At 37.4% G+C, this 72,089-nt stretch overlaps 1 protein-coding gene and 2 long non-coding RNA genes across 4 annotated transcripts in view; 2 read left to right on the top strand and 1 right to left on the bottom strand.

Annotated features, from left to right (window-relative positions):
* Positions 1 to 60,600: 60,600 nt before the first annotated feature.
* On the top strand, positions 60,601 to 61,605 carry LOC129748416 (uncharacterized). Its single transcript, XR_008737724.1, has 3 exons — positions 60,601 to 60,770; positions 60,843 to 60,983; positions 61,045 to 61,605. It is a non-coding gene; the product is annotated as an uncharacterized LOC129748416 (long non-coding RNA).
* A 5,647-nt stretch (positions 61,606 to 67,252) lies between these two features.
* Positions 67,253 to 69,060, top strand: LOC129738529 (uncharacterized). 2 transcript variants are annotated; one of them, XR_008735536.1, is made up of 7 exons: positions 67,253 to 67,530; positions 67,595 to 67,764; positions 67,830 to 67,968; positions 68,034 to 68,247; positions 68,316 to 68,451; positions 68,558 to 68,610; positions 68,882 to 69,060. It is a non-coding gene; the product is annotated as an uncharacterized LOC129738529 (long non-coding RNA). The 2 variants fall into 2 exon arrangements; XR_008735537.1 differs by lacking the exon at positions 68,558 to 68,610 and having other exon boundaries at positions 67,254 to 67,530.
* A 1,325-nt stretch (positions 69,061 to 70,385) lies between these two features.
* LOC129740101 (uncharacterized) overlaps positions 70,386 to 72,089 on the bottom strand; it is a 9,574-nt gene continuing 7,870 nt past the window's right edge. Inside the window, exon 3 of the mRNA XM_055731710.1 lies at positions 70,386 to 70,582. Within this exon, the coding sequence (XP_055587685.1) occupies positions 70,397 to 70,582 (186 nt within the window). The 3' untranslated portion in view covers positions 70,386 to 70,396. The remainder of the gene's footprint in view (positions 70,583 to 72,089) is intronic.

The following is a 72,089-nucleotide window of genomic DNA, read 5'->3' as shown; positions in this document are numbered from 1 at the left end:
GAAAACGTATTTTAAAGTTGTGATACCAAATTAAGCTCCGAATCCCCGAAAAACAGCTTCTTAAGGCCAGAAAACGCATTTTAAAGTTGTGATCCCAAATTAAGCTCAAAATCCCGAAAAAACGCTTCTAAAGGCCAGAAAACACATTTTAAAGTTGTGATCCCAAATTAAGCTGCGAATCCCCGAAAAACCGCTTCTTAAGGCCAGAAAACGCATTTTAAAGTTGTGATCCCAAATTAAGCTCAAAATCCCGAAAAAACGCTTCTAAAGGCCAGAAAACGCATTTTAAAGTTGTGATCCCAAATTAAGCTCCGAATCCCCGAAAAAACGCTTCTAAAGGCCAGAAAACGCATTTTAAAGTTGTGATCCCAAGTTAAGCTCAGAATCCCGAAAAAACGCTTCTAAAGGCCAGAAAACGCATTTTAAAGTTGTGATCCCAAATTAAGCTCAGAATCCCGAAAAAACGCTTCTAAAGGCCAGAAAACTCATTTTAAAGTTGTGATCCCAAATTAAGCTCAGAATCCCAAAAAAACGCTTCTAAAGGCCAGAAAACGCATTTTGAAGTTGTGATCCCAAATTAAGCTCAGAATCCCGAAAAACCGCTTCTAAAGGCCAGAAAACGCATTTTAAAGTTGTGATGTCAAATTAAGCTCAGAATCCCGAAAAAACGCTTCTAAAGGCCAGAAAACGCATTTTAAAGTTGTGATCCCAAATTAAGCTCAGAATCCCGAAAAAACGCTTCTAAAGGCCAGAAAACGCATTTTAAAGTTGTGATCCCAAATTAAGCTCAGAATCCCGAAAAACCGCTTCTAAAGGCCAGAAAACGCATTTTAAAGTTGTGATCTCGAATTAAGCTCAGAATCCCGAAAAAACGCTTCTAAAGGCCAGAAAACGCATTTTAAAGTTGTGATGTCAAATTAAGTTCAGAATCCCGAAAAAACGCTTCTAAAGGCCAGAAAACGCATTTTAAAGTTGTGATCCCAAATTAAGCTCAGAATCCCGAAAAAACGCTTATAAAGGACAGAAAACGCATTTTAAAGTTGTGATCCCAAGTTAAGCTCAGAATCCCGAAAAACCGCTTCTAAAGGCCAGAAAACGCATTTCAAAGTTGTGATCCCAAATTAAGCTCAGAATCCCGAAAAAACGCTTCTAAAGGCCAGAAAACGCATTTTAAAGTTGTGATCCCAAATTAAGCTCAGAATCCCGAAAAACCGCTTCTAAAGGCCAGAAAACGCATTTTAAAGTTGTGATCTCGAATTAAGCTCAGAATCCCGAAAAAACGCTTCTAAAGGCCAGAAAACGCATTTTAAAGTTGTGATGTCAAATGAAGTTCAGAATCCCGAAAAAACGCTTCTAAAGGCCAGAAAACGCATTTTAAAGTTGTGATACCAAATTAAGCTCAGAATCCCGAAAAAACGCTTCTAAAGGCCAGAAAACGCATTTTGAAGTTGTGATACCAAATTAAGCTCAGAATCCCGAAAAACCGCTTCTAAAGGCCAGAAAACGCAATTTAAAGTTGTGATCCCAAATTAAGCTCAGAATCCCGAAAAAACGCTTCTAAAGGCCAGAAAACGCATTTTAAAGTTGTGATCCCAAATTAAGCTCAGAATCCCGAAAAAACGCTTCTAAAGGCCAGAAAACGCATATTAAAGTTGTGATCCCAAATTAAGCTCAGAATCCCGAAAAAACGCTTCTAAAGGCCAGAAAACGCATTTTAAAGTTGTGATACCAAATTAACCTCAGAATCCTGAAAAACCGCTTCTAAAGGCCAGAAAACGCATTTTGAAGTTGTGATCCCAAATTAAGCTCAGAATCCCGAAAAACCGCTTCTAAAGGCCAGAAAACGCATTTTTAAGTTGTGATCCCAAATTAAGCTCAGAATCCCGAAAAACCGCTTCTAAAGGCCAGAAAACGCATTTTAAAGTTGTGATCCCAAATTAAGCTCAGAATCCCGAAAAAACGCTTATAAAGGACAGAAAACGCATTTTAAAGTTGTGATCCCAAATTAAGCTCGGAATCCCGAAAAAAACGCTTCTAAAGGCCAGAAAACGCATTTTAAAGTTGTGATCCCAAGTTAAGCTCAGAATCCCGAAAAACCGCTTCTAAAGGCCAGAAAACGCATTTCAAAGTTGTGATCCCAAATTAAGCTCAGAATCCCGAAAAAACGCTTCTAAAGGCCAGAAAACGCATTTTAAAGTTGTGATCCCAAATTAAGCTCAGAATCCCGAAAAACCGCTTCTAAAGGCCAGAAAACGCATTTTAAAGTTGTGATCTCGAATTAAGCTCAGAATCCCGAAAAAACGCTTCTAAAGGCCAGAAAACGCATTTTAAAGTTGTGATGTCAAATGAAGTTCAGAATCCCGAAAAAACGCTTCTAAAGGCCAGAAAACGCATTTTAAAGTTGTGATACCAAATTAAGCTCAGAATCCCGAAAAAACGCTTCTAAAGGCCAGAAAACGCATTTTGAAGTTGTGATCACAAATTAAGCTCAGAATCCCGAAAAACCGCTTCTAAAGGCCAGAAAACGCAATTTAAAGTTGTGATCCCAAATTAAGCTCAGAATCCCGAAAAAACGCTTCTAAAGGCCAGAAAACGCATTTTAAAGTTGTGATCCCAAATTAAGCTCAGAATCCCGAAAAAACGCTTCTAAAGGCCAGAAAACGCATATTAAAGTTGTGATCCCAAATTAAGCTCAGAATCCCGAAAAAACGCTTCTAAAGGCCAGAAAACGCATTTTAAAGTTGTGATACCAAATTAACCTCAGAATCCTGAAAAACCGCTTCTAAAGGCCAGAAAACGCATTTTGAAGTTGTGATCCCAAATTAAGCTCAGAATCCCGAAAAACCGCTTCTAAAGGCTAGAAAACGCATTTTTAAGTTGTGATCCCAAATTAAGCTCAGAATCCCGAAAAACCGCTTCTAAAGGCCAGAAAACGCATTTTAAAGTTGTGATCCCAAATTAAGCTCAGAATCCCGAAAAAACGCTTCTAAAGGCCAGAAAACGCATTTTAAAGTTGTGATCCCAAATTAAGTTCAGAATCCCGAAAAAACGCTTCTAAAGGCCAGAAAACGCATTTTAAAGTTGTGATCCCAAATTAAGTTCAGAATCTCGAAAAAACGCTTTTAAAGGCCAGAAAATGCATTTTAAAGTTGTGATCCCAAATTAAGCTCAGAATCCCGAAAAACCGCTTCTAAAGGCCAGAAAACGCATTTTAAAGTTGTGATCCCAAATTAAGCTCAGAATCCCGAAAAAACGCTTCTAAAGGCCAGAAAACGCATTTTAAAGTTGTGATCCCAAATTAAGCTCAGAATCCCGAAAAACCGCTTCTAAAGGCCAGAAAACGCATTTTAAAGTTGTGATCCCAAATTAAGCTCAGAATCCCGAAAAAACGCTTCTAAAGGCCAGAAAACGTATTTTAAAGTTGTGATCCCAAATTAAGCTCAGAATCCTGAAAAACCGCTTCTAAAGGCCAGAAAACGCATTTTAAAGTTGTGATCCCAAATTAAGCTCAGAATCCCGAAAAAACGCTTCTAAAGGCCAGAAAACGCATTTTAAAGTTGTGATCCCAAATTAAGCTCAGAATCCCGAAAAAACGCTTCTAAAGGCCAGAAAACGCATTTTAAAGTTGTGATCTCGAATTAAGCTCAGAATCCCGAAAAAACGCTTCTAAAGGCCAGAAAACGCATTTTAAAGTTGTGATCTCGAATTAAGCTCAGAATCCCGAAAAAACGCTTCTAAAGGCCAGAAAACGCATTTTAAAGTTGTGATACCAAATTAAGCTCAGAATCCCGAAAAACCGCTTCTAAAGGCCAGAAAACGCATTTTAAAGTTGTGATCTCGAATTAAGCTCAGAATCCCGAAAAAACGCTTCTAAAGGCCAGAAAACGCATTTTAAAGTTGTGATCTCAAATTAAGCTCAGAATCCCGAAAAACGCTTCTAAAGGCCAGAAAACGCATTTTAAAGTTGTGATGTCAAATTAAGCTCAGAATCCCGAAAAAACGCTTCTAAAGGCCAGAAAACGCATTTTGAAGTTGTGATCCCAAATTAAGCTCAGAATCCCGAAAAATCGCTTCTAAGGCCAGAAAACGCATTTTAAAGTTGTGATCCCAAATTAAGCTCAGAATCCCGAAAAACGCTTCTAAAGGCCAGAAAACGCATTTTAAAGTTGTGATGTCAAATGAAGTTCAGAATCCCGAAAAAACGCTTCTAAAGGCCAGAAAACGCATTTTAAAGTTGTGATACCAAATTAAGCTCAGAATCCCGAAAAAACGCTTCTAAAGGCCAGAAAACGCATTTTAAAGTTGTGATCCCAAATTAAGCTCAGAATCCCGAAAAAACGCTTCTAAAGGCCAGAAAACGCATTTTAAAGTTGTGATACCAAATTAAGCTCAGAATCCCGAAAAACCGCTTCTAAAGGCCAGAAAACGCATTTTAAAGTTGTGATCCCAAATTGAGCTCAGAATCCCGGATAAACGCTTCTAAAGGCCAGAAAACGCATTTTAAAGTTGTGATCCCAAATTAAGCTCAGAATCCCGAAAAAACGCCTCTAAAGGCCAGAAAACGCATTTTAAAGTTGTGATCCCAAATTAAGCTCCGAATCCCCGAAAAACCGTTTCTCAAGGCCAGAAAACGCATTTTAAAATTGTGATCCCAAATTAAGCTCAAAATCCCGAAAAAACGTTTCTAAAGGCCAGAAAACACAATTTAAAGTTGTGATCCCAAATTAAGCTCGGAATCCCGAAAAAACGCTTCCATAGGCCAGAAAACGCATTTTAAAGTTGTGATCCCAAATTAAGCTCAGAATCCCGAAAAAACGCTTCTAAAGGCCAGAAAACACAATTTAAAGTTGTGATCCCAAATTAAGCTCAGAATCCCCGAAGAAACGCTTCTAAAGGCCAGAAAACGCATTTTAAAGTTGTGATCCCAAATTAAGCTCAGAATCCCGAAAAAACGCTTCTAAAGGCCAGAAAACGCATTTTAAAGTTGTGATCCCAAATTAAGCTCAGAATCCCAAAAAAAAACGCTTCTAAAGGCCAGAAAACGCATTTTAAAGTTGTGATCCCAAATTAAGCTCAGAATCCCGAAAAAACGGTTCTAAAGGCCAGAAAACGCATTTTAAAGTTGTGATCCCAAATTAAGCTCAGAATCCCAAAAAAACGCCTCTAAAGGCCAGAAAACGCATTTTAAAGTTGTGATCCCAAATTAAGCTCAGAATCCCGAAAAAACGCTTCTAAAGGCCAGAAAACACATTTTAAAGTTGTGATCCCAAATTAAGCTCAGAATCCCGAAAAACGCTTCTAAAGGCCAGAAAACGCATTTTAAAGTTGTGATCCCAAATTAAGCTCAGAATCCCGAAAAAACGCTTCTAAAGGCCAGAAAACGCATTTTAAAGTTGTGATCCCAAATTAAGCTCAGAATCCCGAAAAAACGCTTCTAAAGGCCAGAAAACGCATTTTAAAGTTGTGATCCCAAATTAAGCTCAGAATCCCGAAAAAACCCTTCTAAAGGCCAGAAAACGCATTTTAAAGTTGTGATCCCAAATTAAGCTCAGAATCCCGAAAAAACGCTTCTAAAGGCCAGAAAACGCATTTTAAAGTTGTGATCCCAAATTAAGCTCCGAATCCCCGAAAAACCGCTTCTAAAGGCCAGAAAACGCATTTTAAAATTGTGATCCCAAATTAAGCTCAAAATCCCGAAAAAACGCTTCTAAAGGCCAGAAAACACAATTTAAAGTTGTGATCCCAAATTAAGCTCAGAATCCCGAAAAAACGCTTCTAAAGGCCAGAAAACGCATTTTAAAGTTGTGATCCCTAATTAAGCTCAGAATCCCGAAAAAACGCTTCTAAAGGCCAGAAAACGCATTTTAAAGTTGTGATCCCAAATTAAGCTCCGAATCCCGAAAAAACGCTTCTAAAGGCCAGAAAACACAATTGCTGTGATCCCAAATTAAGCTCAGAATCCCGAAAAAACGCTTCTAAAGGCCAGAAAACGCATTTTAAAGTTGTGATACCAAATTAAGCTCCGAATCCCCGAAAAACAGCTTCTTAAGGCCAGAAAACGCATTTTAAAGTTGTGATCCCAAATTAAGCTCAGAATCCCGAAAAAACGCCTCTAAAGGCCAGAAAACGCATTTTAAAGTTGTGATCCCAAATTAAGCTCCGAATCCCCGAAAAACCGTTTCTCAAGGCCAGAAAACGCATTTTAAAATTGTGATCCCAAATTAAGCTCAAAATCCCGAAAAAACGTTTCTAAAGGCCAGAAAACACAATTTAAAGTTGTGATCCCAAATTAAGCTCGGAATCCCGAAAAAACGCTTCCATAGGCCAGAAAACGCATTTTAAAGTTGTGATCCCAAATTAAGCTCAGAATCCCGAAAAAACGCTTCTAAAGGCCAGAAAACACAATTTAAAGTTGTGATCCCAAATTAAGCTCAGAATCCCCGAAGAAACGCTTCTAAAGGCCAGAAAACGCATTTTAAAGTTGTGATCCCAAATTAAGCTCAGAATCCCGAAAAAACGCTTCTAAAGGCCAGAAAACGCATTTTAAAGTTGTGATCCCAAATTAAGCTCAGAATCCCAAAAAAAAAACGCTTCTAAAGGCCAGAAAACGCATTTTAAAGTTGTGATCCCAAATTAAGCTCAGAATCCCGAAAAAACGGTTCTAAAGGCCAGAAAACGCATTTTAAAGTTGTGATCCCAAATTAAGCTCAGAATCCCAAAAAAACGCCTCTAAAGGCCAGAAAACGCATTTTAAAGTTGTGATCCCAAATTAAGCTCAGAATCCCGAAAAAACGCTTCTAAAGGCCAGAAAACACATTTTAAAGTTGTGATCCCAAATTAAGCTCAGAATCCCGAAAAACGCTTCTAAAGGCCAGAAAACGCATTTTAAAGTTGTGATCCCAAATTAAGCTCAGAATCCCGAAAAAACGCTTCTAAAGGCCAGAAAACGCATTTTAAAGTTGTGATCCCAAATTAAGCTCAGAATCCCGAAAAAACGCTTCTAAAGGCCAGAAAACGCATTTTAAAGTTGTGATCCCAAATTAAGCTCAGAATCCCGAAAAAACGCTTCTAAAGGCCAGAAAACGCATTTTAAAGTTGTGATCCCAAATTAAGCTCAGAATCCCGAAAAAACGCTTCTAAAGGCCAGAAAACGCATTTTAAAGTTGTGATCCCAAATTAAGCTCCGAATCCCCGAAAAACCGCATCTAAAGGCCAGAAAACGCATTTTAAAATTGTGATCCCAAATTAAGCTCAAAATCCCGAAAAAACGCTTCTAAAGGCCAGAAAACACAATTTAAAGTTGTGATCCCAAATTAAGCTCAGAATCCCGAAAAAACGCTTCTAAAGGCCAGAAAACGCATTTTAAAGTTGTGATCCCAAATTAAGCTCCGAATCCCGAAAAAACGCTTCTAAAGGCCAGAAAACACAATTGCTGTGATCCCAAATTAAGCTCAGAATCCCGAAAAAACGCTTCTAAAGGCCAGAAAACGCATTTTAAAGTTGTGATACCAAATTAAGCTCCGAATCCCCGAAAAACAGCTTCTTAAGGCCAGAAAACGCATTTTAAAGTTGTGATCCCAAATTAAGCTCAGAATCCCGAAAAAACGCTTCTAAAGGCCAGAAAACGCATTTTAAAGTTGTGATCCCAAATTAAGCTCAGAATCCCGAAAAAACGCTTCTAAAGGCCAGAAAACGCATTTTAAAGTTGTGATCCCAAATTAAGCTCAGAATCCCGAAAAAACGCTTCTAAAGGCCAGAAAACGCATTTTAAAGTTGTGATCCCAAATTAAGCTCAGAATCCCCGAAAAAACGCTTCTAAAGGCCAGAAAACGCATTTTAAAGTTGTGATCCCAAATTAAGCTCAGAATCCCGAAAAAACGCTTCTAAAGGCCAGAAAACGCATTTTAAAGTTGTGATCCCAAATTAAGCTCAGAATCCCGAAAAAACGCTTCTAAAGGCCAGAAAACGCATTTTAAAGTTGTGATCCCAAATTAAGCTCCGAATCCCCGAAAAACCGCTTCTAAAGGCCAGAAAACGCATTTTAAAATTGTGATCCCAAATTAAGCTCAAAATCCCGAAAAAACGCTTCTAAAGGCCAGAAAACGCATTTTAAAGTTGTGATCCCAAATTAAGCTCAGAATCCCGAAAAAACGTTTCTAAAGGCCAGAAAACGCATTTTAAAATTGTGATCCCAAATTAAGCTCCGAATCCCGAAAAAACGCTTCTAAAGGCCAGAAAACACAATTGCTGTGATCCCAAATTAAGCTCAGAATCCCGAAAAAACGCTTCTAAAGGCCAGAAAACGTATTTTAAAGTTGTGATACCAAATTAAGCTCCGAATCCCCGAAAAACAGCTTCTTAAGGCCAGAAAACGCATTTTAAAGTTGTGATCCCAAATTAAGCTCAAAATCCCGAAAAAACGCTTCTAAAGGCCAGAAAACACATTTTAAAGTTGTGATCCCAAATTAAGCTGCGAATCCCCGAAAAACCGCTTCTTAAGGCCAGAAAACGCATTTTAAAGTTGTGATCCCAAATTAAGCTCAAAATCCCGAAAAAACGCTTCTAAAGGCCAGAAAACGCATTTTAAAGTTGTGATCCCAAATTAAGCTCCGAATCCCCGAAAAAACGCTTCTAAAGGCCAGAAAACGCATTTTAAAGTTGTGATCCCAAGTTAAGCTCAGAATCCCGAAAAAACGCTTCTAAAGGCCAGAAAACGCATTTTAAAGTTGTGATCCCAAATTAAGCTCAGAATCCCGAAAAAACGCTTCTAAAGGCCAGAAAACTCATTTTAAAGTTGTGATCCCAAATTAAGCTCAGAATCCCAAAAAAACGCTTCTAAAGGCCAGAAAACGCATTTTGAAGTTGTGATCCCAAATTAAGCTCAGAATCCCGAAAAACCGCTTCTAAAGGCCAGAAAACGCATTTTAAAGTTGTGATGTCAAATTAAGCTCAGAATCCCGAAAAAACGCTTCTAAAGGCCAGAAAACGCATTTTAAAGTTGTGATCCCAAATGAAGCTCAGAATCCCGAAAAAACGCTTCTAAAGGCCAGAAAACGCATTTTAAAGTTGTGATCCCAAATTAAGCTCAGAATCCCGAAAAACCGCTTCTAAAGGCCAGAAAACGCATTTTAAAGTTGTGATCTCGAATTAAGCTCAGAATCCCGAAAAAACGCTTCTAAAGGCCAGAAAACGCATTTTAAAGTTGTGATGTCAAATTAAGTTCAGAATCCCGAAAAAACGCTTCTAAAGGCCAGAAAACGCATTTTAAAGTTGTGATCTCGAATTAAGCTCAGAATCCCGAAAAAACGCTTCTAAAGGCCAGAAAACGCATTTTAAAGTTGTGATCCCAAATTAAGCTCAGAATCCCGAAAAACCGCTTCTAAAGGCCAGAAAACGCATTTTAAAGTTGTGATCTCGAATTAAGCTCAGAATCCCGAAAAAACGCTTCTAAAGGCCAGAAAACGCATTTTAAAGTTGTGATGTCAAATTAAGTTCAGAATCCCGAAAAAACGCTTCTAAAGGCCAGAAAACGCATTTTAAAGTTGTGATCCCAAATTAAGCTCAGAATCCCGAAAAAACGCTTCTAAAGGCCAGAAAACGCATTTTAAAGTTGTGATCCCAAATTAAGCTCAGAATCCCGAAAAAACGCTTCTAAAGGCCAGAAAACGCATTTTAAAGTTGTGATCCCAAATTAAGCTCAGAATCCCGAAAAAACGCCTCTAAAGGCCAGAAAACGCATTTTAAAGTTGTGATCCCAAATTAAGCTCCGAATCCCCGAAAAACCGTTTCTCAAGGCCAGAAAACGCATTTTAAAATTGTGATCCCAAATTAAGCTCAAAATCCCGAAAAAACGTTTCTAAAGGCCAGAAAACACAATTTAAAGTTGTGATCCCAAATTAAGCTCGGAATCCCGAAAAAACGCTTCCATAGGCCAGAAAACGCATTTTAAAGTTGTGATCCCAAATTAAGCTCAGAATCCCGAAAAAACGCTTCTAAAGGCCAGAAAACACAATTTAAAGTTGTGATCCCAAATTAAGCTCAGAATCCCCGAAGAAACGCTTCTAAAGGCCAGAAAACGCATTTTAAAGTTGTGATCCCAAATTAAGCTCAGAATCCCGAAAAAACGCTTCTAAAGGCCAGAAAACGCATTTTAAAGTTGTGATCCCAAATTAAGCTCAGAATCCCAAAAAAAAAACGCTTCTAAAGGCCAGAAAACGCATTTTAAAGTTGTGATCCCAAATTAAGCTCAGAATCCCGAAAAAACGCTTCTAAAGGCCAGAAAACGCATTTTAAAGTTGTGATCCCAAATTAAGCTCAGAATCCCGAAAAAACGCCTCTAAAGGCCAGAAAACGCATTTTAAAGTTGTGATCCCAAATTAAGCTCCGAATCCCCGAAAAACCGTTTCTCAAGGCCAGAAAACGCATTTTAAAATTGTGATCCCAAATTAAGCTCAAAATCCCGAAAAAACGTTTCTAAAGGCCAGAAAACACAATTTAAAGTTGTGATCCCAAATTAAGCTCGGAATCCCGAAAAAACGCTTCCATAGGCCAGAAAACGCATTTTAAAGTTGTGATCCCAAATTAAGCTCAGAATCCCGAAAAAACGCTTCTAAAGGCCAGAAAACACAATTTAAAGTTGTGATCCCAAATTAAGCTCAGAATCCCCGAAGAAACGCTTCTAAAGGCCAGAAAACGCATTTTAAAGTTGTGATCCCAAATTAAGCTCAGAATCCCGAAAAAACGCTTCTAAAGGCCAGAAAACGCATTTTAAAGTTGTGATGTCAAATTAAGTTCAGAATCCCGAAAAAACGCTTCTAAAGGCCAGAAAACGCATTTTAAAGTTGTGATCCCAAATTAAGCTCAGAATCCCGAAAAACCGCTTCTAAAGGCCAGAAAACGCATTTTAAAGTTGTGATCTCGAATTAAGCTCAGAATCCCGAAAAAACGCTTCTAAAGGCCAGAAAACGCATTTTAAAGTTGTGATCCCAAATTAAGCTCAGAATCCCGAAAAACCGCTTCTAAAGGCCAGAAAACGCATTTTAAAGTTGTGATCTCGAATTAAGCTCAGAATCCCGAAAAAACGCTTCTAAAGGCCAGAAAACGCATTTTAAAGTTGTGATGTCAAATTAAGTTCAGAATCCCGAAAAAACGCTTCTAAAGGCCAGAAAACGCATTTTAAAGTTGTGATCCCAAATTAAGCTCAGAATCCCGAAAAAACGCTTCTAAAGGCCAGAAAACGCATTTTAAAGTTGTGATCCCAAATTAAGCTCAGAATCCCGAAAAAACGCTTCTAAAGGCCAGAAAACGCATTTTAAAGTTGTGATCCCAAATTAAGCTCAGAATCCCGAAAAAACGCTTCTAAAGGCCAGAAAACGCATTTTAAAGTTGTGATCCCAAATTAAGCTCAGAATCCCGAAAAAACGCTTCTAAAGGCCAGAAAACGCATTTTAAAGTTGTGATCCCAAATTAAGCTCAGAATCCCGAAAAAACGCTTCTAAAGGCCAGAAAACGCATTTTAAAGTTGTGATCCCAAATTAAGCTCAGAATCCCCGAAAAAACGCTTCTAAAGGCCAGAAAACGCATTTTAAAGTTGTGATCCCAAATTAAGCTCAGAATCCCGAAAAAACGCTTCTAAAGGCCAGAAAACGCATTTTAAAGTTGTGATCCCAAATTAAGCTCAGAATCCCGAAAAAACGCTTCTAAAGGCCAGAAAACGCATTTTAAAGTTGTGATCCCAAATTAAGCTCCGAATCCCCGAAAAACCGCTTCTAAAGGCCAGAAAACGCATTTTAAAATTGTGATCCCAAATTAAGCTCAAAATCCCGAAAAAACGCTTCTAAAGGCCAGAAAACGCATTTTAAAGTTGTGATCCCAAATTAAGCTCAGAATCCCGAAAAAACGTTTCTAAAGGCCAGAAAACGCATTTTAAAATTGTGATCCCAAATTAAGCTCCGAATCCCGAAAAAACGCTTCTAAAGGCCAGAAAACACAATTGCTGTGATCCCAAATTAAGCTCAGAATCCCGAAAAAACGCTTCTAAAGGCCAGAAAACGTATTTTAAAGTTGTGATACCAAATTAAGCTCCGAATCCCCGAAAAACAGCTTCTTAAGGCCAGAAAACGCATTTTAAAGTTGTGATCCCAAATTAAGCTCAAAATCCCGAAAAAACGCTTCTAAAGGCCAGAAAACACATTTTAAAGTTGTGATCCCAAATTAAGCTGCGAATCCCCGAAAAACCGCTTCTTAAGGCCAGAAAACGCATTTTAAAGTTGTGATCCCAAATTAAGCTCAAAATCCCGAAAAAACGCTTCTAAAGGCCAGAAAACGCATTTTAAAGTTGTGATCCCAAATTAAGCTCCGAATCCCCGAAAAAACGCTTCTAAAGGCCAGAAAACGCATTTTAAAGTTGTGATCCCAAGTTAAGCTCAGAATCCCGAAAAAACGCTTCTAAAGGCCAGAAAACGCATTTTAAAGTTGTGATCCCAAATTAAGCTCAGAATCCCGAAAAAACGCTTCTAAAGGCCAGAAAACGCATTTTAAAGTTGTGATCCCAAATTAAGCTCAGAATCCCAAAAAAACGCTTCTAAAGGCCAGAAAACGCATTTTGAAGTTGTGATCCCAAATTAAGCTCAGAATCCCGAAAAACCGCTTCTAAAGGCCAGAAAACGCATTTTAAAGTTGTGATGTCAAATTAAGCTCAGAATCCCGAAAAAACGCTTCTAAAGGCCAGAAAACGCATTTTAAAGTTGTGATCCCAAATGAAGCTCAGAATCCCGAAAAAACGCTTCTAAAGGCCAGAAAACGCATTTTAAAGTTGTGATCCCAAATTAAGCTCAGAATCCCGAAAAACCGCTTCTAAAGGCCAGAAAACGCATTTTAAAGTTGTGATCTCGAATTAAGCTCAGAATCCCGAAAAAACGCTTCTAAAGGCCAGAAAACGCATTTTAAAGTTGTGATGTCAAATTAAGTTCAGAATCCCGAAAAAACGCTTCTAAAGGCCAGAAAACGCATTTTAAAGTTGTGATCCCAAATTAAGCTCAGAATCCCGAAAAAACGCTTATAAAGGACAGAAAACGCATTTTAAAGTTGTGATCCCAAATTAAGCTCGGAATCCCGAAAAAACGCTTCTAAAGGCCAGAAAACGCATTTTAAAGTTGTGATCCTAAATTAAGCTCAGAATCCCGAAAAAACGCTTATAAAGGACAGAAAACGCATTTTAAAGTTGTGATCCCAAATTAAGCTCGGAATCCCGAAAAAACGCTTCTAAAGGCCAGAAAACGCATTTTAAAGTTGTGATCCCAAGTTAAGCTCAGAATCCCGAAAAACCGCTTCTAAAGGCCAGAAAACGCATTTCAAAGTTGTGATCCCAAATTAAGCTCAGAATCCCGAAAAAACGCTTCTAAAGGCCAGAAAACGCATTTTAAAGTTGTGATCCCAAATTAAGCTCAGAATCCCGAAAAACCGCTTCTAAAGGCCAGAAAACGCATTTTAAAGTTGTGATCTCGAATTAAGCTCAGAATCCCGAAAAAACGCTTCTAAAGGCCAGAAAACGCATTTTAAAGTTGTGATGTCAAATGAAGTTCAGAATCCCGAAAAAACGCTTCTAAAGGCCAGAAAACGCATTTTAAAGTTGTGATACCAAATTAAGCTCAGAATCCCGAAAAAACGCTTCTAAAGGCCAGAAAACGCATTTTGAAGTTGTGATCACAAATTAAGCTCAGAATCCCGAAAAACCGCTTCTAAAGGCCAGAAAACGCAATTTAAAGTTGTGATCCCAAATTAAGCTCAGAATCCCGAAAAAACGCTTCTAAAGGCCAGAAAACGCATTTTAAAGTTGTGATCCCAAATTAAGCTCAGAATCCCGAAAAAACGCTTCTAAAGGCCAGAAAACGCATATTAAAGTTGTGATCCCAAATTAAGCTCAGAATCCCGAAAAAACGCTTCTAAAGGCCAGAAAACGCATTTTAAAGTTGTGATACCAAATTAACCTCAGAATCCTGAAAAACCGCTTCTAAAGGCCAGAAAACGCATTTTGAAGTTGTGATCCCAAATTAAGCTCAGAATCCCGAAAAACCGCTTCTAAAGGCCAGAAAACGCATTTTTAAGTTGTGATCCCAAATTAAGCTCAGAATCCCGAAAAACCGCTTCTAAAGGCCAGAAAACGCATTTTAAAGTTGTGATCCCAAATTAAGCTCAGAATCCCGAAAAAACGCTTATAAAGGACAGAAAACGCATTTTAAAGTTGTGATCCCAAATTAAGCTCGGAATCCCGAAAAAACGCTTCTAAAGGCCAGAAAACGCATTTTAAAGTTGTGATCCCAAGTTAAGCTCAGAATCCCGAAAAACCGCTTCTAAAGGCCAGAAAACGCATTTCAAAGTTGTGATCCCAAATTAAGCTCAGAATCCCGAAAAAACGCTTCTAAAGGCCAGAAAACGCATTTTAAAGTTGTGATCCCAAATTAAGCTCAGAATCCCGAAAAACCGCTTCTAAAGGCCAGAAAACGCATTTTAAAGTTGTGATCTCGAATTAAGCTCAGAATCCCGAAAAAACGCTTCTAAAGGCCAGAAAACGCATTTTAAAGTTGTGATGTCAAATGAAGTTCAGAATCCCGAAAAAACGCTTCTAAAGGCCAGAAAACGCATTTTAAAGTTGTGATACCAAATTAAGCTCAGAATCCCGAAAAAACGCTTCTAAAGGCCAGAAAACGCATTTTGAAGTTGTGATCACAAATTAAGCTCAGAATCCCGAAAAACCGCTTCTAAAGGCCAGAAAACGCAATTTAAAGTTGTGATCCCAAATTAAGCTCAGAATCCCGAAAAAACGCTTCTAAAGGCCAGAAAACGCATTTTAAAGTTGTGATCCCAAATTAAGCTCAGAATCCCGAAAAAACGCTTCTAAAGGCCAGAAAACGCATATTAAAGTTGTGATCCCAAATTAAGCTCAGAATCCCGAAAAAACGTTTCTAAAGGCCAGAAAACGCATTTTAAAGTTGTGATACCAAATTAACCTCAGAATCCTGAAAAAACGCTTCTAAAGGCCAGAAAACGCATTTTGAAGTTGTGATCCCAAATTAAGCTCAGAATCCCGAAAAACCGCTTCTAAAGGCTAGAAAACGCATTTTTAAGTTGTGATCCCAAATTAAGCTCAGAATCCCGAAAAACCGCTTCTAAAGGCCAGAAAACGCATTTTAAAGTTGTGATCCCAAATTAAGCTCAGAATCCCGAAAAAACGCTTCTAAAGGCCAGAAAACGCATTTTAAAGTTGTGATCCCAAATTAAGTTCAGAATCCCGAAAAAACGCTTCTAAAGGCCAGAAAACGCATTTTAAAGTTGTGATCCCAAATTAAGTTCAGAATCTCGAAAAAACGCTTTTAAAGGCCAGAAAATGCATTTTAAAGTTGTGATCCCAAATTAAGCTCAGAATCCCGAAAAACCGCTTCTAAAGGCCAGAAAACGCATTTTAAAGTTGTGATCCCAAATTAAGCTCAGAATCCCGAAAAAACGCTTCTAAAGGCCAGAAAACGCATTTTAAAGTTGTGATCCCAAATTAAGCTCAGAATCCCGAAAAACCGCTTCTAAAGGCCAGAAAACGCATTTTAAAGTTGTGATCCCAAATTAAGCTCAGAATCCCGAAAAAACGCTTCTAAAGGCCAGAAAACGTATTTTAAAGTTGTGATCCCAAATTAAGCTCAGAATCCTGAAAAACCGCTTCTAAAGGCCAGAAAACGCATTTTAAAGTTGTGATCCCAAATTAAGCTCAGAATCCCGAAAAAACGCTTCTAAAGGCCAGAAAACGCATTTTAAAGTTGTGATCCCAAATTAAGCTCAGAATCCCGAAAAAACGCTTCTAAAGGCCAGAAAACGCATTTTAAAGTTGTGATCTCGAATTAAGCTCAGAATCCCGAAAAAACGCTTCTAAAGGCCAGAAAACGCATTTTAAAGTTGTGATCTCGAATTAAGCTCAGAATCCCGAAAAAACGCTTCTAAAGGCCAGAAAACGCATTTTAAAGTTGTGATACCAAATTAAGCTCAGAATCCCGAAAAACCGCTTCTAAAGGCCAGAAAACGCATTTTAAAGTTGTGATCTCGAATTAAGCTCAGAATCCCGAAAAAACGCTTCTAAAGGCCAGAAAACGCATTTTAAAGTTGTGATCTCAAATTAAGCTCAGAATCCCGAAAAACGCTTCTAAAGGCCAGAAAACGCATTTTAAAGTTGTGATGTCAAATTAAGCTCAGAATCCCGAAAAAACGCTTCTAAAGGCCAGAAAACGCATTTTGAAGTTGTGATCCCAAATTAAGCTCAGAATCCCGAAAAATCGCTTCTAAGGCCAGAAAACGCATTTTAAAGTTGTGATCCCAAATTAAGCTCAGAATCCCGAAAAACCGCTTCTAAAGGCCAGAAAACGCATTTTAAAGTTGTGATCTCGAATTAAGCTCAGAATCCCGAAAAAAACGCTTCTAAAGGCCAGAAAACGCATTTTAAAGTTGTGATGTCAAATTAAGTTCAGAATCCCGAAAAAACGCTTCTAAAGGCCAGAAAACGCATTTTAAAGTTGTGATCCCAAATTAAGCTCAGAATCCCGAAAAACCGCTTCTAAAGGCCAGAAAACGCATTTTAAAGTTGTGATCCCAAATTAAGCTCAGAATCCCGAAAAAACGCTTCTAAAGGCCAGAAAACGCATTTTAAAGTTGTGATCCCAAATTAAGCTCAGAATCCCGAAAAAACGCTTCTAAAGGCCAGAAAACGCATATTAAAGTTGTGATCCCAAATTAAGCTCAGAATCCCGAAAAAACGCTTCTAAAGGCCAGAAAACGCATTTTAAAGTTGTGATACCAAATTAACCTCAGAATCCTGAAAAACCGCTTCTAAAGGCCAGAAAACGCATTTTTAAGTTGTGATCCCAAATTAAGTTCAGAATCTCGAAAAAACGCTTTTAAAGGCCAGAAAATGCATTTTAAAGTTGTGATCCCAAATTAAGCTCAGAATCCCGAAAAACCGCTTCTAAAGGCCAGAAAACGCATTTTAAAGTTGTGATCCCAAATTAAGCTCAGAATCCCGAAAAAACGCTTCTAAAGGCCAGAAAACGCATTTTAAAGTTGTGATCCCAAATTAAGCTCAGAATCCCGAAAAACCGCTTCTAAAGGCCAGAAAACGCATTTTAAAGTTGTGATCCCAAATTAAGCTCAGAATCCCGAAAAAAACGCTTCTAAAGGCCAGAAAACGCATTTTAAAGTTGTGATGTCAAATTAAGTTCAGAATCCCGAAAAAACGCTTCTAAAGGCCAGAAAACGCATTTTAAAGTTGTGATCCCAAATTAAGCTCAGAATCCCGAAAAAACGCTTCTAAAGGCCAGAAAACGCATTTTAAAGTTGTGATCCCAAATTAAGCTCAGAATCCCGAAAAAAACGCTTCTAAAGGCCAGAAAACGCATTTTAAAGTTGTGATCCCAAATTAAGCTCAGAATCCCGAAAAAACGCTTCTAAAGGCCAGAAAACGCATTTTAAAGTTGTGATCCCAAATTAAGCTCAGAATCCCGAAAAACCGCTTCTAAAGGCCAGAAAACGCATTTTAAAGTTGTGATCCCAAATTAAGCTCAGAATCCCGAAAAAACGCTTCTAAAGGCCAGAAAACGCATTTTAAAGTTGTGATGTCAAATTAAGTTCAGAATCCCGAAAAAACGCTTCTAAAGGCCAGAAAACGCATTTTAAAGTTGTGATCCCAAATTAAGCTCAGAATCCCGAAAAACCGCTTCTAAAGGCCAGAAAACGCATTTTAAAGTTGTGATCCCAAATTAAGCTCGGAATCCCGAAAAAACGCTTCTAAAGGCCAGAAAACGCATTTTAAAGTTGTGATCCCAAATTAAGCTCAGAATCCCGAAAAACCGCTTCTAAAGGCCAGAAAACGCATTTTAAAGTTGTGATCCCAAATTAAGCTCAGAATCCCGAAAAAACGCTTCTAAGGCCAGAAAACGCATTTTAAAGTTGTGATCTCAAATTAAGCTCAGAATCCCGAAAAACGCTTCTAAAGGCCAGAAAACGCATTTTAAAGTTGTGATGTCAAATTAAGCTCAGAATCCCGAAAAAACGCTTCTAAAGGCCAGAAAACGCATTTTGAAGTTGTGATCCCAAATTAAGCTCAGAATCCCGAAAAAACGCTTCTAAAGGCCAGAAAACGCATTTTAAAGTTGTGATCCCAAATTAAGCTCAGAATCCCGAAAAACCGCTTCTAAAGGCCAGAAAACGCATTTTAAAGTTGTGATCTCGAATTAAGCTCAGAATCCCGAAAAAAACGCTTCTAAAGGCCAGAAAACGCATTTTAAAGTTGTGATGTCAAATTAAGTTCAGAATCCCAAAAAAACGCTTCTAAAGGCCAGAAAACGCATTTTAAAGTTGTGATCCCAAATTAAGCTCAGAATCCCGAAAAACCGCTTCTAAAGGCCAGAAAACGCATTTTAAAGTTGTGATCCCAAATTAAGCTCAGAATCCCGAAAAAACGCTTATAAAGGACAGAAAACGCATTTTAAAGTTGTGATCCCAAATTAAGCTCGGAATCCCGAAAAAACGCTTCTAAAGGCCAGAAAACGCATTTTAAAGTTGTGATCCCAAATTAAGATCAGAATCCCGAAAAACCGCTTCTAAACGCCAGAAAACGCATTTCAAAGTTGTGATCCCAAATTAAGCTCAGAATCCCGAAAAACCGCTTCTAAAGGCCAGAAAACGCATTTTAAAGTTGTGATCCCAAATTAAGCTCAGAATCCCGAAAAACCGCTTCTAAAGGCCAGAAAACGCATTTTAAAGTTGTGATCTCGAATTAAGCTCAGAATCCCGAAAAAACGCTTCTAAAGGCCAGAAAACGCATTTTAAAGTTGTGATGTCAAATGAAGTTCAGAATCCCGAAAAAACGCTTCTAAAGGCCAGAAAACGCATTTTAAAGTTGTGATACCAAATTAAGCTCAGAATCCCGAAAAAACGCTTCTAAAGGCCAGAAAACGCATTTTAAAGTTGTGATCCCAAATTAAGCTCAGAATCCCGAAAAAACGCTTCTAAAGGCCAGAAAACGCATTTTAAAGTTGTGATACCAAATTAAGCTCAGAATCCCGAAAAACCGCTTCTAAAGGCCAGAAAACGCATTTTGAAGTTGTGATCCCAAATTAAGCTCAGAATCCCGAAAAAACGCTTCTAAAGGCCAGAAAACGCATTTTAAAGTTGTGATCTCGAATTAAGCTCAGAATCCCGAAAAAACGCTTCTAAAGGCCAGAAAACGCATTTTAAAGTTGTGATTTCGAATTAAGCTCAGAATCCCGAAAAAACGCTTCTAAAGGCCAGATAACGCATTTTAAAGTTGTGACGTCAAATTAAGCTCAGAATCCCGAAAAAACGCTTCTAAAGGCCAGAAAACGCATTTTAAAGTTGTGATCCCAAATTAAGCTCAGAATCCCGAAAAACCGCTTCTAAAGGCCAGAAAACGCATTTTAAAGTTGTGATGTCAAATTAAGTTCAGAATCCCGAAAAAACGCCAGAACGCCTTCTAAAGGCCAGAAAACGCATTTTAAAGTTGTGATCCCAAATTAAGCTCAGAATCCCGAAAAACCGCTTCTAAAGGCCAGAAAACGCATTTTAAAGTTGTGATCCCAAATTAAGCTCAGAATCCCGAAAAAACGCTTATAAAGGACAGAAAACGCATTTTAAAGTTGTGATCCCAAATTAAGCTCGGAATCCCGAAAAAACGCTTCTAAAGGCCAGAAAACGCATTTTAAAGTTGTGATCCCAAATTAAGATCAGAATCCCGAAAAACCGCTTCTAAACGCCAGAAAACGCATTTCAAAGTTGTGATCCCAAATTAAGCTCAGAATCCCGAAAAACCGCTTCTAAAGGCCAGAAAACGCATTTTAAAGTTGTGATCCCAAATTAAGCTCAGAATCCCGAAAAAACGCTTCTAAAGGCCAGAAAACGCATTTTAAAGTTGTGATCCCAAATTAAGCTCAGAATCCCGAAAAACCGCTTCTAAAGGCCAGAAAACGCATTTTAAAGTTGTGATCTCGAATTAAGCTCAGAATCCCGAAAAAACGCTTCTAAAGGCCAGAAAACGCATTTTAAAGTTGTGATGTCAAATTAAGTTCAGAATCCCGAAAAAACGCTTCTAAAGGCCAGAAAACGCATTTTAAAGTTGTGATCCCAAATTAAGCTCAGAATCCCGAAAAACCGCTTCTAAACGCCAGAAAACGCATTTCAAAGTTGTGATCCCAAATTAAGCTCAGAATCCCGAAAAACCGCTTCTAAAGGCCAGAAAACGCATTTTAAAGTTGTGATCCCAAATTAAGCTCAGAATCCCGAAAAAACGCTTCTAAAGGCCAGAAAACGCATTTTAAAGTTGTGATCCCAAATTAAGCTCAGAATCCCGAAAAACCGCTTCTAAAGGCCAGAAAACGCATTTTAAAGTTGTGATCTCGAATTAAGCTCAGAATCCCGAAAAAACGCTTCTAAAGGCCAGAAAACGCATTTTAAAGTTGTGATGTCAAATTAAGTTCAGAATCCCGAAAAAACGCTTCTAAAGGCCAGAATCCCGAAAAACCTCTTCTTAAGGCCAGAAAACGCATTTTAAAGTTGTGATCCCAAATTAAGCTCAGAATCCCGAAAAAACGCTACTAAAGGCCAGAAAACGCATTTTAAAGTTGTGATCCCAAATTAAGCTCAGAATCCCGAAAAAACGCTTCTAAAGGCCAGAAAACGCATTTCAAAGTTGTGATCCCAAATTAGGCTCAGAATCCCGAAAAAACGCTTCTAAAGGCCAGAAAACGCATTTTAAAGTTGTGATCCCAAATTAAGCTCAGAATCCCGAAAATACGCTTCTAAAGGTCAGAAAAAGCATTTTAAAGTTGTGATCCCAAATTAAGCTCAGAATTCCGAAAAAACGCTTCTAAAGGCCAGAAAAAGCATTTTAAAGTTGTGATCCCAAATTAAGCTCAGAATCCCGAAAAAACGCTTCTAAAGGCCAGAAAACGCATTTTAAAGTTGTGATCCCAAATTAAGCTCAGAATCCCGAAAAATGCTTCTAAAGGCCAGAAAACGCATTTTAAAGTTGTGATCCCAAATTAAGCTCAGAATCCCGAAAAAACGCTTCTAAAGGCCAGAAAACGCATTTTAAAGTTGTGATCCCAAATTAAGCTCAGAATTCCGAAAAAACGCTTCTAAAGGCCAGAAAACGCATTTTAAAGTTGTGATCCCAAATTAAGCTCAGAATCCCGAAAAAACGCTTCTAAAGGCCAGAAAACGCATTTTAAAGTTGTGATCCCAAATTAAGCTCAGAATCCCGAAAAAACGCTTCTAAAGGCCAGAAAACGCATTTCAAAGTTGTGATCCCAAATTAGGCTCAGAATCCCGAAAAAACGCTTCTAAAGGCCAGAAAACGCATTTTAAAGTTGTGATCCCAAATTAAGCTCAGAATCCCGAAAAATGCTTCTAAAGGCCAGAAAACGCATTTTAAAGTTGTGATCCCAAATTAAGCTCAGAATCCCGAAAAAACGCTTCTAAAGGCCAGAAAACGCATTTTAAAGTTGTGATCCCAAATTAAGCTCAGAATTCCGAAAAAACGCTTCTAAAGGCCAGAAAACGCATTTTAAAGTTGTGATCCCAAATTAAGCTCAGAATCCCGAAAAAACGCTTCTAAAGGCCAGAAAACGCATTTTAAAGTTGTGATCCCAAATTAAGCTCAGAATCCCGAAAAAACGCTTCTAAAGGCCAGAAAACGCATTTCAAAGTTGTGATCCCAAATTAGGCTCAGAATCCCGAAAAAACGCTTCTAAAGGCCAGAAAACGCATTTTAAAGTTGTGATCCCAAATTAAGCTCAGAATCCCGAAAAAACGCTACTAAAGGCCAGAAAACGCATTTTAAAGTTGTGATCCCAAATTAAGCTCAGAATCCCGAAAAAACGCTTCTAAAGGCCAAAAAACGCATTTCAAAGTTGTGATCCCAAATTAGGCTCAGAATCCCGAAAAAACGCTTCTAAAGGCCAGAAAACGCATTTTAAAGTTGTGATCCCAAATTAAGCTCAGAATCCCGAAAAAACGCTTCTAAAGGCCAGAAAACGCATTTCAAAGTTGTGATCCCAAATTAGGCTCAGAATCCCGAAAAACCGCTTCTAAAGGCCAGAAAACGCATTTTAAAGTTGTGATCCCAAATTAAGTTCAGAATCCCGAAAAAACGCTTTTAAAGGCCAGAAAACGCATTTAAAAGTTGTGATCCCAAATTAAGCTCAGAATCACGAAAAACCGCTTCTAAAGGCCAGAAAACGCATTTTAAAGTTGTGATCTCAAATTAAGCTCAGAATCACGAAAAAACGGTTCTAAAGGCCAGAAAACGCATTTTAAAGTTGTGATCCCAAATTAAGGTCAGAATCTCGAAAAACCGCTTCTAATGGCCAGAAAACGCATTTTAAAGTTGTGATCCCAAATTAAGCTCAGAATCCCGAAAAACCGCTTCTAAAGGCCAGAAAACGCATTTTAAAGTTGTGATCCCAAATTAAGCTCAGAATCCCGAAAACGCTCCCGGTTTCTGTTCAGTTTGAGCATGAAAAGGTATGAAAAAATAGCATGTTGTGAATTGAAGAAGTTAAAGCTTATCAGCTCTTCTGTATTCCCAAAAAATAAAGACTACACCTAAATCAAATCGCCGCAGGACAACTCCACCACCGACTAGTAAGCTCATGATTTGAATGAAAGTAGATGTATTACCTAAAATTTGAATTTAGATTCGTATTTAATACATGATTTTAGGGAATTTAAGATATGTTAATCGAGATTTGAATTTCGAGACGTGTTTAATTAAACCCTTTGTTAACCTTAACAGATTTTCATCGTCTACCTACTAAATGGTAACCTGGTATACCGCAAGTCTTCCGGTTAAAACTGCTGTAGGATTGCTGCAGGAATGGAGAGTGTAATGAATAAAATATGTAGTACCAGCTCGTGGTAGCGACCTCGTAACGTTATAATAGAAGCTGGTAGCAGGCAGTAGTGCATCATTAACTACAGCGATACGATCCTGTCAGCGGTTCGTTCCGTCCTTTGCCGTATAATGTTTGTTCGGGCAGCACGGGAACAGGAACGAACGTCCGCAAATTATCCACCACGAACGAAAAACGGTTGCGGATTCTACTGCTGCTTGCTGCTGCTGCAATGAAAATTACGATCCGCGTGAATCGGTGCCGGTTTGGCGTATGTTTTTAGAAAAGTAGGAACATCGTACGTACATATCCCGTATCGTTGTCATGGTTCTCGCTGCTGCTACTAAATCGATTTACATCTAACTGACGTAGATGAGATTTAATTGTGACTAGTGAGGATTAATGGGTTGGAAACTCCTCTCGTCGTGATTCGGTGCAAATCGGATGATGGCTCCGTACTTTCTGTCCGGATTGCGGTCCGTTTGAATTGCAATTCCAGTCACACAGTCCCAGAGTTTCAGATTATAATTTGACGAATTCCAGGCTAAGTTTTTCACTTGCCGGATATGTTTCTGACAGATTGGAAGGTTGTTAATATGAGTGATTTAATCTGTTTTCAGGTTTTACGAAAGCTCTCTTGAAAGCTGTTGTTACTTCTATTACTACAAGTGTATTGTTATGTTATGTTACTGAATCAAAGCAATCGAAAGATTCCTTTTAATTCAACCACGGTAACCATTACCGTTGTTCAATTGTCTTGATTTTTTTTGTTCCGTGATAATTTTTTCTTAAAAGAACAAATTTTGTGAAGTTTTCCAACCATACATATCTTAGAAACTGTTAGGTTTTGGATCTTAATAAAAATCCTAATGGTGTTTCAAAAGATTTCGGCTGGGCGGGTAGTTTGAATCAAAAGGTGCGGGACTTATTTGACAATGTGATACCGTGAAATATCTATGAATTCGGATGCTTTCGTGGAGTGAAACTCGTCCGAAAATTTGAATTTTTGCCCCTTATAGTATTACCGTTAGACGTTATTCCAGCTAAAAAATATAAATTGATAAAAATGTCAAAATGTCAAAATTAACCCAATGATAAATACGACAAAAACGGTAAAAATTTCAAAAAAGGTGCCAAAAATCATCAATCGCCAACCAGCAGTAATGACGTAATAATGGAGCTATTGTCACAAGGTTCCTGTAATTGAACTAAAAAAGTGGAAGTATTACGACAAGACAAAACGAAAAGATCATTCAACCTGTTTGCGCAAACTGAGCATTTCGGGAAGAACAATGACGGTGGTGATGTGTCTTCAGAGGTAGAAAAAGGTTACGTCAGCCTCTCGTCTAATGACATTTTGACCTTCCACCGGGACGTGCCCAAGTACAATTATGAATGTAGTAGTTGGGTGCAGGGCATGGGGAGATGTGATGTGATGGGCCCCAAAGCAAACTTTGAACCAAGGATAGCCGCCGAACACAGAATAGGACCAAATTAAATTTTGAAAATGCAAGAACCCAAGACCCTTCGAAAGTGGTTTTCCGGTTGGTGCTCGGAATTGGCTCGATTTTTTTGCCTCGCTTTGCTCTCATCACTTTCAACAGCTTCCAGCCAATCCATAGACGGAAGAATATTGACTGTTGAACCACGAGCGCACACTTGAACGCCTGCCTGCCTGGTCGGGTCATAGAAAATAGGTATAGGAAGTTAGGCGAGGGTGCTTTCGCAGCCGAAGGATGCTTATGCAAAATTTTCCTCATCATCACCGCGGCATGGCTGGAAGCTGCGAGCCGAGTCATCATCATCATCATCATTTGGCTGAGATGAGTGGACAAATCTCTTTGCATCCGAGCATGTAAAGGAGACCGAGCAAAAATGTACGCAACTTGATTCTAGGGGTGTAAATACTCTAGGCTGCCAGGTGCCCTGATTTGTCAGTAAAACACATACTTTTGACCATTCGTCCAGATATTGATCAGACAAAGATTATGCCCCGATTTTTGCAAATACAATCCATTGAAAAGAAAAAAAAAATCTTCTAGCTGAGTTCCGGTCAGTTTAGCTAAGTCGGAAAAGTTTGGATCCACAGACGACATTGCAATCCATCCATCCAATCCATGGTCAGTTGAATACAACATTTTTGGACCAAAAAAAATTTTTTTTTCTTGAAAATTGCTTGCTTATTTTCAATTTTGATACAAATTTGGTTCATTTTTCATTTTTTACGTGTAGTATTTAGCCCAAACAATATTGAAAAAAAATATTTATGATTAAATCAATTATATTATTATAGTTGAATCTATCATATTAATAATTAAATCAATCATATAATTATAGTTGATTCTACTATAATTATTGTTGAATGTAGAACATCAATCGTGCATTATAGTTGAATCTATTATATTTATAGTTGAACACACAAAATTAATCACACGACTATTTTTTTTTCCTGTAGGGGAGAGCCCACTGCGACCAGTAGTTGATCTATTGTGGTGTTTACCCCGCGTTACTATATGCTGTCAGGTTCACCTGCACTGTTGATTGGAATGACAGTTGATTGCTGACTAAGCATTTTATCCCAATCGGGTATGATATCAAAGATGTATGATATAAGCTTCTTAGGGCTGATATGCAACCATATGTCTTGTGCGCTTATTAACTTTGCCCCAAGTACACGCTCTCTCCTATTTAGGAGGGCGCAGCAGTTGCATAGAAGATGCTCTGCAGTTTCTTTTTTGAACCCGCAGAACCGACAGTCGTCGTTTTGAATAATGTTTATCCTTTTGAGATGCTGTTTTGTTGGACAATGTCCGGTCAAGAGACCTGTGTAAGTACTTAGTTCGTTCTTACTTAAGTTCAACATGTTTTTTGAGAGTCGTGCGCTTGGTTCAATGAATCTTTTTGCCTGAGTTGCTCCCTCCGCTGTTTTCCAGTTGGAAACAATAGTGGTGCTTTCCCAGTTCTTGAGCTCCATAGTCAAGGCACTTCTCGATACTCCGCAGAAAGGTTCAGGTCCAATCAACAGTCCCTGAGATCCTTCCCTAGCTAGTTAGTCTGCTTCTTCGTTCCCTAGGATACCGCAGTGGCCTGGTACCCAGAATAAAGATACTCTGTTCCCTATGGCCAGGTTTCTTAGTGCAACTATACACTCCCAAACTAGTTTGGAGTAACATGTGAACGTACTTAGTGCTCGGAGAGCAGCCTGGCTATCAGAGAACATGCAGATACTTGTGTACCTGTATCCCCTTTTCAAACAGGCTAAAGTGCATTCTAGAATTGCTTGAATTTCAGCTTGGAATACTGTTGGCCAGTTTCCCATAGGAATTGAGATCCTGAGTCTAGGTCCGAAAACCCCTGCCCCAGTTCTTTTATCCATTTTTGACCCATCAGTGAAGAATAGGATCGATCTGGGAGGAACCGCAGGTCCACCTTACTCCCACACGTCCCTATCATTGATAGTTACATTGTATGGTATGTCTAGGTTGAAAATGGGCTTCATCCAGTCATCATTTTTCACAATAAGTGAGTTTAATTTAAATTTCTTTAGGATTTTGAGGTGTCCTGTAAGATCTCCTTCATAGAGAGTTTTGTGTTTGGAGAGTCTCAAGGCACTACGTTCCGCCTCTAACTCAATGAATTGATGTAGAGGCAGAATATTTAGTAGTGCATTTAGAGCCTCATTCGGTGTGCTTCGCTTTGCGCCAGTTACAGCTAGCGTTGCTAGTCTTTGGAGCTTCGCTAGTTTTTTCTGGGCCGTACTTTGCATAGTTTTGGTCCACCATACTAAGGAGGCATAAGAGATTTTGGGTCTAATAATAGCTGCAAATATCCAGTAGATAATTTTCGGCTGTAGTCTCTTAATTTTTTCTCTACTCCTTTGAGGCAGACCCATAGAGCTGTTGTAGCCTTAACGATTACATGCTCTATCTGCGGGTTCCATGATAGCTTTGAGTCTAGTACTATGCCTAAATATTTCACTTGTGATTCGAGGTTTAACACTTCCCCATCTAATGTTAGAGGTTTGAGTGTAATTTTTCGCCTCCTAGTGAAGGCTATCACAGTAGTTTTGGAAGGGTTTATGTTTAGTCCCCCTTCCCTGCACCAAAATAGTGCGTAGTTGAGTGCAGTTTGCATTCTATTAGACAGCACATTCTCATGTTTTCCCCGAACTATAATAACTACGTCGTCTGCAAAGCCAATAACTTCGAATCCCATGGATACAAGTTTGTTTAGGAGGTCGTCCACTATCAAGGACCACAACAACGGTGATAGAACCCCGCCTTGGGGACATCCCTTCGTTGGTGTGGCTTTGATTGTAAATCCTCCCAAGCTTGCATAAATGGTTCTGTTTATTTTATTAGCATCGCACTAGTCCAGTTAACAATTGCCGAGTGGCACCCTCGTCTTTTCATAGCTGTTTCGATTGAAGTGTGAGATGCGTTGTCGAATGCCCCTTCAATGTCTAAAAAAGAAGCGAGTGCTATTTCTTTTGCCGCTACAGTCTTTTCTAGTTTTTGTGTAAGGGTATGTAAGGCCGTAACCGTGGACATACCTTTTTTGTAAGCGAACTGGAAGTTGTTTAGCTTACTTAAGCTAAGATACTCACACGACTATAGTTGAATGTATTATATACATTGTTGAATGTACGAAATCAATCAGATAGTCTAATATATGTATTAGAGATGTACCGAATAGTGGTATTCGGCGAACGGCCGAATACCGAATATTGACCTTTCCAACTATTCGGCCAAACGAATATTCGGCCGAATATTCGGCCGAATATTCGGTCGAATATTCTGTTGAGTTTTCAATAGAAATACTTCTATTTCTACTGTTATTTATAATAATCTTCTATTTCTGCCATCTTAATGTCCCTCATGTTTTTAAGTCGATTATTTCTAACCAGATATATCAGATATTTTTGTAAGTAGAGGTCTATTTCATTTTCAAATAGTCACCAATAGCTAAAAAGACATCAGATGACTTGTAGGTTCTAGGACGTTAATTACAAAAGATATTGGATTCCAGTTAAATCTGGGACAAAATATGTCAAAACGGTTGTTCAGCTATTTGAAATTGCTTTTTATTATATCGAAAAAGATGAATGTCTAATGTTTGCTAGGTGTCATCAGAACAGTTGACAAAAATGATCTCTGGCCTCAAGCATACAATACTTTCTACGACACTTATCTACACTTCTGGGTCTGAACGATTTAAAAAAAACTTGTAGAAAACAGGGAAAATTTGAACAGAAGATAGGCATTCTCCTCAAACATATAGGAGGAAAAAGAAATAAAATTACTTGAAATTTAAAGTTTTCATCGAATTACATCATCAGTGTTCAAATCTAATCTAACGAATAAATTTATTCTAAGAAATAGTTTTATAACAGAAAATGCAAAAAATGTCAAAGCGACATTTAATTTTCAAATTTGATTTAGCAAAAAAAAATTTGAATAAACCCGGGTAAAATGCGGAAAATTTAAAAAAATATGTGGCCAACCCGGTCAAATTTAACTTTTTTCGAATTCTTTATTTGGTTTATGGACAAGCCTGGATAAATCAAGTAAATGTGGAATAGACGTAAATCAAAGTATAAAGCTTTCTACAGTAAAGTAAAAAATTCACGGATACATCTAAAATGTTTCACAGAAACCGTAAGTTTTTGATGATTTTGAAGGTTTTTCATCATAGCTTTTGGATATTTTATAAATTATCCAACATCAGTTGACAAATTTGAGAAGTCTGTTTTTGTATGAATTTGAAAAAATAAAAATTCGGCCTATTCGGCCTATTCGGCCTATTCGGCCGAATACCTAGCTCAACTATTCGGTGAGCCGAATATTCGGCTTAACGGTTTTTTGGCGGTATTCGGCGCCGAATATTCGGCCGACCGAATATTCGGTACATCTCTAATATGTATTGTTGAAATTTTAATAATTTATCATACGACTATAGTTGAATGTATTATATACATTGTTGAATGTACGAAATCAATCAGATTGTCTATTGTATGTATTGTTGAAATTTTAATAATTACACTAGTTTACAAAATTTCAAAAAAATCGTGAACTTGATTAACTGACCAACATTTTTAATGTAAAATCGGGCGCTGAATCCAAAAATGAAATTCAAAAAAATCTCAGTAGAACCGTTTTTGAGTTATGCTCCAAATATGAAATTTCGAAAAAAATAAAAAAGTTCTTGTACTAAGAATAAAATATCTCGGACGGCATAACAGTAATTTGAAATCCCTCTTTTGCATATTGAAGGTGAATAAGTTATCTATCGATCATCTGAACACTGTTTTTGCGTTTGACCAACAGTATTGTTGATATTAGTGACTTTATGAGAAAAAAAACTGTAAAAAACGCATTTTTTTAGAGAAAATTTTGTTTCAACAAAAGTTTTAGACTCGATTGTAGCATTTAAAAAATCTGATTTTCTTTTGCGCTTGAATATCAATTTAAAACAAAGATTTCAAGTGGTTATTTATCAAAATCGGTTGAAAATTGAAGAAGTTATGGCTACTTTACCATAACTGAAATTTTTGGAGTTTTTAATAATTTAACGAACCGCAGTACACTTATCATAGTATAGGAAGAATGGAACATGATAAATCTCACTCGCTCTAAGTCAAAATTATTTATTAGCTTACCAGAAGGTAACATGCCAAGTTTCAGAAAGATGTGACCATAGGGAGGGGTTACTAAAATTTTAAACGTAAATAAAATTTTGAGGTATTTTGCCCGGAAGGAACAAAAAATACTGGTTTTTCATCAATAACTTTTTTCATCACTAGCTGATTGTTTTTTATGGTTGATTTTCTTAAAGCCTAAGTTGAGACAAATATTTCACCCGAAGACTGTAACTCGATTGGATTTGAAACAGAAAAGTTATTGCGGTTCAAAGGCCGCAAATTTTGTCCAATACGCAATGAGTACTTTTTACGCATTGCGTTTTATACGACAATTTTCGACCAAAATACAATCTTTGAACCGCAATAACTTTTCTGTTTCAAATCCAATCGAGTTACAGTCTTCGGGTGAAATATTTGTCTCAACTTAGGCTTTAAGAAAATCAACCATAAAAAACAATCAGCTAGTGATGAAAAAAGTTATTGATGAAAAACCAGTATTTTTTGTTCCTTCCGGGCAAAATACCTCAAAATTTTATTTACGTTTAAAATTTTAGTAACCCCTCCCTATGGTCACATCTTTCTGAAACTTGGCATGTTACCTTCTGGTAAGCTAATAAATAATTTTGACTTAGAGCGAGTGAGATTTATCATGTTCCATTCTTCCTATACTATGATAAGTGTACTGCGGTTCGTTAAATTATTAAAAACTCCAAAAATTTCAGTTATGGTAAAGTAGCCATAACTTCTTCAATTTTCAACCGATTTTGATAAATAACCACTTGAAATCTTTGTTTTAAATTGAAATTTAAGCGCAGAAGAAAATCAGATTTTTTAAATGCTACCATCGAGTCTAAAACTTTCGTTAAAACAAAATTATCTCTAAAAAAATGCGTTTTTTATAATTTTTTTTCTCATAAAGTCACTAATATCAACAATACTGTTGGTCAAACGCAAAAACAGTGTTCAGATGATCGATAGATAACTTAATCACCTTCAATATGCAAAAGAGGGATTTCAAATTACTGTTATGCCGTCCGAGATATTTTAATCTAAGTACAAGACCTTTTTCAATTTTTTCGAAATTTTATATTTGGAGCATAACTCAAAAACGGTTCTACTGAGATTTTTTTGAATTTCATTTTCGGATTCAGAGCCCGATTTTACATTGGAAATGACCTTCAGTTTACTGAGTTCAAAAATGCTGTAAACTAGTGTTATAGTTAGCCGAGAAACAATCAGATATATGATTGACTATAAGTGGATTATTGTTGGAAATACTATACTTTTTCCTCCGTGATAGCTCTCTGTGATCCGATAAGCTGTCACATATTTAGCCAAGCCAGAACAGGGGACTGAGATAAACGGAGAATCATCGTCAATGATCAAACAAATATTGCAGCCAATGATTGAATTTGTGGTAATTTGTTGCAATTTGTTAGAGAGAATTAGAAGGTTTGAGTTCAAATGAGAGAAACCGGTGCTCAGAGAGAGTGAAAATGTACTAATTGTTGCAAATGGTTGCAATTTGTTAAGCAGGTGTGGAATTTTGATCATTATCATTCCAAATGCAAAGAATTCTCTCTCCACTGCAATCCCTTGTTCTCATGCATCCGTGGAGCAGAGCAAGCAGGCGGGCTGCCAGAATACCAGATATTCCAGTGATACTTCCGTGATACGAGGACACCTAGCTGTGATATTACTGTTGTGTGTTTTGGTTGTCAGATGTCTGTTATAACGTTCCCGTGAATAGAAATAATGTTAATCTAGAGCTTAGCAGTTTAATATATCGTATCAGTAAATTGTGATTATTGCTACAAAGTTTGGTTTTGCGTATTTGTGTTTTGGTGAGAGTTAGCCGTGTAGCACACATTGAAAGTCAGTGGTGTTCAACCTGTTACAGAGTGTCTTCAAAAGCATATGCTGATTTGGCATCCTGCCATTATGGGAAAAAAGGCCATAAAGTGGTATGCCGCTAACAACTTTCAGGTTGTGCGCTAGGATGAGATCTCTCCTATCACACCTGATCTTCGCCTCATGGAAAAAAAATGGACGATAGTTAAGCAGAACCTTAAAAAAGACCCTCAACACTGTTAGCAGCGAGAAGCAGTTTAAAGTAAACTGGCGTTCTGTGGCGAAGAAGGTGGATAAGGTTACTGTACAAAATCTGATGACAGGCGTCAAACGAAAGGCTTGCCAATTTGGACTGGGTCGACCGGAATTCTAGCTAGTAGCATTTCTTCCGTCTTTCATACATATTAAGCTTCAAAATGAAACATACCTTGATTTTTTTTAATAAACAAATAATTGATTTACACGCAATGAAGTTTGACCACTTTTCGATCCGAACATACTTTACGTGCCCGGAATGATCATATCGTATAGCATATATTTTACATCCATGTTTCACCAATTTGAAACTTCTTTGGACCTCAAATGACTGTAACGCGTAAGAGGAAAGCAACGGCTTTGCTTTCGCGCCAGGCAGCAAGCTGCCGCAAAGTCGCAAGTCTTAAAGGCCCGGTGAGACTCTTAGGGGGTCGTTTAAATCCAGGCACACATTAGAGGACCAACCAATAAGCAACCGAAACGATATTATTGAATATAACTCTGAGCGAATGCAAAAATCTAACCGGACCGATTCAGAAAACTAATTTCGGTAAGTCAAAACTCAAGTTCGGAGTTAAACGCCGGAATTTATTCTGGTGAAAGTTCGATAGGCTTTTTTTTAACGTTACCTCGATCACCTGGTGTGTTACTCGGATGAGCGGTTTGTGTTCTCGACGACCGGCGATGTTTCCCGCGATGACTATGTTCTATGACGATGTAATGTTGACGATATTCACCACGCGGTGGGGGTGATGCACTTATGCTGTCGGCCGAGGGGGTTTCCAAAGACAATCCCAAAGTATCGGCTGGCGAGGATTGCAGGGTTTCCCAACGATGCTTCTTGGATTCTTCCGACCGATGAACTACTTAACGGCCTTGGCGTAACTTCTTCGGGGAATCTGCAATCCGTTTCCGTGCAGGAGGCGGGGCTCGTTGTTGGCGTTGAGCCCGAAACCAAAACCTTCGTTTGAAGGTTTTTCCTTCAAACGATATAATAATATTAGCTTCAAATGCGTTGCTAATTTTAAAACCACCTTTCTACCTGATTCGGTTACTTGTAACACTCGGACAAGCGTGGTCACTATCTTCCTTAGTGCTTCTTTGGGTTTTGGTTTCTCTAACACCCATTCACTTGAGAATGACCACTTCAAATGAGCCCCCTGAATCGGTTCTTATCTGATCAAACCCACGTTTCCCTATCCTTGTTCCGCGTAATTTCGTGTCAGTTCCTGATTGGTCAATTTTCTAAGAATGTGCTTGCATTCAAACTTTATTTTGGCGTTTGGCGCTAGTATCGCCTCAAAGAATCGAGGGATCTTAAGTCTTGCTTAGATTATTTAAATTCAAATCTTTCTACTAATCTTGGTATTTAGCTAACTAATTTGTAACACCGTTACATTTCCCTAAACACATTCGAGAAAAAATATTTTCTTAGATAAAAAATCTAAGAAAATATTTTTTCAAGTCTTAATTGTTCACAAATTTCTCATTTTCATTCATTACTCACTGAATTTTGTAGAATGGCTATGGAATTTACTTGGCATTTGCTTGAGGACTACAAAACTAAATCGTATTCTAACTTAATTGGCGTACGGTATAATTATTACACCTAACTGCGATTGTTTATCTAACAATCAAACTGAAAACGTTGAGCTTTTATCTCAACCAAAAAACTGCTCGAAAGCTATACATCCCTAAACTTATGTTTCAACATCAGAATTCTTTTTCCGATAAAATTTCCGCACCCCTCGTCGGGTGAACTGACAGCATAAAAAAATTTCTCAAGCAAAGCCTCTACTGTAATGTCTTTGACGTTAAATTTGACGGCTGTTTTGTGGTGAATTTCTTCAATTTGTTGTTTTGATTACGAGACTGGAAAATTTTGAGAAATTGTAAGTTAGTAATATTTTGTAATCTTTCTACTGTAATTAATCATTAAAACTGTATTTATTTAGGAACTGGACAACTTTGGCTATGGCGTTTTTGTGGAAAAGTGAAGGTAAGCAACAATTTGACTATTTTAAGTGAGTGAAAGTGAAATTGAAAAATGAATGAGCTAGAATTCTATAAGACGAACAACATCGATGTTTTTATCTGCACCAAATACAACTTTTCGTTAAAACATAATATCCTTCGGCGTACTTAAATTGATTAATATTTCTTTAATTTCTAATCGTGAGTGATCCTATTTTCCAAGCATGAAAAAACAAAATTAAAGTGCTCCGTATTTTCATTTTGCTGTTTCCTTTTTTTTCGGTTTGTTTTCCTATCTACGTACGTTTTCACTCCGTCGAGCTAAAACAAACCGTATTTTGTTTTGATTCCTTTTTTTGTTTGTGTATTGGACTTTTATACTTGTACAAATCGGACGGTTTTTTTTTTAAATTTCGTGTTCTCTTTGTTCTTTGAGTTTTTGTTTTGTTTTGGTTCCTATTCTGGGTTCGTCAACCTGAAACGTTTCAACTCCGTCGAGCCATAACAAACCGTGTTCTTCATATTCTTTTCTTGGAAATTAAGTTTTGTTTTGATTCCTATTTTCGGTTTGTCCTCCTAATACGTTTTCACTCCATCGAGCTGTAACAAACCGTGTTCATAGTGTTTTGCTGTTGATTTCAACTTGGTTTTTGTACATAGCTTGTAATTTACTTGATCATTCTACGTTGCAAAATATGCTAATTGTATTTTGTTTCCTAATTTTAGCTCAGACCATGATGAAAGAAGATTCATATCAGGTAGACAAGTCCGGCCAGGATGGTCATAATCTGGGCCCTTCCAGGCTCCCACTGTCACCCCGAGGTGGTATGGTCCTTTCTTCACCATTAAAGGTTTCAAGGCTTCTACGGCAAACGGACTCTAGAGCAGTAACCTGATTCGAATTTCTTGATCACGGTATGGCATTTTTATTTATTTTCTTTTTCTTTATTTTTGGTTTTCGTTCTTCAATAAATCTGATCTTTGGTAAACTCCTAAGCTATTTCCTGATCCGTCTTCTAATTCGAAACAGTTCGAGCCTATTTTAGCTCGAATTTTAGCTAGAGTGTAAGTTTTTGCTAATTTTGCGTTGAACTTTTTAACTTTGTTTGATAGCGGGTAATTCTTTTTGTACACGAGTTCACCTACTGAAAATTCGGGTAAATTTTTGTTCGCTTTTAAATTGTAATATTTTTCGTATCTCTGGAATGCCTTCTTGAGATTCTCTTTGACTTTAGCAAATACTTTTTTCATATCTTCCGATACTCTTTTCGGTTCTAATTCAACATTTTGATCTGAATCTCTGATTTGTTGATATTCATCACCCATGCTTATGTGATTTCTCCCGAAATTTATAAAATAAGGGGTGTATTCTGTGGAATCATGACAACCTGTTCGAATTGCTAATGCTATTTTATGAATGTTTTGATCCCAATCTGTTTGATCATCTTTCAAGTATGCTCGAATTGCTGAATTAATAACACGATTAACCCTTTCGGTTGGGTTATTAGCCGGATGATAATTTGCGTTTCGCCAGTGTTTTACTTTGTATTTATTCAAAAATGACGCGAATAGTGCTGACTTAAACTGAGGTCCGTTATCAGAAATTAAAATTTCTGGGACACTGAATAGTAAAAATATATTGTTTTCAAGAAATTTAATCAACGTATTTGTTTTTGATTCTCTCATAGGTTGAATTACAACGAACTTTGAAAATAGATCAGTAACAACAAGAAGCATTGAATTTCCTTGTTTCGATCTAGGAAATGGTCCTACATAGTCCACTGAGACTATTTGCCATGGCATATCAGCAACTTTTTGTTTTCCCATAATGGGTGTTTTGTTAATATTTGGATGTTTTGCAGTTTTACAAATATCACATGCAGCGCAATAACGTTTTATTTCTGTGCTCATTCTTGGCCAGTAGTATTTTTCTTGAATTTTCTTGAGTGTTTTATCGGTTCCTAAATGTGCTAAGCTATGTTCTGCTTCTAGGATTCGTATTCTCTCTTCTCTTGTTGGATAATACTTCCATTGAAATCGAGGATCAGCACTTCCTTTGTCTGGAAGAAATTTATAGATCTTTTTTCTGATTACTTTGAAATCTTTGTATTTTTGTGGATTGCTGTCGATGTCACGTATTAGTTTTTCATATTCAATGTCTACTGAGGATATTTCCAGGGAATTAATTCTAGATAAAGCATCCGCAACGATGTTAAACTTTCCTTTTCTATATTCAAGTTCAAAATCATAATATTGCAGTCGGAGGGCCCACCTCACGAGTCTGGCTGAATTACCTTCTACTGTAACTTGACTTAACCATTTTAATGATTGCGCGTCTGTTATGACTTTGAATGAAGTTCCTTCTATATATTGTTTAAATCGTTCTATGGCTAATATAACTCCAAGACATTCGCGTTCTGTCGCAGAATATTTTTGCTGAGCCGCAGTTAATTTTTTTGAGAAAAATGCTATTGGCTTCCGACACCCATCTTGAATTTGTATCAGTACTGCTCCCACAGCGTGAGCAGATGCGTCTGATTCTATTATGAATTGCTTTTGAAAATCAGGGTTAGCTAGAGTGGGTGGAGATGTTAGATTGCTTTTCATTTGATTTAATGCCACGTTGGCTTCCGGGGTCCATTTGAATTTACCGTTTTCTTTTTTGAGCAAATCCGTTATCGGACTTAGAATCTCACTGTAATTTGGAATAAACTGTTTGAAAAATCCTATCATACCAATTAAACTGCGGATTTCTCTAACTGTTTTTGGAATTGGATAACTGAGTATTGGTTCTAGTTTTTCGCTATCGATGGACACTCCCTCTTCGGATAATACGAAGCCTAGGTAGTTAACTTTCCTTTGGCAAATTTTGGACTTTTCTAAGCTGATTGTTAGGCCTGCAGATCTGATTCTTCTTCCTACTTCTTTCAATAACCGAAAGTGTTCTTCTAGTGTGTTTGACAAAATAATAATGTCGTCCATATAAACGAACACAAGTGGCTCTAGGTCGAATCCCACTACTTTTTGCATCAGTTTTGTCTGCGTCCTAGGTGCTCCCTTTAGACCAAAGGCTGTTACTTTAAAACGGTATAATTTATGGCCTGAACGAAATGAAGTGTAGTCTCTACTATTTTCTTCCAATGGTATTTGCCAATAGGCTTTTGATAAATCAAGTACTGTAAAATATTTAGCTTTTTCAATTTTTCCTAAAATGTTTTGCATATCTGGTATGGGGTATGCCTCATTCTTTGTTACTTTATTAACATTTCTACAGTCTAAACATATCCTCCATTCTCCGGATGGTTTTCTAACTGGTAGTAAAGGATTACACCAATCTGCATTGGATTCTTCGATAATATCTAAATCTATCATACGTTTGATTTCTTTTTGAATTTCTTTTTCCATTGCAGGTGATCTTCTATATTTTGGAGGTCTTTTTGGTTCGGCTCCTTCAATCAAATCTATCCTATGCTCAATTAAATTTGTGCGTCCTAGCTTTCCTCCTGAATCGAAGCTTTTAAGAATTTCAATTAAGTTTTTCTTCTCTGATTCTGACAGGTCATGTTCGAACCTCATTTGTTCAAAGTTTAAGCTTGATGGAATTTCCACCGTAGGGATCTCTAAAGTTGAATTGTAAAGGAGCTTCCATAAGAATTTTTCCGTTAGGTTCAAGAATAACATTTATTTCCTCACTCTTTTCGGCAAAATAATCTACTGCTGTATTTAACGAAATTTCGTCGACTTGTGATAACTCACAGGATAACGGTTTCCATTCAGATCTTGACACTATGGCTGGTTTAATTCCAAACCCATTCCAAAAGTCTATTCCTAATATTAACTTTTTTTCTATTTGTGGAACATAAAGCGTTGGAATAACTTTAGTTATGTTCTGAAAAGTGTAGGGAATATGAATCATGCCAATTCCTGGGTATTCTGTGCTATCTGCCGTTTTTATTTTTAAATTTGTCTGGGTAATTTGAAAATTGTGCTTTCTTATAAGATTGGTATCGCTTATAATGCTTATCGCGGCTCCCGAATCTAATAATGCATCCATTTCGGTATTCAGAATTTTAATTGAAATATGTGGACACTTGTTTGGCTTAATTTGAATTTGAATTATTTCGTTATTACTGTCTATGTAATATTTGGGAGTATCGTTTATCGAAGTGGAAAGGTGACTCCCTATTGCCTCTCCAATGTTTCGTTTTTTGTTTTAATTACTTTAAACTGATGTCTTTTTGGACATTCTGTGGCAACTACCTTTGATTCTCCACATATGTGACAGAATATTCTTTTTTGTTTGTTACAATTTCGCCAATAGTGACCATAATTTCGACAGTTCCAACAAAGAATATTTTCCTGTTCATTTAATTTAGAGTTCTGATCAGTGTTTTCTATTATAGAATTATTTTTGTATAAACTCATTGCGTTTAATTCTTGATTAAGTTCTTCTGAGCTTTGTTCCAGATTTGTTTGTTCGATTTCATGTACTCCTAACGACTTTCCACGGTTCGTATAGGTGTGATAAAAAGCCTTATCCAATTCAAAACATAATCCTGTCAAAGAGTCTAGGGTGATAAATTGTAAGTTAATGAATGCTAAATGTGGACGATAACTATCTCTCATATTTTCCAAAATAATTTTTAGTTTCTCTTTTTCGTCCAATGGAGTTGATAATTTTTGAGCCAGTCTATCAATCTCGGCTACAAAAGCAATGAAAGTTTCATTTAAATATTGTCGTCTTTCTCTTATTTGCTTTTCAATCACCCGATCTGTATTTGGCATTCCAAATCTCAATTGTATCATGTCCTTAAAAACTCTCCACGAGGTAAATTTCGAGCTATACGTGTAGTACCAGTCTTCTGCGATCGAATCTGGCTTGAATAGAAAATTAGCTTGACCCAAAAGTTCTATTTCACTAGTGCGATTATTATTTGCTAACGTTTCTACTCTTTTTAGGAATTCTTCTACGGATGGACCTCTAGGATCCCCACTGAATCTAACTGGCCACTTATCAATTGGAATTCTGGACCATCTTTGAGCTCCTCCACCTGAAGTGGTTTGGAAGCCCCCTGCATCGTTAGACGTACGAACATGAGATTGTTCCACATAAGGTCTAGACTGCCTAGTTTCCGGTATTTGTTGGACATTTTCGCGCGAAAAAGGTTGAAAATCTCTAGCCTGATCACGTGGTTGGTAGATTTGTGAATGATTCATAAGTAATTCATTTACCTGAGATTGATTGTTTCTTAGTGATTCATTTAATAAGCCTTGATTCATTCCTGTAAGATTATTTCTTTGTGACTGATTCGACAGTTTGTCAACGATAAGATTCATCATAGTTTCCATTTTTGATGCTAGAACATCTTCTACAACCTTGCTTACTGTTTCTACTGTGATATTCCGTGAATTATTTAGATTAGCTTCCTTTATCGGAACTCTCAGCGTTGATGAATGAGCATCACCTACTCTATCATTGAATGGTTCTGGTTCATTCAAATCTACCAATAACGGTTCTGGATTTTGTATAGGGTTAATTTGAGTTAAAATCGATTGATCACCGGTAGCATTAGGGAAAATAGAATCATTCCTTTTGATCTCTGTCGATCGTGAAACATATGATGGAGGTGGAAATTCGTACGCGGGTATTCTGTTAACTTTTATCTTTGTTGTATCTAGTTTAGATCCCGAAAAGGTTACTCGACTTGTTTTTTGTGTAATGTTAATTTCCCTACGCGTTTTATCTTTCCGAATTGAATCTTTTGGCATTCCGAACACGTCCACCAATATTTCAATTTCCTCAAGCAAGTCGTTTCTAGTTAGTATTTGATACGCATCAATAGTTGCTGTTCTTTGCACTCTGAGGTACAGATGTCGCAATCGAGTCATTAGTTTTTCGTCATATCCTGCTTCTAAACCGTGTCTGTAAATTACTAGCTTAGCTTGAATTAAGTTTAAATCTTCGAGCATAGTTCTTCGCGAAGTGAGAATTCTAGGAACCTGAGCTTCTTTGCATTGTTCGACATAAAATGCACTCTGTCTGTCCTCCTCATTCATTCCTGGAAAATCAATCATTCTAATATCTAATTCAAATTCAAGTTCATCTCGAGCCAAATGGCTAGGGTTTATCCAAAGAAAGAGATTTTGTTCATTCATGTTTTCTGCCATATTCATCAAGTTGTCTTATTCTATTATATACAGTTAAATAATCAAAATTAAATAATAAGTAAATTAATAATTTTCTTTTTCCTTTTCAGGACCGTACGCCGAATTCAAAAGTTTAACTTAAAGTAAAATATTAATAAGCAATAAAAGAAAATATATGTACACCAAAACTAAATTTTAAAATAATCCGAAAAATTTCCAAAATTACAGCCAAAATATATACAAATAAAATTTTCAATCCCAATCAAGCTATTCTACAAAAAAATCAATTCGTTCAAAATTTGATGTCAATTTAGTTATTGAACTTAGAGTCAGTAAATGCGTTTCAAAAATATTTTCGATTAGGTTTTACTTTAGTTGGGCGCCAATGTAACGCGTAAGAGGAAAGCAACGGCTTTGCTTTCGCGCCAGGCAGCAAGCTGCCGCAAAGTCGCAAGTCTTAAAGGCCCGGTGAGACTCTTAGGGGGTCGTTTAAATCCAGGCACACATTAGAGGACCAACCAATAAGCAACCGAAACGATATTATTGAATATAACTCTGAGCGAATGCAAAAATCTAACCGGACCGATTCAGAAAACTAATTTCGGTAAGTCAAAACTCAAGTTCGGAGTTAAACGCCGGAATTTATTCTGGTGAAAGTTCGATAGGCTTTTTTTTAACGTTACCTCGATCACCTGGTGTGTTACTCGGATGAGCGGTTTGTGTTCTCGACGACCGGCGATGTTTCCCGCGATGACTATGTTCTATGACGATGTAATGTTGACGATATTCACCACGCGGTGGGGGTGATGCACTTATGCTGTCGGCCGAGGGGGTTTCCAAAGACAATCCCAAAGTATCGGCTGGCGAGGATTGCAGGGTTTCCCAACGATGCTTCTTGGATTCTTCCGACCGATGAACTACTTAACGGCCTTGGCGTAACTTCTTCGGGGAATCTGCAATCCGTTTCCGTGCAGGAGGCGGGGCTCGTTGTTGGCGTTGAGCCCGAAACCAAAACCTTCGTTTGAAGGTTTTTCCTTCAAACGATATAATAATATTAGCTTCAAATGCGTTGCTAATTTTAAAACCACCTTTCTACCTGATTCGGTTACTTGTAACACTCGGACAAGCGTGGTCACTATCTTCCTTAGTGCTTCTTTGGGTTTTGGTTTCTCTAACACCCATTCACTTGAGAATGACCACTTCAAATGAGCCCCCTGAATCGGTTCTTATCTGATCAAACCCACGTTTCCCTATCCTTGTTCCGCGTAATTTCGTGTCAGTTCCTGATTGGTCAATTTTCTAAGAATGTGCTTGCATTCAAACTTTATTTTGGCGTTTGGCGCTAGTATCGCCTCAAAGAATCGAGGGATCTTAAGTCTTGCTTAGATTATTTAAATTCAAATCTTTCTACTAATCTTGGTATTTAGCTAACTAATTTGTAACACCGTTACATGACTTGTTCATCTCAACACGCTTGCTTTTTCAAAAATACTTATTGAGATTTAGAAAGCCTGCCATATGAAAATCGAGCGTGATTCAGTGTTAGTGAATCTAACTCAACTTTGAAGTAAATAAAAATAAAATTAAAAAAAAATAAAAATTAAAAAAAAAAAAAAGTTTTGAAAAAATCTTCTAATTTGTTTAGTAAATTTTAACCATTTCATGTTAATCATTTTAAAATTTCTAAAATTTTAAACTCAAATTTATTTAACGTCAGGAGCAAAGCCTTTCTATTGGGGTGATCCTTGCTTTCGTCGTCAAGCTGGTGGGGATGATGATGATGATGATGACGCTCAAGTAGAAGTAAGCAAATGCCAAATGGTGAAGAGAGCGGAAAATCCGGACCAGAGTTGATCGTTTTATTTTTTTATTTTTTCGGCGCTAATATCGTGTCTTTGGGCGCCCCGAACGAGATCCAATGTCAATATCGAAGTAGGCGTCCTCTTTTCGGTGGAAGGTGGGTTCGATTCGTTTTTTTTTTTTTTTTTTGGTTGAGGACAAGTAGGGATCAATGACTGGGCAATTTACTCCGACCGGAGCTCGCTTGAAGAGCAGTGGGTAGGGTGGCTTGACGTTACGCGACGCGACTTCTTTTGTTGTGGCAAAGCTCTTCGATCCGAAAAATTTCCACTTTCCGGCGGACTCTCTCATGATGATGAAGTCTCACCACTTATCGAAGAGAGAGGCGCGCGTGAGTAGGGAAATTCGAATCGCGGTGGGAAAAGAGCAGCTTGTTCGTGTGCTCGAGAGTTGGGTTTTTGTGGTTTTGATTTTCCAATAATGATATTTTTCCTTCTTGCTGGTCTGTTGGTCTCCAACTTTGCCGGTAGGTATTTGGGGGGAAATTTTCGTTAAGAGTAGATTTCATTAGTAAGTGGAGTTTTTTTTTAGTCAACCAACTTTGTAAAGAATGAATGCGTTCGTTATCGTCAAAAGAACGCGATTTATTATTTATTACAGTAATTGGAAGAGCTTTTCATCCCCACTTAGTTTTAAAAATAGGTATGAAATCGCTCGCAAATTTCCCGGAAACTTAGGTAAGTTATGTAGTGTTATTTCGCAGTCAAACGAACTTAACCGGGTTATCGAAATTAAAATCTCCGACGTCAATAGCGCAACCTTTGTTTATAACCCCAAGAAGCACTAATTTTGTACCTAATTAATTCAACATGCAAGGAAGTTCGTTTGGCACCTTCAATGATTTGTGTTGACGTTCTCCGGCAAAAATCTTTCGTTCTCTCGGCACTCCTGCCTGCATAAACCCCATTTGTCTTCGACTACGACTTGACCGACCAAAACCGTCCGCCTCCTGTCGTCGTTCTGGGCTTGCATGTGGGCCCGATATTTAGTACCGGATTCAAAAAAAACAAGGAACGAACCCGAGGACAAGTTTGATGATGCAAGGCCGGCATGTTTGTGCCATAAAACAAGCGCTTAGTACCCCAAACTACGAAGGAGGTCTGTCGAATCTCACCTCCCCAGCCATCAATTTTACACAGGCAAACAACACATTGCTGAAACATACATGAATTTGTCGTCGTCGTCGTCGTTTTCAGGCAACCAGCCTTTTTCCTCCGGATCTCAGCAGGCTTTGGGTTTGTTCTAATGGCTGATTGCATAATGCACCACTAACTAACATTATTCGGAGAAAGAACGCCACGGCTGCTGGCCAACTACGATGTTTGAAATGGGTCGCCTGCTTGCTTCCTTACTCAGCAGGTCATGATCTCGAGTTTGTTTCCATGGTTTAACCGGTTTGTAGTTCTCAGAGCCTGCTCGGATAATTGTTGTTGGAGTTCCAAATTCTGCATGCTTCCTGTGGTGTGCGGCAAATAATATTCAAAATGCAGGAGAGTATTGTACAATGTACAAGTAAATCGTTTGCAAACCACCAGCACTAATGGCGGCATAACAAACTCTGTAACTAGTTAGGAACCTACCCGTTGCAAACTTGTTAACTGTGGCACAAAATATTTCCATTCTGCCCCCCCCCCTCGCATTCTGCATCAAGCTCAAAGTTGCAATCTAGGTAGTAGGTACCTATACAGCTTGAGAAAAAAACACAAACAAATTCAACCTGGTCAACCAACAAAAGCAGGTGTGCGGCGGCTTTTCGGGAGTTTGAACTAAATCACGTTTTTTTTCTTTCCCGGCATCATAGCTTTTCAACCTTTTTGTGGTTGGTTCATTCGTTGTTATGACCTACCTCAATGAAATCGCCACCAGAAGGCAATGGACAGCAGTAAACAACACCGGTAATAAAAAGGTACCTAAAGTTCATTCATGCCAGACTTTGCGATGCAATTTCAACCAGAATGACTTAACCCCGTTAGAAATTCTATCTTTTTGGAACGCATTGCATCTGGCCCAAATCAAGAAAAATTTCATCAAATTCATACATTCAATCGGATTACAAAATTTCCATTCCACTGTTGAGGATCTATTTTTAAAAAAATAACGGTCGCCATGAAACGGGAAGGGTTGGACTGGTCGCAAACATTGCTATTTCAAATAGCAAAAAATGACTAAAGTTATATATTGGTTCTAAAAACTGAGGGTGCCTCGAAGCGCTCAAAATTCCGATCCGCAATAATTAAAAAAATAACTTAAAAAAAGTAGAAAAAAAAATTAGACTACAAATCACTACGAATTGAAACTAATTATGACAAAATGAAAAAAAAAGTAAAAAACAAAAATTTCCATCATGGTTGTCATTAGGGGCCGTTCAAATATTACGTAACGCAATTTTCGGTCATTTTTGTCATTTTTGTAATTTTTGTAAATTTTGTAATTTTTGTAATTTTTGTAATTTTTGTCATTTTTGAAATTTTTTGTCATTTTTGTCGTTTTTGTGATTTCTATCATTTTTTCCATGTTTGTCATTTTTCTCTTTTTTATCATTGTTGTCATTTTTGTCGTTTTTATCCCTGCTGTATTTTGTATTCTTTTTATTTGTAATTTGTTAATTTTGGCAATTGTTATAATTTTTGGCATTTTTATAAATTTCAACATTTTTGTCAATTTTGTTAAATTTGTCATTTTTGTAATTTTTGTTGTTCTTGTTATATCTGTCATTTTGGTAATTCATGTCAAAATTGACATTTTTGTCGGTTTTGTCTATTTTGTTATTTGGATCAATTTTGTCATTTTAATAAGGCTGGAACAAATATCAATTTCTTCTTTTGTCACCCCCCCTTCGAAATTTCCAAAATCCCGAAGGGGGGAATTAATAAAGTTTGAAGTATTTTAAGTAAATTTCAAATAAAAATTCAAATATTCGAAAGATTACAAGATTAAAAACCAAATTTTGGAAGACGGGAGTCAACACACATTTTGAATTCTTGATTTTATTGAATTTTTCGTTAAAAAAAACTAGATTTATAGGTTTCATGCAATGATATAGTATGTAATTTGGTTGCATACAAGCTTTCGTGCAATTTATTCCAATTTATTTGTTTTTCGCATTATTTTTTATTGTCCCCCCCCTCGCGATGTTCCAACTCCGAGTGACAAAAGAAGAATTTGAAATTTGTTCCGGCCTAATTGCTGTCACTTTTTTGCAATTTTTTTCATTTTTCACAATTTGTAATTTTGTCATTTTTGTCTTTTTTTTTCATTTTTGTTATTTTTTGTAATTTTTGTCTTTTTGTCATTTTTGTAATTTTTGTCATTTTGGACATTTTTGACATTTTTGTAATTTTTGTAATTTTTGTAATTTTTGGCATTTTTGTCATTTTTGTCATTTTTGTCATTTTTGTCATTTTTGTCATTTTTGTCATTTTTGTCATTTTTGTCATTTTTGTCATTTTTGTCATTTTTGTCATTTTTGTCATTTTTGTCATTTTTGTCATTTTTGTCATTTTTGTCATTTTTGTCATTTTTGTCATTTTTGTCATTTTTGTCATTTTTGTCATTTTTGTCATTTTTGTCATTTTTGTCATTTTTGTCATTTTTGTCATTTTTGTCATTTTTGTCATTTTTGTCATTTTTGTCATTTTTGTCATTTTTGTCATTTTTGTCATTTTTGTCATTTTTGTCATTTTTGTCATTTTTGTCATTTTTGTCATTTTTGTCATTTTTGTCATTTTTGTCATTTTTGTCATTTTTGTCATTTTTGTCATTTTTGTCATTTTTGTCATTTTTGTCATTTTTGTCATTTTTGTCATTTTTGTCATTTTTGTCATTTTTGTCATTTTTGTCATTTTTGTCATTTTTGTCATTTTTGTCATTTTTGTCATTTTTGTCATTTTTGTCATTTTTGTCATTTTTGTCATTTTTGTCATTTTTGTCATTTTTGTCATTTTTGTCATTTTTGTCATTTTTGTCATTTTTGTCATTTTTGTCATTTTTGTCATTTTTGTCATTTTTGTCATTTTTGTCATTTTTGTCATTTTTGTCATTTTTGTCATTTTTGTCATTTTTGTCATTTTTGTCATTTTTGTCATTTTTGTCATTTTTGTCATTTTTGTCATTTTTGTCATTTTTGTCATTTTTGTCATTTTTGTCATTTTTGTCATTTTTGTCATTTTTGTCTTTTTTGTCATTTTTGTCTTTTTTGTCATTTTTGTCATTTTTGTCATTTTTGTCATTTTTGTCATTTTTGTCATTTTTGTCATTTTTGTCATTTTTTGTCATTTTTGTCATTTTTTGTCATTTTTTGTCATTTTTGTCATTTTTGTCATTTTTGTCATTTTTGTCATTTTTGTCATTTTTGTCATTTTTGTCATTTTTGTCATTTTTGTCATTTTTGTCATTTTTGTCATTTTTGTCATTTTTGTCATTTTTGTCATTTTTGTCATTTTTGTCATTTTTGTCATTTTTGTCATTTTTGTCATTTTTGTCATTTTTGTCATTTTTGTCATTTTTGTCATTTTTGTCATTTTTGTCATTTTTGTCATTTTTGTCATTTTTGTCATTTTTGTCATTTTTGTCATTTTTGTCATTTTTGTCATTTTTGTCATTTTTGTCATTTTTGTCATTTTTGTCATTTTTGTCATTTTTGTCATTTTTGTCATTTTTGTCATTTTTGTCATTTTTGTCATTTTTGTCATTTTTGTCATTTTTGTCATTTTTGTCATTTTTGTCATTTTTGTCATTTTTGTCATTTTTGTCATTTTTGTCATTTTTGTCATTTTTGTCATTTTTGTCATTTTTGTCATTTTTGTCATTTTTGTCATTTTTGTCGTTTTTGTAATGTTTTTAATTTCGGTTATTTTGGTTATTCTGGACATTGTTTTGTATGTTATTGTGATCGTTTATGTCATTTTTGTCATTTCTGTTGTTTTTATCATTTCTGTTGTTTTTATCATTTTTGTCATTTTTATCATTTTTGTAATTTAAGTCATTTTTGTCATTTTAGTAATTGTTATAATTTTTGGCATTTTTACCAATTTCAACATTTTTGTTACTTTTATAATTTCTTTTATTTTTTCATACTTTTGTCATGTCATGTCAAAATGACAAATATGACAAAAATATATTATATCATTTTTGTTATTTTGGTCAATTTAGTCATTTGTCATCACTACCAAAAAATGACAGCAATTTATAAAATAATTGCTGTCATTTTTTGGTATTTTTTTTTACTTTTCACGATTTGTTATTTTGTCATTTTTATTAATTTTTTTAATTTTATCTCATTTTTGTAATTTTTGTAATTTTTTCATTGTGATTATTGATGACATTTTTGTTAGTATTGTCATTTTAGTAATTTTTTCATTTTTAATTATTTGTAGGTAATTTTTTCTCCGATTTTTTTTATTTTAGTATTTTTTGTTTTTTTCTTGATGTTGGTCATTATTGTCATATGTTTGTGTCATTTTAGGGTATTTCTGGGGTTGAAATAAAAAAAATCACTGTTGTTCAGCAATAGTCATCAAAGTCACCTAAATGCAAAAACTTTGAAGCTCATTGAAACTAAATTTGACGGTCGCCATGGAACGAAAAAAGTCATCGTTCGATAAATTTGCAATATTTCCGTGCTTCCAACAAGTTTTATCAAATTGACACAGATTCCAAGAAGGTATAACCGAAAATGGTCCCCCGTTTTTGTAATGTCATTCACCTCATATATGTATGTTTGTATACAGAACAGGATTGCCAGCTGATTGCCGCAGCAGCACTACACAGCTCAACGAAGAGTAAGTGAGTGAGTGAGCGAGTAAAAACACAACGTGTGACCCAAAACGAGCCACCAACCGGGAATAAAATTAATAAATCAATTCCTACCAAACTTATTGTCAGTTGCAAAAACCCGCAGTGTAAATTTCCGTTTTTTTTGCGGATGCTGGGGTAAGCAGTGGAGCCAGCCGCCTTGTTGTAATTGTTTTTTTTTTTTCGTTCAGTTGGAATTGTCTTCAATTAAAAAATATATTGAAATACTAAGATTTTTTTCAAACAATTTAGTTGATTCAAATACACGTTTTCTGAAAAATGTCGTTACAATTTGAGTATTGTTGTCACAATGTCAAAGCTGTCATTTGCAGTTTCGACTCGGTTGCCGGCAACATCCGATTTCTTCGAAAATACTGCAACCGATACCTGGTCTGGTAGGCGTTGCTTTTTTGCTGCTCAACTTGCACACAGCTTGCTGCGGTCGGGGCTCCATTTCACTTCATATTTTTTGGTCCTGCTCGCACCATAAATTGTCGCTTGTGGTGGTCGAGTTTTATGGCCCCATTGTCAACAAACTTCATTTCGTCAACATTTTTTAATTCAATTTACCTCGTTTTCATCAAGTGTTCTCGACGTGTTCTATTTATTAAATTGTGAAAACAAATTGATCGATCATTTGAGTAGTTTCTATCTATGGTTTCCCTTCAACAAAATATTAAAGCAAAAGAAGTGGAACAAAATTAAATCATCCGAAATCGAGAAGCTTATCGCAGATACATATAACGTAAGGAAGAAAGCGACAAAAAGTTCGAACCAGATAGGAACTTCTCCCAGAGCCCAAAAAGAGATAAATAAGGAACAATCGCAAGCAAACTAATCCCCCGGAATGCGAAGAAAAAGTTTTCATGAGTGGGAAAAATATATGAAAACAATGCACAGTGTTTGAACACCGAAACCGGAACCGGAACTAGGAAAGCTCCCGAGAAGAGCCGGGTGAAAATCGTAAAAAACAAAGTTGCTCCATTCAACAGTGCATAGAAGTGAAGTAGGGTTTTTTTTATGAATTTGTTAGTGGGCGGTTCATTTGCAAGGAAGCTGCTTGGGGTCAAAGGGTTACTGGACAATGGCAAAACATAAAAAACATCCAAGAAACAAAACCCACCTACCACAAACCAGTTTTGTTGCTGACATATGTGGCCATTTTATGGTTTGGCAGAATCAACTTTACAGATGCTTTGGTTGAGCCAGTTATGTTTGATTGTAACTTTAATAGAAGGAACATTTTATTTGCAAAAGGTTAATTTGATCACCTTCTCCTATGCAACTATTTTGACGACCTACAAACAACAAAGCAAACTTTTTTTTTGTTTCCAACTTGTACGATTTGAACTACAGTACCGTTCATAATTGTATAGAAATTGGAAGCACGCGCACTGTCACTTCGACTTTGAACTTCCATAACTTTTTACTCTGATGATATTTTTTGATCAAATTTTTTGCATTAGATAGATCAAGTATCACACTATTATATCACAAAATTTGAGCTTTCTGGAGTTTGTGTGGCTTGAGATACAGTTAATTCTATTCAACCTAGAAATGCGATTTCTATAGAATTTTCGACGATTCATGAGAAGAGTATCGTTTCCATCCAACAATCAGACAAAAAATGTCTGGCAAAAGCAATGAAGAAAAGAAAAAATGGAATAAATGATCCATTTGTGTTTTGAAATCAGAATCTCACGATATTGTTTTGATTTTTTGGTTGAAACAGATTTACTGGTTGTTAAACAGAGAATATGATTTTTTTCTATGGAAACATTCGTCCAAAATTCTATAGATATCGCATTTCTAGGTCCATGCCTGAAATATTGCACCTCGCGCACCTTTGATCTCATCGATAGAACTTTTTGAAAACTTCAGACATGCTAGCTTCATATTTCAACAATCACTCTGCAAAATTTTAAGAAAAAATGTTGCGTAGTTTCAGAGATATTGCAGTTTGAATGAGAAAAGTTAAAAAAGTCCGATTTTCATAGAATTACTGTATCTCAGGCCACACAAACTCCAGCTTCAAGCTCAAATTTTGTGATATAATAGTGTGATAGTTGATCTATCTAACGCAAAAAATTTGATCAAAAAATATCATCAACATCTCGGACTCGGAGAAGGACTAATTCTTTGGTTTGAATCGTTCTTGACAAATCGTTCTCTCACTGTTCGGCTAGGAAATGCTGAGTCTTATGTGTTCCAGAATAACTCAGGAGTACCACAAGGCACCAACATCGGACCTCTTCTTTTCTGCATTTATTACAACGATGTAACATACGCTCTTCCATCCGGGTGTAGAATGTTGTATGCTGATGACTTGAAAATTTATCAGAAAATTGAAAGCTACAACGACTGTTTGGAATTGCAGCAAATGTTGGGTAAATTTCTGGAGTGGTGTAAATTGAATTGCTTAACAGTCAGTGTGGCGAAATGCAATGTAATCAGTTTTACTCGGAAAAAGAATCCACTGACTTGGAATTACACTCTCCAAGATTCCACTCTTGAACGAGTTTCCGTTGTGAAGGATCTAGGTGTACTGTTGGATTCCAAAATTACATTTGAAAATCAACTAAATTATGTCGTAGCCAAAGCGAATAGGACTTTAGGATTTATTTTGCGAACCACTAGGGAATTCACAAATCCACAGTGTCTACGAACTCTATATTGTGCATTAGTTCGCTCGCACCTGGAATCTGCAGCAGTCGTCTGGTGCCCTAGCCATGACACCTCGGTCAGTAGAATCGAATCCGTACAATCCAAATTTACTCGCTCAGCACTCCGAATTTGCCCCTGGCCAGTCCCGGAAGAATCTCCTACGTATTCACAGCGATGCTCCTGGTTGAATCTGGATACCCTCGCTAACCGACGTGAATACTTGAAGGCGGCGTTTGTTGGAAAATTGCTGCTCGGTGACATCGATGCACCAAACATTCTTGCGAGAGTCGACTTCAACGTGGTGCCTAGACAACTGAGAACGCGAGAATTTCTCCGGCTAGGATTTCATCGAACACTCTACGGTCAGAATGAGCCTATTCGTTCCATGTGTGCAGTATTCAACAATGTATGTAGTGAATTCGATTTCAATTTAACGAGTGATATGTTTGTGAACCGCTTACGAGCTACAATGCTAAGTTAATTTTTGTTTTGTATTCTGTTTTGATGTTAGATCTAAGTATTGCTTTTATTTTGTAAATCAGTAGTGTTAGTTTTTACATTCTGTCAAAAGCCTTCTCAAATCCAATGTAAATAGAGTCAACTTGATTACTTTTCTCCACATTGTTGCACAGTGAACTGGCGTGTTCGATGTTTACTCTTGTGCTCGAACTCGCGGACATCGGCTTAGGAGGCAATTGACTTGCCAACTGAGCAATATCACAAGCCCGGCGGATTTTGTTGATCCATAAATATTGTCTTTGTACATAAGCCCACCCAGTCATAACCTTAAATTCGTTATATTTTTCCTAACATATAATTTCTATTGACTTGCTTACTTACCGTCAAACGGGGCATCATGCAACAGCGGGGCTCGATGCAACATTTATATAACACTACATTGAATCAATTTTTAATTTCATGTACTGTAATAAAGTTATCTTTAAATGATAACAAAATGATGATGACATAATTTCTCGCATCTTAAGCTAGTTGTCTTAAGTTTTTTATTTTTATGTAAAATTTGAAAAATCGAGCAATAAATGTACAAATTTTAACATTTTTTGATGCCGAAAAAAACTTTACCCAGTATGACGGATCGGCTTGATAAAATTACCTACAAACTTTTTACAGGTTTCCTCATATTATACCAACATTGTTTCTGTAAAAATATTTTTCGAACAATCACCCAATTTTTTTAAATGAATATTTGTAATATTCAGTTAGGTGTCTGGGGTTAAATGCAACAAAATGCAAATCGAAGAAATACCTTGTAAATCTCGTTTCCAATTGTTGGAATATGAATGTTTTGAATCACGCGTTTGTAAACATTTAAATTTCATTCATCCAAACATTTATTTCTATGATTTCAGCTTTCAGAATTTTTCGTAGTATTATTTAACCCTTGAATGTATGCAGCATCCTTAATTTCAGAAAAAAAATGTGAAAATTTGTTTTTACAGACCCAAAAACTACTGCAATTGGTGTTGTCATGCGTAATGGTCTTTAAGACATCGCAAATATATTAAAAATTATGAATTTTCGTACGTGTTCATAAGATTCTTCATTAAAAACAAAGTTTGTTGCAAGTTACCCCATTTTCTAAGAAGGGTGAAAATCGCATGTTTTTAGAAAATTAAAAATAACTGAAGAAACCAATAATTTTTTTAACTACGCCAATTTGATGTTCCAGCATCCTTAAAACTTTTGATGCATAAAGGATACGATTAACTGTGAACATAAGTTTTTTAGAAGCCATTGAAGTTGAAAATTGTTGCATGTTGCCCCAGTTGACGGTACTTAATGTTCCCGCGGATTCCACTCAAGCGCCTCTCTGCAAATCTCGTTCACATCTACACTTACTATATTTTTTAAGGAATTTAACAGCAAGCTGCCATTCTTCCCAACATCTTCTCTTACGCTGCCGAATCTCGATTTCTAGCGCCTTTTGATGACACCCGCGATGTAGTTCTACGTTTGTGATCCAATTGCCAGGCCACAAAGCGCGGATAATATTCCGCAGGCAGCGATTTACAAATTCTTGAAAGAAATAATTAGTAGGATAATTTTGCAACCCATCTAAATGGGTTAAATTTTCAAATGACTCAAATTGAAAACAAATTCACAAACAGTAGCGTTGAAAGAACCACATCATTTTTCCGATCACCAGCAAGTTGGTTGGTGATGTTTGATGGCCACGCGAAGCTCCAAAACCCCAATCCAGGAGGGTTATTTAATTAGACTACATATTGTGTGTTGGGGGTGTTTGAGAAGGATTGCATAAATGCGTTGAAAATTTTGGTTTAATTCAATCCAAAACCACCACCACTAGTTAGACCGAATTGATGGCAGCTAATTGGCGGGCTCGATACCGGTAATTAATTCTTCGCTTCGGGTTTTTGTTCCTTTTTTTGCGAACCCCACAAATTACGGAAATGGCACTCATTGTGAAATAGATTCCCATCACAAAACGACACACGAACCCAACTATTGCATATTGGAAAGCCAAACCTAATCGAATTATCACACACCTCCCATCAATTTGCCATCGCCGTTAAGTCGAGTAAGTGCGCCAAATAATCGACAGCGAGCGAACCTTGTCAAACTGTCAGAATCAGAACGTAAAGGCTGGGTGTAAGTCGGTTGATCGGTGGCGCCCTCTCGCTTCTGGTGTTGCATGATTGCAGGCCCTAACTAAAGCAGATCAACGATAGAACGAATTTGTTCGTCGATAGGGCGTGTTTCCCACTATCATTCCGTCCAGGTGGCGCTAATTTTGCCTCTTTCGCGGGCGCGAATCCCTCATCTGGAGCCCTTTTCTGATCTGATCAAATGCTGCTGCTCAGTCAGTGTTCTCACCGCAGCCACGGAATTAATTGAAACTTATTGATTGACTGACGTTGGAACAATTGTCGTACACGGCTGGGCTGGCGAATGGCAGAAACAGAGTCTGGCTGGCTACAGGGTGCCGTCATTGGTGTCAGTAACTCTATCACTACTCTTTCGGTAAAGTTTTCAATCACGCCGCCACCGGTTGTTGTTTTTGTTGAAATAAGTTACAGGAATCCGATCGAAAGGTGGAAGGCATTCCCAAGGGGCGTCCGTCGTTGGAATGCAATCAATTTCGATATGTCTCTATGCGTATGAATGCATTGCGTCAATGAGTGAGTGAGCGGTCACTTTGGGCACGTTTTGAATGCCGATTGTCTACAAAAATGACTAAAATGATTGGAACGAAAAAAATAACAAATCCTGAATGAAAATCGTATCAAACAAATCAAACTAAGTATTAAAAATACCCAAGTGATCCAAATTACCATTACGATCAAAACAACCAAAACAAGACTAGAAGAATAAAAACGGCAAAAATAAACGAGTTATCCACATACCTACCTAAGGATCTCGCGCCGATTGTCCAACGCACAGGGTTAAGATAAAAGATCTGCTGACGATCCGGAGCCAGTGTCCTCACTTGCTGCTAACCAAGGTTTTCGGCAACTGTGCGTATTTCAGCGGCTAGATTACGCCGCCACGAGCTTCTGGGTCTGCCTCTCCTTCAATATCCTTCTGGATTCCACGCCTCACTGCAAATCTCGTTCCCATCTCTTCGCAGCGTGTTCCCAATCTATCTCCACTAACGTTCCCGAATATCGATTTCTAGCCTTTTAATAACCCCGGCGATGTATTTCCACGATTGAGATCCATTTTCCAGGGCGCTGATGATATTCCGCAGGCAACAATTCACAAAAACTTACAGTTTTCGCGGCGTCACTGCATATGTGCGCCAAGTTTCGCACTCGTAAAGCAATACGGATTTTCGTACGAGTTGAAGATTCGGATTTTTGTTCGTAGAGAGATCTGGCGTGACCACCAGATGTTTCGGAAACTCGCAAACGCAAATCAGGTTTTTCTGATCCGGGTTTCGATGTCTTTCTTGGTACCACCATCAGGCGTTATCTGGCTGCCAATAAGCACTCCACTGTCTCAACCTGTTACCCAGCTACCACGAAATTGGAGGGATTTTCTGGATTGATTTCATCGACTTGGTCTTTCCGAAATTGACTTTGAGAACTGCTGCCTTGGAGCTTTCGGTGAGCTCGTAGAGCTTACTCTGCATGTCTTGTTGTCTTAGGGCGAGTAGAACAATATCGACAGCCAGGTCAAGGTCGATAAGTTGATCCATTGTCGAAGGATTCTACGACGATTTTCGGTTTGGTACACAGTCAATCGATCCAATCAAGATCACATCCATTAAGAAGAGAAAGAGTAGCGGTGATAAGATACATCCTTGTCTCACTCCAGCAGTTACCGGGGTTGGATCGGACAAGACACCGTCGTGCAGGACGTTGCACGAAAATGCCTCGTATTGTGCTTCGATGAGTTGGACTAGTTTCTATGGGATTCCTCGTCGCCTTAGAGCCGCCCAGATGTTTTCATGATTCTGTCGGTCGAATGCCTTTTTCGAAATCAACTAACACTAGCAGAAAACATGCCTGGAACTCGTTGGTTTGATCCAGTATGATTCGTAGCGTTGTGATGTGGTCCACACATGATCGTCCGGATCGGAATCCAGCTTGTTGGCGTCGGAGTGTAGCGTCAATTTTCTCCTGGAACCTGTTCAGGATCACATGGTAGAGTACCGTAGTGTGTGGTAGTGTTCCGAGTTCCGAGACTCGGGATTTAAGCTGTTCTAAGTAACCCCTTTTCAGCTCTGGATGCAACCGACGGACGATCAAAAAATAACAAAAATTACCAAAACTACTAAAAAAAACTGAATCAATGACAATGACAAAAATTACGTTAAGTGATTAAAATAATGAAAATGTCAGTGTAGGTCATCCGTGGGTCTCATAGATTGATGCTCTTTCATCTAGAAATTGGGTTACAAATTTGACGATAGCCAAATTTCCTCGAACGACAACGACTCTTTTAACATCGATTAGCCCGGAGAAACCACAATGGTATTAAATATTTATCATTCCTTCCGCCGGCCAACGCCATCAACATCTTGCGCTTGAATCAATTACGCTTCGTTCGTAGGTATCAGCATGTACCTGTGTTATTCGCTTATTACATTATTGACACCCAGCCTGATTAATTAGACACAAATGCAAACAAAGCGGGAGGCGGTTGGAAATAGAACACAAGCACAAGAACCAGAATCCCGGCCACAACTGGTGAGAACTTGTAGTCGGGACTGTGCGCGCAAAACCGCCATTTATCTTCAAAAGATATGGTTATGAATAATTGGTTGAGAGTTTGGGTCAATCTTCCTAAAGGGTTTTCATCAAAGCAGGCAGGCCGGCAAACAAATAATCTGACCGTGCGACCACCGAAGCCTGCTTCGCTTAAAGTTTAACTCTTTTACATTGTAGCTGGTGGCGATCGTGATTGAAATTTAACATATGGCCTACTTAGTTATAGGACAGTGTGTCCAGTATACATTTATTAAATTGTACTCGGATGAAATATGCCGATGTGAAAAGAGACCTACAATTAATCCGTCAATTGCACACCGTGTCGTTGTTGTTGTCGTTGTTCTGGTTAATTCTGTTGTTGTCGTCGACAGAATGACGTTGGGTGATGAGGGTAAACGGTACGGTGGGTTGTCATTTGATTAGTTTCTATGATTTTGCCCCGAAGCCATGCACTTGTGGACTGTGAGAACAAGTACAAGTTGAATCGAAACATGCCACACCGTACCGCTTCAAGCCTGAGTGTTATTAAGCACCGTACCTATTTCACGGCACGAATTTTCCTCCTAGGTCCACTTCCGGCGTCCGACACAGCCTGGTCTAGCTTCGAGAGCAAATCAATAAACACACTCCCGGCAAACAATTTTCAACCTGCCAAGCTGTGCCATTTCCGATTCAACGCCTTTTCCACCCACTCCATCTGCCTTCGATTCCTCCCGCCTCATTGTCAATTATTAATGAGTGCGCTTTTGAACAAAGAGCGGGGTGTTAATTAGCCTTTACGGCCAATTGTGGAAGGCGCCTAGCACTTTCCACGCCGAAGTGGTCCCGCGCTTTAAAAGGAGCCTTCACTCGAACGGCCACGAATGGGGCTTCACTCACTCACTCGACGACGACGTGATGGAGAGGTCCTGCCTGGCGGGGAGGCAAAAAGGGATCAAGTGCCCTGCTTTCGATTGAAGGGGCTCTTCAAAGACTTCTGGAAATTCATTTTCGGTTGCTTCGATGCTCGGGTAAAAACCGGGTAATTTAAACGAAACTCAACGCCGATGAAAGAGGCGCCACATACCTACCCACTAATATGGAGCTCCGTCGTCCACGTTCCGTCGTCAGTCAATATGTCAACTTGATTGATGAAGCTGTCAACTGCTTGGATTAGGGTTATGGCGGCGCAAAACTTGACACTCGGACGGAATCGAGCCTGGCTGGGCACTTGCTCCGATCCAAGGAGTGTAAATATCTCACTTGGCCTGTGGCCTGTTCTAGTCGTGCCCTCACCCCTTCTTGAAGTTTGACAGAAAGAAACGAAAGGATCATTTCTAAACTATGCCCAGCTAGAGGAAAGAATGCGCGCCGCGGCCCAGACTACTTTGACGCCAGCGCCAAATAATAGATTTTTACGTGTTAGAAGGGATTTTTCCAATCAATAATAGTAGTGAAGTGTAGGTACCTTATTGTAGGGAGTGCTCGCTTTGTTCCTCCTCTAAGCAGACCGACTACTAGATTTCAATTGTTAAAATGTCAAAACGTCACTTTTGAGGAATCTAAATTGCTCGGAAACGACAGCTCTGGCAGGGATTTCTTCGAAAATCAATTACATTTCGATGGAACAATCATAGTCACATGATTTCAAGGGAGATACCAAAAATAGTTTATATAAAGATTCCCAACTCTTATGAAAACCGGGAGACAAAAAAAATAAGCGCCACCGTCAAATATGACGGCAGAAATGCAACTAAAACACAGTGAACACTGTTAGCAGAAAAAACTCATGTAAAGCATTTTTTATCACACTGTGGGACACATGTACTCAATTGAGAGTTTTAAAGCACAGCAATCAAAATTCCCATTAACAATAACTTATTTTCGCACTCAAAAATCTTTAGTGTCAGAAATGGGGGTGTGGATTATTTTATGCGCAGCGCACAAAAAGGGACTGCAAACTTTAGATCAGTGGATTGGTACATTTCTGCCATATTTTAAATCAGTACCTATTTAAATCAGTTTTCTTTATTTTTCTACTCGCTAACCGCTTTTTGTGACAGCAAAAGATTGCACAATATCCAAATTTTTCAAAAAAAATATATCAGCCTGATTGTTTCACTTTGAAGAAGACTCAAAATTTGCAAAACTAATAATAAAATAATATTCTTCAAAATTTAACACGACACTTAAGGTAAAGTAAAAATCCACAGTTTTATAAGTTGATCCAGCTGTTTCTATCATACAGCACTTTGAGTATTGGATTTCCTTGCAGGCCATTTAGCTAAATTTAGTTCTGTCTACAAAATTAACAGAGTGAATGAAGGTAGCGGTACATCTCAGGTGAAAATGAAAAATCTTCTCTAGCTAGTAACTAAAAATAGTTGAAAGATGAATTTTGAACTGGTCTCAGAGTTTAAAACCTCCTAAGATGTTTTAATTTCGATTCCTCTGATTTAACCGTAGGAATGTTGAGGGAATTGAGGGAATCAAAAATTAAAATCTTAAGAAGTTTTAAACACTGAGGCTGGCTTGAAATTCAACATTTCACTATGTTCTTAAATTATAAATAGTTAAATATTCCTCAATTATTATTTTCTTTATTCACTTTTTCATTCATTGTTGATTTCAATAATCAAAATAAAAACATTGTGAACGTTAATGTTTTCATTCTTATTTTAACTGTTTAAGTTTAAGTTTTTCAATTCAATCGATGAATCTGAATGCGGTTATCTCAATTTTACTGAGTCAGTAGCATTTGTTTCTGCAAAATTTAATCAAATTACTTCAGAGTGCATTTTGAATAATTTTAAATTGATTGAAAACATATCAGAGTGCATCATGATCTGCACGCTCGGATCTTTAAACACAATTTGTGAGAAATGTTGACCTTTTCCGTCAGCAGGTGGTGCTGATGTTTGTAGAAAGAATGTCGGTTAGGATTTATATGAAAAATTCCAAGAGCTGGGTATCTTTATATCTACTATCTTTGGAGATACGTTATGCCTGGGAACACATGTGGTTTACTTAATTGTAGTCAAGTTTCGTTTTAAGAAACCTCGCCATTCTTTGGTGTGATGGAACTGAACTTGTAGAACGTCGACCTACCTTACGTGTCTTCATATCGTATATGTATACCTAAGCGACTTTTTTTACAGATTAACAACAAAATTTAGTCTAACTCGAAAGAAATAAAAAAAAAATCATAACCTTTTCGCTGCCTGCGGAAAAAATATCAGCGCTAGAAATCGAGATTCGAGAACGTCGGTGGAGATGAATTAGGCACACGCTGCGAAGAGATGAAATCGAGATTTGCAGGGGGCGCACGAATGTATTCCAGAAGGACATCTAAGGAAAGGCAGACCCAGAAGCTCGTGGCTGCGAAACCTAGGCGACGAATTTCGAACTGTCGACGAAAACCTTGACTGGGACCAGTTGGAGACACTGGCTCCGTGGTAAAAGACCTCCACTGATGATGATCCACAATGGAGGTCTTTTACCACGGCCATATGCGCCGGAGAATCGGCGCGGGATCATTAAGTAAGTAAATAAAAATCTTATGCACCGTTTTAAAACCCCTATACCAAAAATTATCCATTACAAGATTCGGAACTCTTGCAGAAATCGACGGACAAAATCCAAAAGCGCCACCATCAAATGCTGCGGCAGAAATGCAACTATTCAGTAAAACACGCTAAGAAATAAAACCATTTATATTACACGGTCGGAAATAACTAGCATTTCGAAGGTTTTTTTGCACAACAAACACACTGAGATCTTTCTCTACGTGGTCTTGGCTCTCCAAAATTAGCACGGTTTTTCGGTATCAGAGTCGTTATCGCTATTCAAAGCTTTTTTTTTTTACTTGGGGGCCGTTCAGATGCCACGTGGATAGAAAAATGCGATTTAAGACCCCCTCCTTCCTCTGCGTGGACAAGCGTGGACGTTTGGCAAACCCTAAACCCGTCCTCGGATGTCCACGTGGACAGGTTTGAATTTGTTTTCTAAATCTCATTTGACAGTTAGAAAACACTACTTTCTGCTTTTTGTTATAGAATTGGCTGGTTTTGAAAAAAAGCGAAATAGCATGTCCTGATATGAAATAATTTTAAAATTTTAAATTTCTTTATTATGTTATTTATCACTTGCTTTCAAGTGTTTACTAGATGTTTAAACTTAAACTGGAAAACTTTGCAATTTTAACATTTTGAATTAAACATCTCAATAAAACTAGATAAAATTTATCTTTATCTGAATGAATTAAACTAAATTAAATTAAGACCTTGGTAAAACAATCTGTATCATGTTCATGTTATAACCAGGCTTGTAAGTGGTCACCATCGTTTGAATTTTTCCGGAGACTACCATCACACATCGTTCGTGACAATCGTGGAGAGCGCAATCGTTTGATCGGAGAGCAAAAAAATGTCAAATGAAATTTTGATCTTTTTTGTGGTTAGTCGTTTGACTTTCATCCCTCTTGCGTAGATAATCGAGATAATCGTTCCACATTGTTCGACCAACACATCCAAACATCACCCGGCGCTGCAGAGTGGCGATTTTTTTTTCAACAGGAGGGAGTGAATAGAAAAGATTGCATTTGCTTATTGAGTCTGTAAGTTCTGCTGCGTGAAAGAGATAGGCGATGTCGTAAACTGTCGGGAATAATGGTCGTTTGACCATCATATTATCCCTCTCGTGAACCAAGACACGAAATTTCGTTCGACAATCACACAAAGAAGGATGGATGTCGTTTCGTTTGATGGTAGTCGACTGTTCGGCAAGTTTTAGGTCGCATTCGTTTGATGGCACGAACAATGAAACTGATTAAAGCAGGCTGTGCGACTGTCAGAGAAAATGTCGATGTCTGGTTATAACATAAATCAGGATCCCAATCAAAATAAATACTTGGCCAAGTCATCAAAACCCCTAATCGTAATATCCTCAGCACTGTTCCGTGGAATTTGGAATCAATGATCAGGCTCAATCAGATATGTAAGACAAATAAGTTATCTGTTTAAATTGATAATTATTTTTTTTAATTGAGGAATCTAAATGCGCAAAAACGAGTCAGGTTCTCAATTATATTGAGTCAGTGGCACAGCATTACTCCAAAAATTGGCGAAAGTATGTCAGGGTACATTTTGCAAATGTATTCCAAATTAGAACTAAAGGATATTACACGGTAATTTAAAATTATTCAGAGACTGATTTGTTTTGGTTCAGGAGTCGCGCCATGTATGAAGATGAAAACAACTGAATTGGAATCACTCAAAATTCTGAGTTGTTTTCATCTAGAGAGTTCCAAAACCTGGGACTTAGCAAAGACGCGCACTTTTTCGAGCAAAATAGATTAAAACTACTCAGAGCGATAAGAAAACAAAAAGGAAAAACAGTTTGCATATTTAAAGTTAATAATCAGAGCAACAAATTCAGGAAAAAATCCCAGTTTTCATCAACAAATCAAAGGTAATGTAATTTAAAGTTCGTGATAATGGATTATTTTATTTTAACATTTCAATTCATGTTTTTTCCCTCTAGATTGATCATTCAATTGAAATCCTTTTTTTTCCTTGAAGTTGTCCCTGTTTTGGGACCGCTAGGGCCAGCGTTGGCCCAACTTGCGTAATTGAAATCCTTGTGAATTTTGATGTACTGAGTAGTAGTCAACGGGATTTTCAGGTAAAAGCGTTGTTCAATGCAATGTTTAGTTAGTTTTAATAATTGTCCTTGTATTTAACAGATGAATATACTCCCCCTCTTCCCGCTAGTTTAAACTGGGACCAGCTGTCACAGTGTCTGAAAGTTCTGGGTATCCAGTCGTGAATTTTCCAATTGAAGTCATTATGGCCAACAGAGCAACGTCGGTTTCTGAACTGCATCCGGCTGCTTGAAAATCTGTGTCAGTTTCTGCCTCAAGATCGAGTGTAAGATTTCACAAATTGAACCCCCGGGAGCTGTTGCTCAACAACCAGACTTCAGTTTGTGGGCCTGTGGGAATGCTGCAAATCGAACGTTTACAAATTCCCTTGGTGCATCAATTTGGCTCGAATTTGTCGGCTTCAGTTTAACAGCAAATGCCGGTCGCGCTGGCCCGCTCTGCAGTGCAAATTTCTGTGCACCGGTTGTTGTTTCGCCTCAATAATAAAAAAAACGGCAGAAACCAACAACATATACACGCATATGGTGGGAAATTGAAATAAACATAATGCCACGTATTTCTTCGATTTGCTTTAATTGAATCCGAAATTTTTATTTATTTCTTCAAAAAAAAACATAATCCCTTTCGAAACCGTGTACAATTTTTAAAATTTTTGAGTTGTTTTGGCTCAGACCGCTCAAACGCTCCTTTAAAATGTCTGAATAAAAACAACTCAGAATTCGCGAAAACCCCTATAATTCAGTTTTGAGTTTTGCCGCTCTAATCAAAATTTGAGTTTTCCCAGTTTTGGCGCATTTTGAATTGTTTTCCTTCAAATCTGAGTCGTGGAGAATTAGAGTGTAGAGTGCATTTGAACCCCCCGGAACGAGGGGTACAAGTGAAAAATTCAATTATCGAGAAATGTTGACCTTTTCTGTCAGTAGATGGTGTTAAGGTTTGTTAAAAGATTGTCCGTTGGCGTTTATATGAAATATTTTAAGAGCTAGGTATCTTGGAGTATATTATTTTTGCCTATACTCTCTAGAGCCACTTTTACTTCAGTGTAACTTGACAGCGGCACGATTATGTTTATAGACGATATAAATGAGATTTCTTTTTTAGAAGGTTTGGGCTGCACTCAAGTTGGCTTCGAGGAAGTAGAAGTGATGATACGGTTGGCATCGGTCTTCTCATCTTCCTCTGGTCCTCTGGTGACTGTCCATCTTCGGTGGGTGTTGAGCGATAAACAATCAGGGCTGTCGAAAATTTTCTTCAAGGTTGAAACCGTTTCTTGGAAATCGATGTCCTTGGGAAGTGCAGGTAGAATACAGTTGAGGTAGCGGCTGAAGGAGAAAGTTGCACAATTTTCCCGAATGTTTGGATAACGTGCTTCTATTAAGCCTTTCTATTTTATGATCGTCCAACTGCCGTGCCTTGTTCTCGAGATCTTGATATCGGGAAAACCATCATAAATATGTTATCTGGGTCGTAAACGAATTCGACGAAGGAATTCCAGGATTTGTTCCGGATCCTGTTCCTGAGGCTGCTGCTGGTTCGTCAGTCGTTCTAACGTTTAATTGCCAGTAGGATGTCGGCTTGGTTTCTTGGCCTTGATTGGAACCGGTTTAACCATGGTTGGATTCTCCTCCCATTTCCACGGACTATCATGCTGGATTTTTTTGAATTCTTGTTGCCAAAAATGTCAAGTCTTAGAGATATATTCGATGATCTGAAGATTTACAATGAACTGACTAGTTTTTTACTCCATGTGCTGTTCATAATTTACATGGATTGCCTAGATCGAATTTCACATTTCAAAGATTGCTTCAATGTAGCACTATTCTCCACAGTCCACATCGAATAGGCTAAATCTACTAAACTCTTGAGCAAATCAAATTTTATAAAGTAAAGGTAAGAGATAAAAATGTTGGGGTTCAAATCCGATTCTTTCAAACTCGATTCAAATTTAAGATCTTTGTTTGAAATTTGACTATTTAAAGGGTGATACGGCCAAAATTTGGTCAATATAAACTTGACGTATTTCTTTCAATTTTGCATTTAAAAAAAACCTGGCACCCCTCATTTTGAAGGTGTGTGTGTGTGTAGAGTTTTGCTCCTATTTTGATTTTGGAATTCACTCTTCAGTTGTCAAAATGCCGTCCAAGGAAGAAGAGCAGCGTATCAAAATTTTGCTCGCGCATCGCGAAATCCAAGCTACTCGCACGCAAAGCTGGCAAAATCGCTAAAAGTAGCCAAATCAACCGTTACAAATGAAATTAAAGTGTTTGGGGAACGTTTGTCGACAGCCAGGAAGTCTGGATCGGGGGGAAATCGAAAACCGGAAGCCGCTGAGACGACAAAGAGAGTTGCCGGTAGTTTCAAGCGAAACCCTAACCTCTCTCTCCGAGATGCCGCAAATAAGCTGGGTGTATCGTCTACAACCGTGCATCGAGCCAAAAAGGTAGTGACTCCAAATCGCGATGATAAACAAAATACGACGGCCAAAGCGCGATCCCGGAGGCTGTACACGACGATGCTGACGAAGTTGGACTGTCCATTACCACGACGACGAAACCTACGTCAAAGCCGACTACAAGCAGCTTCCGGAACAGGAGTTTTATACGGCAAAAGGAAGGGGAAAGGTAGCAGATATTTTCAAACACATGAAACTGTCAAAGTTTGCGAATAAATATCTGGCTTGGCAAGCCATCTGTACCTGTGGCTTGAAAAGCAGCATTTTCATAGCTTCCGGGACTGTCAACTAAGAAATTTACAGAGTGTTTGAATAAACGTCTGCTGCCTTTCCTGAAGAAACACGGTTGTTACGTACTGTTTTGGCCGGATTTGGCATCTTGCCATTACGGTAAAAAGGCCATGGAGTGGTACGCCGCCAACAACGTGCAGGTGGTCCCCAAGGACAAAAACCCTCCCAACACGCCAGAGCTCCGCCCAATTGAGAAATATTGGGCTATTGTCAAGCGGAACCTAAAGAAGACCAAAAAACTGCTAAGGACGAGCAGCAGTTCAAGGCACACTGGCTTTCTGCGGCGAAGAAGGTGGACAAGGTGGCTGTACAAAATCTGATGGCAGGGATTAAGCGTAAGGCCCGGCAATTCGGATTTGGAAAAGCGGAAGCCTAACAGAATATTTTTCCTGAATTTTATACTAATTAAACTTGAAAAAGAAATTTAATTTGATTCTTTAAATAAACGATTTCACCGATTTACACGCGTTTTCCCTTTACCAAATTTTGACCTCACCCTTTCATAAAAACTGCAATATTGATCAAATAATACATCGTGAAAATATAGAATTCCCTGCAAATTGTTTTAAGCGAATATTACATGTTTCTTTATCATTAAATATTTTTCAATAAACATCAATTCCGTTATAAAAAAAAATGAATATTCAAAAATAATAAAAATACGAGATACGTTATACCGATTCTAATTCGATTCGAGTAAAACTCGAAACGCGTATCTCGAATCGAATAGGATTCATAATTTAACCCCAGGTTTTAAATAAAACTTGCAAAGCACTTTATATTCGTAAATTCTACTTTACATTTGTGACTTTTAGCTGAAATTTGAAAATTGAATTAAAAAATCAATCTCCGAAAAACGGCCGGTCCCAGTCCCAGTCCCATAAAGTCGATTTTGACCAAAAATTTTATTTCGAGATATCATCAGATCTCGAAGTTTCAATCATTTCTAAGTCATTTAGCATCAAAATTAAAATTTTGATTAAAAAAATTCGGATTTCCTTTGGTACCACCCTTACGTAATTTTGAAAATTCCAAAGTCGATTTTGAACAAAAAAAAATTTTTTCGAGATAACACCAGATTCAATTATTTGACCCATACATCAGGTCCGATTGAGCTGAAATTTTTCACAGGTCAGTTTTTTGAGCCAATCTACAAAATGTATATGGTCGATTTGCGAAATTCTATATGACCCATTTGGCTGCTACCCTAGTATACATATAAATATATTTTATGATTTGATGAATCATTTTAAATATAAAAAAAATACAATCAATGTCAATTTCAACTAGGGAATTTGATCAATTTTGACGGTATGAAAAACTTTGGCAATTATAAAAATGTAAACATTTATTATGACCATACAAATAACATTTACGTATTCGACCATTTTCCTCATTTTAACAATTTGGTTGTATTTGTCAACTTTTTCATTTGTTCAGAGTTTTAAGGTAAAACGACTTTGTAATAATTTTTGAACAAAATATTTCCGACAAAGGAATTTTACTGCAGGGTAGTCGTCAGACTCCTATTTCCTTTGCTGTATAGCATTAAAAGATTTGAGATTTTGCAGTTCATAGAAAAATTTAAAAGAATTTACGACAGGGTTTGCAGTTACGTGAACCTGATTTAAATCAAAAACACAAACAAACACCATTAGATAAAGAAGGACGAGAAGCTTGGTATTCCAAAGGATTCCTCAAATCCCGGCATCCAACTGGACTGGAACAAACACACTTCCATTTCAACTCCCCATCACCAGCACACCTCAAACACAGCTGACTCGACGACCCCGCAAAAACTGGAAAAAGATGAGGTCGTTGTTGGGGTTTCGCATCAAAGCGTGGTAGCTTTACATAATAGCATATTGAGGTTAAGCTGGTTGTTTCCGACCTTGTCCCTGTTGTTGTTGTTGTTGTTTCTATTGCTGTCATTGTCATCTATTCGTATTTCCTCGTGCTTACCTCGGCCAGGATTCCTTCCTCTCCCTCCTGAACCGACGACGATAATACCTTCCGGTTTCCCATAAAGACAGATGAAAAAGGGGATAAAATTATCATAAAGTTAAATGGAAAGTACGCCGGCAGCGAAAACGGAAGCTGACAAATGATACCTACACTGGGCCTGGAGCAATGGGGATTGGTATCGCCTCGATGGAACTTTTTTTTCTGAACTTTCTCTCAACATTCAGGTTAGGTTTAATTTCTTCCTGAATAGCGTACAGAAAGTAGAGGTAAATTCTCTTCTCTGCCACCGTGATGGCACGGAAAATGGCAAGGGAAGATGTGAGAAAGTTTAAAATTTCCAAAGCCGATTCCAGGAGCACCTAAAAGGCAAGTGCTCTTTTTTCATCGACCTCTTCTTGCCCTACCGACCAGGGGGAGGAAAATTAATTCGAAACCATTAAATAACTGGTTGGTGTAACTGAATTTCTGGGTCGATACATTGTCGGGGCGAAATCATTTCCATAAAGTTGACGACCATAGTTTGGATCTCGTCATTGGGTAAAATCTTTGCCAGGGCCTGGACGAAATTTTGGCAATCGAGAGACGAGATGATGAAATTTAACGTGTAATTGAGTTGTAAAGTTGGCTGCGGAGCCGTTTTGGGGTTCACAAATGGGCTTGTAATTTGATGTGAATTATTATTTTTTGATGATGTCTTGAGTTCTTAAGTGTTCTGAAGCCCACACAAGGCTAGGAGTCGGTTAACTTTTTCTTCGTTCTCACAAGCGTGGATTAATGTGTTTCTAGAACGGTAACCGCATTTGAAACGACGTGTACCATAAGGACGCGTGTTGGGAACTTTATTTTTATCTAAAAAACGACACTCTTCAAACGATCATCGAAGGAGGTCAAACTGTCGATTAGAGAAGAGCAGCACAAATCATTGTCGCTTATCGAGTTTGTGAGGATCTGAAAGGAAGGAAAAGGAAGCATGAAAGTTCAGTTTGTTAACAGCGGCACTTACATGGCATGCTGTTTGTGGTGGGTGGTCGAGAATTGCAACGACTGTTTCCAAAGCAAGGAGAAAGTTTTCCACCCACCCACCACCCTGCATGTAGTTTTGCTAATACAGGTACAACGCACACACTGGTGAACACGCTCTGGTAACAGAACTTTATCCGAACGTTTAGAATTATGTTAACGATGTCCCAGGCCCCAGGTTCCAGCCGCCCTGGCCAAAGTTCTCGTTTCGGGAATAATCCAACAACAGCATTTTGGTCGATTCAATTTCATTCCCATTCTGCTTCGGGAAGTTTTGAAAACTAGTACCTAACAGGAAATCTTATTTGCTTGAAAATTCATAATGACTGAAAACAAATTTCAGGATTGTAGGTTGAAAATAGTGTTGATCTAAATCCTTAATTTTATTTGAATGATCTGAATGTGTAAAACAAAAACTTACCGAGGACCATCATCAATTCAGCAGTCAGGCCCGGTGTCAGAAATCTATCACTAATTTCACATTTGGATTCAATTTAAGCACGTTTTGTCACAAATTTTTTTTTGTATCATACACGGAAAAATTGAGTTATTCATTAAATGTATTGAGATTACACCTTCAAAATAACTAATTGATTGTTGCTCAAAATTTGTATACCCCCAATTCAGTTTTGGGTAATTTTGGGTCATCAATATACAGATGCAAACTAAAACTCAATTATTCAGCTCTGTATAAAAAGTTTGCTGTTGTTGGAATGCTTTGGAAGGGGATGTCAAAGCTAAAAATATTTCGGAATCATGTTGTGTTGTATTTGTGATTCACATTGGTTTTTATTTTCAATCGTTTTTAAGATGAAATCATTATTTTTAATTCATTAAAGGTAAGTTTATCATCATTCAACTTAATTCTTTTATCGAATTCTTCTATTTCTAATGTTAAAACAGTCAGTTGGAATAAAAGCATCTACTTCAGCCGGTGGAAACTGTCGTATATGTTTCCGGAAGGTTCAACAAAAATTCGAACAAAGATGCGGTCAACAAGCAGGATCCGGAAGACAGAGAAGCCAAAAACATGCCGGGGAAAAGTTTGTTGTTCGTTCGAGCATCGGAAAATGGTGAGTAGATAAAAATGAATATTCTGTCTAATTGCTTCCATTTTTTTTTCTAATTTTGTACTCAGAATACGAAAGGCCTAATAGAAGTAAAATTACATCTGGTGTGGTGCTATCCGATCTGCGTCAGAGTGAAACCAAGGGAATATAAGTTTTGGTTATCCATGCGCTGCCGTAAGACGCCGCCGGCTGTTTCCGTTGATTTTGGTAAGCATTACGTATTCAATTCTAAAGAGCAATTATTCATATCTACCTATCTGTTATATTTTTAGTGTTTCATCAGTATCTGCTTTGAATAATGAAAGTGGAGGCAGCTGGGGCTCCCTCCACCACCAAGAAGCAGGACGAAGATCAGCTCAATTCCATTACGGCAAGCAGAACCATTCCCGATTCAAGTACGAAGAGGAAAATGAAAAGGCCGTTTATAAGAGAAGCTTAAGGCAGATAAAAAAGATGTCAAACAAAATTTGAGAAACAAAAAAAATGGTAAGGTACTTGAAATTTGATGATTTAATTTATTCTGATAATCTCTATTCGATTTTTTCGAACTGCAGCAAACACAGTCAAGACATAGGCATGGGACAGCTATTGCGAAAATATCTGGAGAACGAGCTGGATGGGTCGGACCAGGAAAAATCTCGGAACAATCCGCTCATCGTCATTCAGTGGAACCTCCATACGTTGAAAAATGTAAGTATTATTTAATATTCCATAATATTTTATATCCCATGCGGTTTGAACTTTTAACTTAAATGCTGTCTGATTTGTCAATCATTGTTTCTTTTCTTCCTGTAAGCTTGTGGGAACAGTCTGTTTATTCTGATCAGCTCATCGGAACCGTTCAGAAAGGTATCTCATAGTGGATAATTGTCATTTCCAATCAGACAAAACTTACGAATCCAATCTAACAAAAATTTTCCTAAGAATTTTGGAATTTGAATTAAAATTACAATTGACGACTAGCTTTAATAAATATATGTATTTTCAATTTAAAACTATAATTGTATTCATAGAATTCCTTGTTTTCTAGTATAATTACTTTTACATTACCAACTAAATTGCATGATAACAAAATTAATTGTATTGTTACAAAAGATTAAAATAAAAATCATTTTTACAGATTCTTCATTCTCCTCATTTCAATTTGGCAACATAGACGATCGTACGTTGGAAGTTATAAGTGTAATCATGTTTGAGTTTGCTGTCGAAATAAAATTAAAAAAAAAAATAAACAAAAATATAAAAGAATACTCGGCATCAGAATGACGGTTTGACAATAAAGATTTTATTGCTACGCAAGAGATTTAAATTTTGTCCCTTTTTTTGAGAAATTTCAATAATTTTTACTTTTTGAAGAAATTTTGAAAATGCATGGGCATCCCCATGTCAAAATATACAGAATTGACTAATTGGCTGAAAGCTTTCGAATGTGTAAAAGCTTTTAGCTCACGCTCTGTGTAAAGCGCCCAAACATAAAACTAAGTGGAGACACTTTTCTCGATTCTGTATGGATTTTTATACAGAACAGAGTAACTTTGTTTACCGTGTAGCAATCTACGAGAAGTCAACTGTGGTATGTACTTCCAACTCTCAAATTTAATATTCACCACACACACCCACTTTTAAAAGGCAAGTGAAAAACACGAAGCAAAGAAATTTCAAAATACTTTTTTCCACTCGTGGATTTACAATTTAACGTTCCTGTAGGTTGGAAAACCACTTCAATTGAAGGAAACTTAAGGAAACTACACAAAACAAATCATTTTCCCAATAAATTTTATTCCTATATAAAATACGACCGAAGGCCAAATTCAAACAGGGATACGCCCAGGGCTTGTACAGCTACGGGTGTAAGCGGTTTGAGAAAAGGTAGACAAGGGAAACAAAAGTTTCTCAATGGTGCATGCAAGGGTGGAGACGGAGCGCTAAATTGTGACAGTCAGTTGTTCGCCTACCAACCTTTGCTGATATGCAATGCTAACATTACGATTACCTGTCACAAGTTGGTCGATTCCGTGTTTTGGTATCTTAACACACCCGTAGCTGTACTCGCCCTGGATACGCCTGAACGCCCCAGACAGGAAAAATCGCCCGAAATCGGCCCGATTTTTGTCCGCACATCTGCTCGATCGGTCCGAAATCGTATAAGAAATCGGGCCGAATTTAGTAGAAAATCGTGCGAAAATGAAACACTTTTTCGGGAGACGATAAGTTTTTTCAACCAGTTCGAGCAGATCAAATGTCAAAACAAGCGGACCGTTTTCCAACCAAATCTGAACGGTTTTCGAACCGTTTCTGGGCCGATTGCCATCGTCCCTCCGAAATAAAGGACCGATTTCGGGCCGAAACCGAACGGTTTTTCGAACCGTTTCTGGGCCGATTGCCATAGCGTCCATCCGAAAAAACGGCCCGATTTCCGACCGAAACCGAATGATTTTTCGAACCGTTTCCGGGCCGATTGCCAAGCGTCCACCCGAAAAAAAGAATCGATTTCGGACCGAAACCGAACGGTTTTTTGAGCCGTTTCTGGACCGATTAGCATGGTTGCCATTCATTTAGGTTTTTCGGTTTGTTTACAAAAAGCTAGAGACTTTTATTTCATTTGTTTTTTTATTTTCCGTTTTTTTCTTCTAATTTATTTTTTGTTACCTCTTCTGCTACAAGACATTGCGATGTCTGGCGCAAGCTTCTTCTTGTTAAGCAATTCGTCCATTTTCAGGTGTTGATTAAATCCTTGGGATGACAACCACATCATGCGAAATCCATCTTCGGGGTACAATGTTGTGAAGAGATGGCTTGAAGGTTGTTCGAGTTTTCCAAACTTGACGCGAATTCGCCATTATCAGAAGGCAACATGAAAAGAAATACAAAAAGACAAGAGAAAAAAGGAAAAGCAAAATAGGATGTTAGTTCATATCATCTATCAATATATACACACTATTATTTTTTTGGTGTAAATTTATGTCAAATTGGATGCACAAAATTGAAGCATCATTTTTGACGTAAAATTACACTTGAGAAAACAGAAACGATTGAAGACATAAATTGCCGAAGACATAAGTTTACATAAATTAAGATGTAAATTTATGTTATATTGGATGCACAAATGTGAAACATCACATTCGACATAAAATTAGAGCTTTTTTGAAATAAAATTGCGTCCTACTAATTTTTGGAGATATGAACTTTCGGAGAAACATTAATGCATGAATAACTGTTATATTTTAAACTGTTATATTTTTTACATTTTAAATCAACATAATTTGCATGCAGTGCATTATTCAGATGCACCTTTACAATAATCCCGAACTTTTTCGACCCCAAGTCTATAGACCTACTAGCGATAATTTTCTGCATTTACTATCGGTAACAAACAGCTTCGAATTTGGTTCTAATTCGGGAAGTTCGAACGACTGGCGTTGCAGGAAAAGTTGTGATACTAGCACTGAAGTTATCACAGGCTGAACGATGTTGTTGGTATTGGAATTGTTACTGGATCTAGCATAAAAGTCTTCGTGCAAACCATCATCAAAAATTTTCTTTAATTTATGAATGATCATGATAACAGATAAATCTTCCGTTTGAACATAGCCGTCATAACTCGGTTCACGATTCCTCATCTGTTAAAGAGATAAAAACTGTTAGCGTTGCAAGAAAAAAAATCAGCAGTGATAATTATACCTGAGTCATGAAGAGAAGTTAGTCAAACTTATTGATGAAAGCACAAATTAGCATAAACAACAATAAGTGAGAAGCCCATTTATCGTTGCGCATACTGGCAGAGGGATCACTATTTTCGGTACGAGGCAAGCGTCGATCATTAGAGGTCCGGATTTCCTTCTTTGGATATTTTGCTGTTATCATTGCTACCGGTAGAATTTTCCCGTAATTGACCTTTTCCGGTTTCTTGTTTTCAACCCGTGTGATTGACCACCCAGCTTTTCTTTTCAAAATTGGATCAACTTCGATGTAAATTGCGCATCGCAATGTTTGTCGCCGACTTTTGTGTTGTTGGGAGTTGTCATAATGGAACGGGGTACCCATTTGAGCAAAAAGTTTCATCGTACTCGCCACGGAATTACAATCCGACACCGGCATCTCGAACGTTGATTGCAAAATAGAATGATAGTACCTAAACAGTCAGGTCTGGTTGTATCCGATCATCATATCAAAATATGAATGACGACACGGATTTACTGATCTCAATTACTTACTACTGTAACACGGCTCCTGGACACTCTTTTTATAACGTCATCTGGTTCTTGATAAACACGGTCAACACAGATTCTTCGCATTGCAAAATAAGGTAAATCCTGGAAACTTGCGGG

This window comes from Uranotaenia lowii, chromosome 1, assembly GCF_029784155.1.
Source record: "Uranotaenia lowii strain MFRU-FL chromosome 1, ASM2978415v1, whole genome shotgun sequence".
Classification (NCBI taxonomy): domain Eukaryota; kingdom Metazoa; phylum Arthropoda; class Insecta; order Diptera; family Culicidae; genus Uranotaenia; species Uranotaenia lowii.
The sequence above is the reverse complement of the archived record's forward strand: the minus strand, read 5'-3'. Positions and strand labels throughout refer to the sequence as shown.